Source organism: Biomphalaria glabrata, chromosome 9 (genome assembly GCF_947242115.1).
Source record: "Biomphalaria glabrata chromosome 9, xgBioGlab47.1, whole genome shotgun sequence".
Taxonomy (NCBI): Eukaryota; Metazoa; Mollusca; class Gastropoda; family Planorbidae; genus Biomphalaria; species Biomphalaria glabrata.
In genome coordinates this window covers 18691769-18763857 of record NC_074719.1, presented here as the reverse complement: position 1 = coordinate 18763857, position 72089 = coordinate 18691769, and the positions used below count along the sequence as shown (strand labels likewise).

The 72089-nt window shown below is 33.3% G+C and overlaps 4 protein-coding genes across 8 annotated transcripts; 1 reads left to right on the top strand and 3 right to left on the bottom strand.

The window, feature by feature from the left end:
• Positions 1 to 13747: 13747 nt before the first annotated feature.
• Positions 13748 to 24316, bottom strand: LOC106065164 (haloacid dehalogenase-like hydrolase domain-containing protein 3). 3 transcript variants are annotated; one of them, XM_056042302.1, is made up of 5 exons: positions 24298 to 24316; positions 18828 to 18997; positions 17449 to 17678; positions 16679 to 16846; positions 13748 to 15991 (listed from the first exon to the last, which is right to left on the bottom strand). In XM_056042302.1, exons 2-5 carry the CDS (start codon positions 18988 to 18990, stop codon positions 15755 to 15757), a joined length of 798 nt encoding a protein of 265 aa, XP_055898277.1. In that variant the 5' UTR covers positions 18991 to 18997; positions 24298 to 24316; the 3' UTR covers positions 13748 to 15754. The 3 variants fall into 3 exon arrangements, with proteins under 3 accessions (XP_055898277.1, XP_013079377.1, XP_013079379.1); XM_013223923.2 differs by lacking the exon at positions 24298 to 24316 and adding an exon at positions 24117 to 24194; XM_013223925.2 differs by lacking the exon at positions 24298 to 24316 and adding an exon at positions 24113 to 24177.
• Positions 24317 to 25363: 1047 nt separating this feature from the next.
• LOC106065173 (uncharacterized) lies at positions 25364 to 45262 on the top strand. 3 transcript variants are annotated; one of them, XM_056041094.1, is made up of 19 exons: positions 25364 to 25482; positions 25689 to 25785; positions 28062 to 28168; positions 28723 to 28773; positions 31372 to 31486; positions 32611 to 32684; positions 33495 to 33619; positions 33927 to 33980; positions 34215 to 34293; positions 34612 to 34693; positions 35938 to 36058; positions 37042 to 37124; positions 37341 to 37404; positions 37626 to 37754; positions 38178 to 38238; positions 38563 to 38680; positions 40675 to 40819; positions 41172 to 41255; positions 41664 to 45262. In XM_056041094.1, the coding sequence occupies exons 2-19, from the start codon at positions 25739 to 25741 to the stop codon at positions 41820 to 41822; spliced, it is 1698 nt and encodes a 565-aa protein (XP_055897069.1). In that variant the 5' UTR covers positions 25364 to 25482; positions 25689 to 25738; the 3' UTR covers positions 41823 to 45262. The 3 variants fall into 3 exon arrangements, with proteins under 3 accessions (XP_055897069.1, XP_055897068.1, XP_055897070.1); XM_056041093.1 differs by having other exon boundaries at positions 25364 to 25493; XM_056041095.1 differs by lacking the exon at positions 28723 to 28773 and having other exon boundaries at positions 25366 to 25493.
• Positions 45263 to 46891: 1629 nt separating this feature from the next.
• Positions 46892 to 57506, bottom strand: LOC106065163 (acyl-CoA-binding domain-containing protein 6-like). The gene is made up of 7 exons (XM_013223922.2): positions 57348 to 57506; positions 54995 to 55059; positions 49804 to 49903; positions 49154 to 49369; positions 48489 to 48578; positions 48278 to 48308; positions 46892 to 47265 (listed from the first exon to the last, which is right to left on the bottom strand). The coding sequence occupies exons 1-7, from the start codon at positions 57477 to 57479 to the stop codon at positions 47114 to 47116; spliced, it is 786 nt and encodes a 261-aa protein (XP_013079376.1). The 5' UTR covers positions 57480 to 57506; the 3' UTR covers positions 46892 to 47113.
• A 3917-nt stretch (positions 57507 to 61423) lies between these two features.
• LOC106065181 (DNA-directed RNA polymerase I subunit RPA12-like) lies at positions 61424 to 67250 on the bottom strand. Its single transcript, XM_013223943.2, has 4 exons — positions 66971 to 67250; positions 64125 to 64240; positions 62256 to 62365; positions 61424 to 61571 (listed from the first exon to the last, which is right to left on the bottom strand). Exons 1-4 carry the CDS (start codon positions 67098 to 67100, stop codon positions 61547 to 61549), a joined length of 381 nt encoding a protein of 126 aa, XP_013079397.2. The 5' UTR covers positions 67101 to 67250; the 3' UTR covers positions 61424 to 61546.
• Positions 67251 to 72089: the final 4839 nt, after the last annotated feature.

Here is a 72089-nt window from a genome sequence, read left to right as displayed (position 1 = left end):
TAATCAGTATAATCTATCTGGAGTAGAATAGTAGCTAACAGAAACAAGAATAGATTTGATATAGATTCTAGCTCTAGAATCTTAGGCTAGAGAGACAGTAGAGTAGTAGATCTAGATTACATTAACTAGTTTCTAGAGGTAGGGACTTGAATTAAGAAAGAGTGGAATAGAAATCTTTATCATTGTCTGTCCATTGACTTTAGTAACAGTTTGTGTAACCTAATTCCTACACTTTTACTGGTAAGCAGCTGTTCTTAGCAGAATATGAAGAGAGCCCATTCTTTTACACTGTCCAGCCAGTTTTTCTTTGAATGACCCATTCTTCATGCTTTTTCCACTGTACCTTGAAGCATGACTTTTGACAGTGAGTCATACCTTATAATATGACCAAACCAGCTCAGCTTTCACCTCTTTACAGCATTGTGGAGTTCCTCCTTTTTACCAGCCAGAGTATTGACTTGTAAAAGTGCAAACACATTTGTCTTCTTTCCCTGCTATCTGATGACTCAGTGTTTTTCTGTAGCATTTACTTCTTTCAACCTCAGTGTTCAGTGTCCAACTTTCACAACCATATACCGGTAATATGAATACAAAGATCACTATCAATGAATAAAGTTTTAATTTTACTTGGAAGCCAATGTTACTCTTTCAGATTGTGCAGTTTCCTCATAGCAGCAGATGTCAATCTTAAACAGGCTTTTATCACTTTTATTGATCAACCATCTCTTTTTATGTTTGACCCTTGGTATTTAAATTAGTACATTTTTCTAATTTTTGGCCATTCATCTGTATGCAACATCTCCACCATAAACTAGTATTTTACTTTTTTCCAGCAATAATTTCCATTCCAAATGCTCTAGCTGCAGTATACTGTTTTGAAGTAAGATCTTTTACCTGAACTGCATTTTTTCCAGTGAGGTCTTTATCATCTTCAAACCGGAGATTGGAAATCCAGGGAGCACATTTATAGTCAAGTTAGGAATAAATCCTTCTAACGTTTTCATCATAATATGTTCCAGAAATATACATGTTTAAAACAGCTAGAGAGAAAATGCATCCTCGCCGATGGCTTATTAATGTCCTAAAACTTTCTCTGATTCGGTTGTTCAGACATACTAAGCTATTCACATTTTGGTATCTATAGGACTTTGATAATAAAACATTGACAATGTTTTTATCTATGGTGAGCTCACACATCACTCGCCATCATAGCAAAAGCTTTTTTTTTTAAGTCTATGAAGTGTGTACAAGTTTCTTTTGGTGTTGAAGGCATTTTTCATTGAACAATGTGATGTAAAATATTTGTTCAACAGTCCCTTTTTTTTAAATTTGCCAATAATGTTGAAATGTATAAGAGTACATATAGAGTAAAATGCATGAAATACATCCACAATCAGTTGCCAGTTTCACTAATGTCACTGTCCTCACAATAGTTAGTGAAACCATTGAAATTTGTATTACATCATATTTAGTCTTCTTCCAATAATAAGCCAAGCATGTTAGCAGCAGCAGTTGGGTCATTAAATCAACTATTCATATGCAGAGTATATCTTATATATATAATTCTCTTCATGGCTCAAGAGTTTGGACACCACGTAAAGGAAAGATCACTCTTTTATTTTTGCAAGTCGGGCGGACTAGAGTTACCCTACGTAAGAGGCAAAAAAAAAAGAGGGAGTGGGGAGAACAAGTAGTATTAACCTGTCACTAAATAGCAGTCGCGGACTAACCGTTGTGACCAAGAAGTCATGGAAAGAGAACAAGTAATCTATTCTGTATTCACCCGTCACTAAATAGCAGGTCCAGACTTAACCATTGTGGAGCTCTATGCGAAATGGATTTCGCGGGGCCAACTTTGGGTAGGGATACGGATAATAAGTGAAAAATATTATTAGAAAATAAATTTTTCTTTGCATCATATTCATTCTTTACTACTTACAGAATTACTTTACGAGCCTTGCATGTAGCAAAGTCATAAAAATTCTATTTCCTACATAGATCACGCTCAATAGCAAGAATTACCAAATGTTTCAATCTATCAATGAGAATTGTTGTCCTCAAGTAATTCTTCATTAGTTTGAGGAGCGAGAAGCTACTTTCATTAGATTACACAATTACGGGTAATACATAATGCTGTTTTTACTCATCGCGCGTTGGATTGGCGTTCTCCATATTGAATGACAATTTTTGTCTATATATTTTATGAGATTTGTATGAGTTCTCAAAAGATTTTTACTAATTTCCGGAGATTTCCAGGACTTTTTTTGTATATTTTGCAATTTCAGGAGATTTCCAGGAGCTCCTGGTAAATCAACAGGAGGCTGCGGAAAATCTGTTATAAGTTATAAAATGGTTTAATTTAATAATTTATACACCTAGAATTAGTGCGGGTCCCATGAAAAAGCAGGTCCCAATGCGGTTGCATAGGTTGTAGTGACCTAAGGCCAGCCCTGCAAAATAGCGGTGTATGCTACGCCGCCGGTCGACTAGTATTTAATATTACTATATACATGCCGCGATCGACTAGTATTTAATATTACTATATACATATCTAAAAAGGTGGGGGGGGGGGGGGGGTGTTAAGATTTTGTTAATTTTTATTTTATTTTTAATTTGTGCAGGGTATATAATGTGCATGAAAATCTCGAATCTAGATCAATGTGACTTGAGTAGTAAGTCGTGCATGTCAAGATCATATCAACATTTCATGAATGATGTCAATGATGAGTTATGTTGTGATGATGATAATGAATTTAATCATGATATGATCATTATGATGAGTAGATCTACATCTAAAGATCTATTCACTATTGATTTTTCTATTGAATTGAAAGTCTTAATTTTAATACAATAATCACAAATTTAATACATATATATATACTATACAATATACTATACTCTGTTACTAAAATTATTAATACTCAGTACTGTCTATCACTCTATCATCTATGTATACAGTAATCTGAGTAACACACATCTTACAAGTTACATATGACATATTGACATTGTCACATATGGTCATTGCGTGACTAATATTAAATATAGTTTACTGACTGAGAGTGACTGTAGTGTATAGATCTGATACAGTTGGACCAAAGTCACTAATTAATTTACAGTAGATCTACTATTACTAAGTTAAGTAGTACTGTGAGTAGGGGTGCACCGGATAGTCGCTCCGGCTCTGGCTACTGCCGAATATTCTGCACTTTTTCACTTATCCTGCAACATCCGGCTCCAGTCGGATATCACTACCAGATAGTAAAAGCTACACCTGTATTTCTATTAATATTGTTAGGCACCTCCGCGCTAATGAGTCTTTTCCAGATACGCCAAACGAAGGTAACACTTAAATATCGAAACAACACAGGCGAAAGGCAAACAATATAAAGGTAGTGGACGCTGATAAACGATGTCCAACAAGAAGTTTAAACTAAATCTCCATGTTAATAAAAATATACCAATACTCATAAAGTGGACATGATTCAATAATGTCAGTTCTGAAATACATTAATGTTTATGTTTCAAATAAAAGAATATGCCTTTAAAACTATAAACTATGACTAAGCACCAAATATTTTTTATTACAAAGACAAGGCATGTTAATCTAAATAGAAATAAGACCTTACATTATAAATTCGCATTACATACGTAGCAGAGATGTCTGGCACATATTAAAAGCTTGTCTTGACCTTTGAGTGGTCTAGTAAACATGTAATATTTCTTTACTGCGTCATGCTGATAATCTGTCTAGAAGTGTGGGTATATCTTCAGATGTAGAGATGAGCAACTCCCACCTCCCTTTGTTTGTTTAGTCCATAACATTGAGTTCACAGATAGGCAGCTGACCACATTAAGCCAGATCTATGTCAACGTGTTGACACTGTCTAGAGGTCATATCTTATGAGGGAACTGAGTTTGTTTACTTGGAGAAGAATTTTTATTAGAGGCGGGACTACAAGCCAAATCTCTGTAAGGTTAATCTGGTATGAGTTTGTTTATTATGAGATAGGTTGTCAATCAAGGGTCTGGACCACAAGCCACACCTTTTATACTATTGGCCGGGTAATAAGTTTGTTTACTTTAAGTCTCAATTAGGAGGCTGGACTACAAGCCAAACAGACACTGACCAGGGGTATCTTTAAAGGGAGGGCTCAAGAGACTCAACACCCCCAACTTCTTAGTTGTTTAATCCATGACAATGTATTGATAGACATTGACCCTTCTTAAGCCAGAATGGATTAACACAGGTTGTTGAGAAGGTAATTTCCGCTTTTAGCTGGCGTATTTACGTCTCTAGGCAGCACCTGGCAACCACTGGCCAGATTTTTGCGATGCCTCAGCGTTGAATCGATGCTAAAAAAATTATTTTCAGGGGGAGATAACCTAGTTGATTTTTAATATCGCCAGCTGAAACCATACTCGAAGAGAGAGGAAATAAAAACATATAGAAATACTCACAGACTCACAGACCTATATAAATATCGCCAGCTTATAGCGGATTGCAAGAGAGAGAAAATAAAACAAATAGAAATAATAGGAATATTTACTATTGTAGTAGAAGTAGTACTTTAAAAAAAGGAATTGGGGGGGGGGGGGGGGAGTAAATTATTATTATTTAAAATTGGAATGACATTAATAAAGCATAAATTTAGGTACCTATTTTTTTTTTCATAGAAATTTAAGAAATTGAATTTAAATAGATTTAGGCCTATATTGCCCTATATATGATGGGATTATTTATATAGATCTATGAAGTTATATTTTAAATGATTTGATGAAGATTTAAGGTGCTGACAGCTTGTAACATTTTTCAATAAAGCTGAAATGAATGTTGAATTTAAATAGATCTAAATCTAAGCCTAAATCTAGTGGACTAGTCTAGTGTAATGTTGTGTGTTATGAGACTTGTTGCATTGTATCTAGAATGTGCTTGAGGATACAGGCAATAAACAACTGATGTCCTTATAGAAAAGAATTTCATATATAAATATTTATTCATTTAATAGAAATATTCCAGGTAAAATGACTGTCTTCTCTAATCTAGCCTCAACAAGAGTCAAGGAATGTGGCTAGGTAACCAAGGTCACTGAAACTGACTGACTGGCTCAAGAAATTGTTGAAACTTTGGGAGCGGGCTGGGAGGGTCAGGGGTGGGGGTTAAACAGCGGGAGCAGACTGGGAGGGTGGTCAGGGGGTGGGGTGAAAATGCGGGAGCGGGCAGGGAGGGGTGAAACTGCGGCATGGGGCTGGTAGGGGAGGGGTGGGTGTGTATAGCTGGATCCTTTGATCGGGAAACAACAGATTGACCAGAGAATGATGAAGTCCAGGTCTTACTGTAATAGGGCGTGTCGAAGGTGCCGAATAGGGCCAGATGCATTGCGCAATCCTGTCACTGTAGGCCAATGAAAGTAACTATCAGTGCTTGCTTACAGGGAACTTCTACTGTCAAAAATAGTCTTTAGATCTCTATCGGCATTTTCTCTTGTGACCAGTCCATCTCCACTTCCTCTCTAAGATCTATATTTTTCTGCCCACTCATCTCCCACAGTTTGGTGTTTTCTACTTTGTCATACCAGTGTATTTTTAGGATATTTCTCAGGCATCTGTTGATGAAGGTCTGTACTATTTTTGTTGTCACTTCAGTTGTTCTCCATGTTTCCGAATCATTCAATAGGACAGCCTTGACAATAGAGTTAAAGATTCTTAGTTTAGTCTTGTTTGAGAAGAGATTTACAGTCAGGTTGGTATTAGCTGTGTAAATCAGTAAATGTCTGACGCGCTAGATTTATACGACGTTTAATGTCTTCAGGGTTAGGGTTAGGGTTAGTAATTTTTTTTGTTAGATTTATCTGAATTTGACAAATTTATCATTCTGTTCTGCCTTCCCTTCCACAAGCACATCTTAAAGGTTAAGGTAGTTGGGGATAAGGCGATTATATTTATCGTCATCACACCCGATCCGACTCTGTATCTATCATCAGAATCTTTTGCTTTATCGTTTAAAGGGGGGGGGGGCTGAAATGGTAAAATTCAATACTCTACCCTCAAACTTGACTTTGCATTTACTACTGACTTATGAGTGGCTGAATTTTACATTAGAGAGAGGTAGCGACATAGTATATATTTTAAAAAAATAATATGAACAATTAATCTAAAGGGTTGGTGGTGGATGTGAAGCATTAAGCGGGAAATCATCTCTACCTCCCCTCCGCAGAATCCTTTGATATGCAGGCCTAAATTATATAATGTGATTTTCCCCCGCATTCTTGTGATTGTAAGCCTACTTTTTTTCCGTTTGTCAGCTTTTCTTTTGATTCATGAACATTCTGTTGAAAATTAGTTATTGTTGGTATTTTCGGAATAAAACATGCGCTAAAAAAATCAATTATCTTCTAAATTAAGTCTCTATTGAAGAGTGCCTAATTTTCTGCCTTGTCAAAAAGTGCCCGATTTCCCGGTCCCGGGTGCTTAAATTACTGGGAGCTTAAATATTTCCAGACACCAGTCGATCGTGAGTTAGAAAGAATAAAATCATATGTTAATAGCAGAGCTGAGTTTGTCACCTAGTCCATCTACTGTACATACACCGTTTTCCATTCATTGGACCAAGGCAGACTCAGCTTCGGGTCACAGAGGTCGTTTAGTTTCCCTCCCCTTATCACTGTTAAAGCAAAGAGGGACACCGATGAGCCGCTAGCCAAAAACGCCATCGTCTGGATGTTATGTCATCCTGGATGTCTTGCTAACTTCAGTCCCCCCCCCAGTAAGACTTAGTTTTCTTTCGCCACTTTCTCTTCCCTCTCCTCTTCTTGACATTCTTTCATTTTCCATATATGACTCCCCTCCCCTCGTGTGAATGGTAATTGGTGTGCGTGTGAGGCGTATTGTATGAGTGTGACTTATATAACGCACCTGTGGTGTATTGCTCCAGTGGTCAAATATGGGACGTCTAGTAAGTGAGGTATGTCTTTGATGGTTGTGAGATATGAACAATATGGGTATTTGGCGCAGTGAAAGTGGGCGCTGTTTTCTTTTGAACTTCCAGACCGCCGAGCAGCAACTTTAGAACAGAATTAGAATACGACTAATTTCGTATTTATCACCAACTACCAGGATCCACTTGTCCGGGTATTACGTTATGTTGTAATTATCTTTGACTCAACTCTTTTGACACACAAAATAATAAGCTCTGCAAAGGTTTAAAGTGCTTTGTTAACAGCGCTTAATAAATTAAAGTATTATTTTGTAGTTATTTGCAGGAGCTTGCATACCTAGATAAACCTAACTCTATCCTAACCCTAACATTAACGGTACCTAAACAGTAGGCCTATATCTAGAGGAAAAATGTCGATTTTTGCACATTAACGTAACCTGTAGCTAATCAGTTGATGAGCAGATTAGCTAGCTTAAATATATGGCTCCTCCTTCGTAGCTGAAGATGAGATTATTTCCCATTTTCTATGAATTTGAAGATGGCCTTGGAGTCCATTTTTTCTTTTAAAAAGCCGACCACATAGATGGCATGGATTGCTGCAGATATGCCTGCTTCATTTCTCACCTTCCTTTTTTTTTTTTTAATCTTAGATCTACGTTCTTTGTTGATTACCAAGCTCCTTGCGTTATATCATGAAACACGACACTCACGGCCGCAGTCAATAAGAAAGGACCCAGAGCTATAGCGTTTCCCTCACACTCCTTGAGAGAACTCTTAAGAGTGTCTTTGTAACGTTTGTGTTGACCCTCCCACGCAATTGTTGCTGTGGCATGGATACTGTTTATCCGTAACAACGTCTGTTATGTGGTCAAGCCAATAAACCAAATGGATTATTCTTTAATGCAACTCTAATGTCCAACTCAAACCAAAGACTAGCCAAGTAATGTGCACATTGACGGATTTTAAGCTTTAGCGGTACTGTGTCAGCGTGCACTTGTCTCCTCTACCGCCTTAAAATCGTTTTCTAAACTAAAATGTACTAAAATGATGGTACTGATAAATCTACCTTAGTCTAGTCCCCTGCCTAGAATGAGAAAGGAGGGGATGGTGGAATTAATATGTCTCATTAATTGTTTTACCATTAATAAGATACTTGATAAGCTAAGTATTTTTTAACTCTCAATAATTTCATATAAAATACAGGCGCAAGTACGTACGCACACACATACACATATATACACACATATGTACATACACACACATAATGAAATAAAGCATCATCAAATTAAAAAAAAAAAAGAACATCTATGTGAAAAACAAAAAAAATACCGATTTTTTATATTTTATTTATTTTTTTTCAGATTCAATAGAACACAAAAACATGTATCCTTAACAAACTCAATCTACACCAACACATACAAAATAAAATATTGAGAAATAATATAGATTCACACTAGTAAAATGTACATCTATTTCCTGTTTAAATAAATAGGTCTACATTCCCTCTTATCTAAATGTATTCAGATTTTATTTATGTAATAGTTGGCAGCACACTATAATGTCTATAACTCATTTTATTTATTTTAACCAACAAAATCCATCTGGCAACAATTGGTTGCCTGGGAGCTGTTGCTATCATCATTTTAATATGGCGGCCGCCAGCTAAAACATGATCATACCGTTGAGAAATATTGACACTGTCTAGAATCTAGATCTACTCACTCATCTAGAATCTAGAATCTAGATGTCTGTAACTGTAGTAGATCTAGGACTAAATAGATTCTTTTACTTTTAGATCTAGTGACTAGTCTAGAATACGAATATTAAAGATCTACTCTAGTCTAGATATCTAATCTACTAAAGTAGAAATCTTGCTGGTAATGCTAGCCTTGTTGTAGAATCTATTCGTAGTTGTAGGTTGTCAAATGTTTACTTTTATTGGGAAATTCCGAATTCCAACTTTTTAACTAGCCAAATTTTTTGACATAGTCATATAGATCTAGGTCTGTGATTTTTTAATATTTTTTTTTCAACGAGACCTAATGTCTTATCTTATCTTATATAATATAATAATGTAACGCTTTATACTAGTTTATACCATTTTGTCACTCTTATTGTGCACTAAAAGATTCCAGTACTGGAGATGGGAAACGAACCCGAACTGAACGAACCGAACTAGAGCCTCACGACCGAACTGAATCTAAAATAAGCTTTAATTAAAACTACTCGATAAGATAAGAATTGAACGAACTGTATTTACCCTAACCAAACTGCTGGTCGTGCGGTTTACGCGCTGGACTGTCGTTCGGATTTATTGATGGTCTCAGGTTCAAACCCTGTCCGCTCCCATCCGGCACTTCATGGAGGTCACGTCCCATCCCCGTGTGAGGTTTTCACTAGGATCGGCACCTTCGACATAGGGGTCACGGAGGAACTATCTTCAACTCTGAAGGAACATCCAAACATTTTATAAACATTTTATAAACATTTTTCAACTAAATCGAGATTCAGATTTCTGCACGTCCCTAAAATGTAGCATCACACTAATAACAATTAATTAATACCTTAGACTCTATACAGGGCCGGTTGTAAGGTTGCGGGGCCCTATGCGAAACGGATGAAATTGCGCGGGGCCTAATTTTGGTTGTGATAAGGATAATAAGTGAAAATTAAGATTTTGTATTAGAAAATAAATTCGTCTTTGCATTTTATTCATACTTTAGTGAGTACAAAATCACTGTCAAATTAACATTACGAGCCATCTACAGTAGATGGTAGTTTTCCAACAAAAAGCCGATGAACATTTAGATCTGCCTTTTAGATTTACTATCGACTCGCAAAATATCGTGTTTTTTTTTTGTTTTTTTTTTACATGGTTTTTTATATAAGAGGTCAAGATAGATTTAGATCAATATTTGTATGCTAGTGACTATTGAAGTAAATTAAGTATTTGAAGTTCTTGTTTTGGTTAAAATTCGGCTTATTATTACATATTTATTAAATGAAAGCATGACAATGCCTTTTTTTTAATCGCGAGTAGGATTGGCGTTTTCCATATATTGAAATGACAATTTTGTCTGTTTTAAGATTTGCTTCAGTTTTCAGAAGATTTTAATAATCTCAGGACATTTTCATTACTTTTTCTTATATTTTATAATTTCAGGAGAATTCCAGGAACCCTTTAATAATAAGTTAAAATGGTTTAATTTAACAATTTACACCTAGAATTCGCATCGCGCGGGGCCTATGAAAGTGCGGGGTCCACTGCTGCCGCATAGGTTGCAGTGGCCTAAGACCGGCCCTGACTCTATAATACAAGCACGTATATTGGATTATTTGAATTTACTAGTCTAAGACTGATTCGACGTAGCTGTAATCTGGGTAATTTAATTCCGGTTCCCAGTGGTCCCAACGTGGCATTCACGGTGCTCCCGCTGCGGGGAAGAAGATCGAGGAAACCGTGCCTCATATTCTGTTTGACTGCCCCAGACTTGCTGATCTCCGTCTTGACAGATCTGGGAAACCAAAAATTCTCGACCTGTATGGTGACATATATGTAATTAAAAAAAAAAGACATGTATGCACTACGCAAGACAGCAGGGTTTCTGTCCAGGGCTTTTGCAAGAGAGGATTTAAAGCCTCTCAAGCTCTCACTCAAATGGAGATTGATGATAATGATGAATGAAAAATTTCAGACGTGCCGTCGTTGAATTGTTTCCCCTTTCAAAAGGCGACTGTGCAACTGTCCCATGCCAACATCCCCAGATGTATGGCTTATGCTATTTTGTCTTCGAACGATATGTAAGATAAATGGTTCAGACATTGACAGTGAGCATGATTTTAAGGCAGCTTTTATGTCCATTTGGTTTAACAAATATGCTATTTATTCTTTGTACTAACTTTCAAAACTTATTGTGTCTTTTTACAAATAATAATTTTAAGTGTCTTTTTATGAATGCAGAAGATCGCGAATTGTTAAATCAGAGATGCGTATTATGGAAAGATAATGATTTTGAACATTAACTTCTGACAATGCATAGAATAGATTACTAAAAAGATGTTGGCCATTCTCTCTCGCCACAAGTATACCCAGTTAAAGTGTTGGGTGACAATGAGAGATCGCATGACTATGCTAAACTCAGAACTATTTCAGCCCTGATTGTTAAACTGACAGTCGACTACTTAAGCTACCATTATCTGTGTTCAAAGTCATGCTACTAGTCATCACATTTACTGCTTCGATGTTTAATGTACTTTGCAGCTATTCGTATTTGAATGTTTCAAGTAGCAATAGCTAGTACGTTATATTATCTTTATTTATTACAAAGCTCATATCAACTCACTCTGTCTGTCAGTCTGTCTGGTAAAAAATTATTTGTACACGTTATTTCTCCAACACCCAATCTCTGATCAAGCTGAATTTTCGCTTTTTCATCTCTCAATAAAATTTAAGACAATGGCCAATAACGTTTACGGCCCATTTGGTCTTCCCACCAGCCTATTAGGGTACCGGCCTATCGGGCATTTGCCCGAAAGCTCATATAGGCTTTTAGCAAGTGGAGGCGCCTACCCCTACAAGCTTAAATATGAATGCACTTGATCTCCACATATAATTTAATCTGATTCGCTGTTGGTGCATCACACATGATCTATCGACCATCTCTCTCTATCCCTCTCTATCTGTTGCCTTGACCAGGATCTCTCAGTGACGGGCCGCGCCAATTTCTTTGATGTTGCCTTTCTTTTCTTTAATTAGCATATTTTCTTTAAAAAAAATATATTTTTGAAATTTGGAGGCCATTTTAAAGATGAGACCCTGGGCGGTTGGACAATCTTACACTGTCGTAAATCGGACCCTGGTTAGTGGCTATACATTGTAGGGACATGAAGGACATCTTGGGAGTCAATCTCGCCGGGCAGGACAATGCCAAAAGGAGCCGTGACCTGAAACGGTGGATGTGATTAAATGATAATCGAGTTCAGGATGAACTTTCGGACAAAGTGTTTGGCTAAGAAACAATCATTCCTTATTGTCAAGGTCTAAATGGCCTTGGGAACTTTTCTGGATTAGTGAGAAAGATAATGTTTTACTTGTAATTAATACGAAACTTTGTCTTTTTAATTGTATAAATAAGTGCATACTTTGTTTCTGTTTTTCAAAGAAACTCTTTTCGGCCATACTGTTGGTATTCAGTACACAAGAACACTCATAAATGTGTGGCCCCACTGAGTGTGTTCTATTTTTGAAATAAAAATTAAATTTTGTTTCATGTAAACTCAAATAAAGACAACATCCGATGTAAGTACTTTTCCCTGGTCTCTTCGTGGCAATGTTTATAAGAGGAAATAGGTGAACTCGAGAAAGGAACCAGTGGGCTTCCAAAGTAAAATAGACCCAATATTAAATGTAACCTTTTCGTTCCGTTTTAATGATATGGATAAAAGAAAAAAAGGCAAAGACTTCATAATGCTGTAACTTTGCTGTTCCATAATAATACGAATCGTAGCTTTGCTTTGTTTGCATATTGCACTTTGTGTGTGTGTGTGTGTGTAAAGTTAGTTGATTGTTGTACTGGACACATGATACATTGTAAAGAATTTACCATAGAAATGGAAAACTATATCACCAGCCCATATATTTTAAAGAGGAAATTTCAAACTTTAAATACAAAAGCCAATACAATAAAAATTATTACTGCACAGATATCCATCTAAAGTTTCAGTCAGGTATATTCAGAGAAAAAGAATACAGACAACAAAATATGTACTTCATTTTTTTTCTGTGTTTGATAAATTAAGGGAAATAACACAAAGTCTTCTTGTGATAAAATTCCGTGCTCTGGCCTGCTTCAACACATCCCTCCATTCAGATCTCTACTGTGCCTGTCGTCTCCACCCACTAACCCCAAGCTGTTGTAGATCTGCCTCCAAATCATCAATCCATCGCATTCGGGGTCCGCTTTTGGGTCGCCTGTTTTTTGTTTTTTGCCTGTATACAATTTTCGCTCCTCTGTTATCCGACATTTTTTCAATGTGATCTTCCCAAAGTAGTCTGTTCTTTTTTATACCACATTGTTGGACAAATATATATTCAAATAGAAAAGAAAGAGGTAGATAAAATTATACACATGCATCACTAATTATAACTAATAGACAACTTGCGGGTCAAAGAGCATTCAAATTTTAGGTTTGAGAGCCATTATTCCAAGCATTAAATATGAAATCGAATACAACAGAATTCATGAAAGTCCAAAAGTAAAAAAAGAAAGTTTATACAAATATACATTTACATTGACTAATGTAAACAAAAAGAAGCAGAGCTTTGGAAGACTTAAAGAAGTCATAGCATTATTTCAAGTATTAAAACTCTGGTAATAAAATAGAATTTTTATTAATTTTTTCTTTCATGAGTTGTCAACACCCATGTGTAAGACAAACTTTTTTATTTAAATAATCTAGATGTAATTTGTCAGTGAATCCACAATTTTATCGTCAAGAAAATAGCCAAGCTTTCTGAATGTCACAAGCGAGCTGTGCACTTAGTTTGAACACTATGAAGGCAAGAAAATAGTGGTGAAATAAGATTTTAATAAAGCTTATTTTGTGTTGGAGATATGAATGAAAACTAAAGATAATTCAAACACACATTTTACACTGTAACTAAAGGTAATACAAACATACATTTACACTGTAACTAAAGATAATACAAACACACATTTACACTATAAAATAAGATAATACAAACACATATGTAATGATTTTTTTTTAAAGGACGGACAACTAAAACAAAATTTAAATAAAAAAAAAGCAAAATTATTTTATGTTCTTTATTGCTGACACTTTCTTTTTTTTGACATAGTAGCATTATTTATGTAAAACTAGTTCCATAACATAATACATGGCAGCACGGTTATTTAGTTTTATAAGTTTAAAGTAAAAAGAATCATTGGATTATAGAATCTGTAAAAGTAAATGTATTGAGATCTTCTTTTCAAGTTATTTCTACAAGCAAGTAGCTAAGTAATATAATTATAATATAAGTAATAAGGAATGTCAACATATAGTATCACTTTACTACCCTTAAAAAAAAGATTTTTCATTAAAGATCTAGCATATGAATGATGGCCTTCAAAAGGATTCGTGAGGAATAAATTATATGAATTTGACTAAAATGTTTGCAATTATCTTGTATTCTATAGTTATTAATTATGTAAATGTATGCACTTTGTTAAGGTTGCTGAATGAGTTCAAGAAAACAAGAGAAAAAAAAATTTGTTTCAAATTTTCCTATTAAATATAAATGATGATAAATATGCAGTGCTTTTTTTGTGATGGTACGGTGCGTACCAGCACCTTTTTCAATGTGGGGAAAAGAATTATTACTTTTCTTGAATTTTAACGTTTATTATTAATTTATTATTTATTAGTAGTTTATTTGGCAATCCATCACTAGGTACTGTTACCTTTTTTGGTTTATACAAAAAAAAGCACTGTAAATATGTATTGATGTATATATTAATTATTATCATCTTCAAATGCATATTAAGTTTATATTTAATCAAAAAGCTAAAAATACATACTTCTGTTATTATGTTTCTGTAGGCCATCATTACAATTATTCTATAAAAGTGGCTATGAAAAAAAAAAGCACCAAAAGCTCAAGAGGGAGACAGTAAAGCAATAAAACTACTTTTACAAATGGAATTACATTTACAGGTAGGGTAAAAAAGGAAAAATGTTTCATGCAAGTTTTTTGTTTTTTAAAGTGGTTAAGTGCTTGGCAAACCAGACACATTTGGTTTTCATGTCTCTAAAAATCAAAGTCTCAAAGTTAAATTTTAAACATGTACTTCTTTCAATTATGTTTAATACACATTTAGAGCTGAAGTCTAATTTTTTTTAATATAAAATAATACTAAGATACTTCAGTTCAAAATAAAATAAAATAAATAATAAAAAAAAAAAAAAAAATGTTAGTATGAAAACTGATAGGTAATACAACATTTTCCATATGTCAATAATGACCAAAAATAAATGTAAAAAAAAAAATAATAAAAAAATGTTTGCCTGAATCATTAAATAAATCCCTGAATTAGTGTCAATGTCAACATTTACAGCAGGTCATAAATTTATTAGATATCACGAAAAATGTATATAACTATTGCTATCTTCAAATACTCTATGTATATCCAATGTAATGATGACCATAGCATTAAAAGAAATTACCAATGTATACCAAGTAATGTATCCTTAAAAAATAACTAGACAAACATCAGCTAATGCCAAGAAAGTACTGAACAAAAATATGTACCTTGAGAATAAGAATTGTACAAGATTTAAACTTTTTGTTTTTTAAAGTTAAATCCTCAGATATCACATTTTCAACAATATGTAAGGCTTACATATTAGAGTTTTTAAGAGCATCACATTATAATATGTTAAATAAAATTAGTATAATGAGCTAAGAAAAAAAAATGGGACGAAAAATGCTCTGCAAGGCTAAAGCAACACAAGAGGGGGACTAGAACTTAACAAAAAGTTCAGCACCACCAGAGCTACACATGTGAGGCTAAATACTAACTAAAAAGTTCTTTACTACCAAGACTACACAAGTGGGTCTACATTCTTGCCATCGCAGGGACAATAAGAATTTATCATAATACTGTATAGCATCCACATAATGTAAAATAAGATGCAAAATTCAATGGACCATCAATTATTGCAAGAATTAAATATAAATGAACACAATTTCAACATTTATATATATGTGTATATATATTATACAAACAAAATACAAACAGAACTAAAATTCAGCTATCATCAAAGATGTTTAACACTGCTCGCTCTATTGTGAATGTTGGCTTCCTCTAGTCTAGGGCGAATGGCTTCTACAAATTCAGGCACAGATTTCACTACAAACTTTTTGTCTATAAACTCCTCAAAAATATTTGTGTGGGCAAGTAGATAAGCTCCCATTCCAACTCTTCTGGCACCAAGAAAATCTTTCTCAATACTATCACCAAAATGTATTGCTTCCTCAGGCAGGCAGTTAGCATCCTAAAGGAATAATGAATATGGATATAAACTGATTTTCAGGATTACACGTGTATCAGACATGCCTACCAACAAGACACATATTGAGGAACACTTATATAAAAATCAGAATTTTGGATTCAAATTAAGAATATGAACAAGCAAAAATCGTGTTCTTATTTCAAACGCCAAAAAAAAAAAAAAAAAAAGAATAACTTTATGTAATACTACAATTTTTCCTTTTTAATAAAGAATGTAAAAAAAAAATCTAAATAGGTCAGCATTGTTGGCATGGCTGCTAAAAAAACTTTCCCTCTTCAAATGTTTTTTTTCCTGAGTTTTTATTAGCGTAAATTATTAGAATCATGAGCGTTTGCACATTTTCATTTTTTTAAATTACTTTTATTTGAAAGACTTTCAACTAAGAAATGGAAATATGCACATATGATTTCCAGACTTGTTCTTTATGTTCTTCAAAGTAATGTGTCTGGCAGAAAATTTTTGTTAGTTGTGAAAAGCCTGTGTCATATATTTCAGCAAATTTTAACTATTGAAGGTTAAGTTCCAGAGGCTCAACCAATTTTGAAGTCTTAGATGACATAATGGACAACTAAAAAAACATGCTTTTTAAATGCTGTCGTTTAATGCAATGTATAAAAAGTATTCCCTTTAAAGACAATTTTTTCAATACAAAAAACAAAACAATCATACTTTTAAAGCTTGCTGGAATATAGCACTGTCTGGTTTTTCAGCTCCAATTATGTAAGAAGGTAAAACAAAATCAAAGTAAGATCGCAGCTTCATAGTAAGCAAAACTTTGTACAAGCGATGGTCCCAGTTTGAAACAACACCAATCCTTACTGGATATTGACGCAAGTCCTGAAAGAATTAAACAAAAATATTTTATACAAATGTGAATATTTAGAAAATGTAACCAAAAAGATAAAGAAAAAGAAACATTTTTTAAGAATAGCGTAAGTTAAGTCCTGTTTAAGCTTAAGTGGTCCTAGTTTCTATGACCAATATTGAATGAAGATGTTATATGGGCTTTTCCTCCCAGCAAATGTTAGGTACCCATTAGAGATGGGAGATAGCAAAGGACAACTGAAAACTCTGACTTATAAACAAGCCTCTACCAGAATCCAAGCTTGAAACTCTCAAGCAACCCAATGCTATTATGATTCTGCCACAAAAACCATATGAGTTAATTATAAAAATTTCATAATGAAAAATTAGATTGAGAAAAAAAAAGAACAACTAATTATTTAGAAACTAAGAAAAATATTTAACACAAATAAGAAGACATTTCTCATATTGGATATTTTGTATTGTCTTTTAAATTTCCCTGGAATAATCTCCATTTCTTAGTAAAGAAAAACTAATGATAAAAATAATATGATTAATTATTGAATAAATAATTATGCTTTAATATGTTTTCATAACATTTCTACAAGAATCTAAAGTGACCCCCGAGTTCTTACTTGAATAGCACTGACAGCTCCAGGTAAAATTTCCCAAGCATTAGGTGTAGTATAGTGAAAGTATAAGTCATTTGCTATTTTGCTTAATGTCTCCTCTCCTATAGTTGGATCAGCACTTCGGAAGCAGTCCTTAACTAGCAGTGACCACCAAATATAAGCGGGCATCATATTCTGAGCTCCAAAATTAGGAAATCTTTTACTGTGATCTTTGTAGTATTTATAGAATAGTTCTTCATAAAAAAAAAAGAAAAAAAAAAGCATTGTCAGAGGAGAAATAAAAAAAAAACAACTTTATTAATTTTAGTTCTCACAAGGTTCCACAGTTTTTTTCTTATAACGTTGCAGGTCTTCTAAAGCAGTAGTATGACTGGTAGCAAAAGTCTTCTTAGGTATATTTAGGGCCTGAAGATGTCTCTGTGGTCTGTTATCACCACCACTTCAGCTAACATAAAAGAGGGTACATTGTTGCTTGCTGTTTTTTTGGTTTCAAATTCCACATTTTCTAAATCTCTAAATATAGTTTTTCATTATTTGGTTAGCATCTAATAAATACAGGCCTGTCCCAAAATAAGAGGTAGCTATACAACTATGAGTGATTAAGCTCTTGGCTTCCGAAACTGGGGGTCCTGGGTTTGAATCTCTATGTGGAATTTTGAATTTCTGGATTTTTAGGGCATCCCTGAGTCCACCCAACTCTAATGGGTACCTGACTTTAGTTGGAGAAAGTAAAGGTGGTTAGTAGTTGCGCAGGCCACATCACACATTTCTTAACCAATGGCCAAAGAAACAGATGACCTTAACATCATCTGTCCTAAAGATGACAAGGTCTGAAAGGGGAACTTTACTTTACTTTGCAATAGAACAATGATTATTTTCAGGTTTTCCTGATGTCTTTTAACAACTTGAAAAATTACTACAAAGTAATGCATATACAGTATGCATATACTGTCCCATCACACCCATGAGGAGACCATCACCACTCATATGGGCTCCGTTGGGGAAGGGAGTGATGGGGGTTTTGGACTGGTTAGCAAGCTTTTTTCACATCCCAACCATGTGCAGGTACACTAGCTAGAGCATACAGTGGTAGCTCACTGGGAGCTATGTTAGCTCTCGTTCTTGGCCTTTCCACTTCCCCAGGTGGACATTTCCACGGAGGTGACACGATGAGGCGATGGGAGCTGTTTGAGACAGGATCAAAAGGTCATCTGGGTTGTAAGACGGCCTATCTGCCTAAAATGAAAACTAAGATGATATGATCATAACACAAAACATCATCTGGATTTGAAAAACTTCATACAAGGTCATACAGCACAAAAAGAGAGAAGAGGCAGGCAAATTAAATGATGGGTAGGCAAAATCATTAACACAGTACTAACCATTCAACAAATTCATATCTGCCATGACTCCATGTTTGTGTCCTATCAAAGCATACTGTCTACCAGGTGATCCACGGACCTTAATCAGGGTGTTTGTCACATCTAGGGTCACAAGCTTAAGGAGGCTCCGCTTAGCCATAGTTTGAAATCTTCTAAAACCCATGCAACATCTAGAAAAAAAGTAATCACTAATAACCTTTCATTTAATCAACACTGGCAAAGACTTTGACATGATAGTAATAATATTAGAGTACTTTTACAACACGGATCAAAGAAGGACCATCTGTGATAGCCTTGCTGGTCATACCCATGTCTTGCTACTTTATTGTTCTTTTGTTTAAATAATGTGGTGCAATGCTAATCTTTCTGGCTTCAGTAGATATTTCTGGTTTCTACCATCTGTGTTCAACTATCTTCCCCACCCCTCTCAATTCTATAACAAGCATTACCTTTACACCCTATTTCTGCTAAAAGATCATAAGGCCAACAGAGACTCTAATTTATTTCACTAACAAAAATCAAAACTAAACAAAAAATGTTTAAGAGTCAAATTTAGTTTTAAGTGATCTTAAATGAAAATATATATATGATATCATTATATGTGGGGCCCCGGGGCAACGGTGAGTAAGAGACCCACGGGTTCTCCGAAAAGCGGATAGCGCTGGACACCAACTCGAGGGTTGGTCGGGTTCTCCTGGGACTCGGCTGATTCGCGGGTCTCCCCTTGGGCAAAGACTGGACTGACTGACGCGGCCTTAGCGGGCTGCGTCGGGCGGACTGGTTGGCATCCACGAGCTAGGCTCTATCTAGCCCGTCCCCTGTAAGGTAGTAGAGGAATGCGCTTCCCAATAAGCAGTTTTGATACTGGGGATATCGAGCAATCCTTACACAACCCACTCCTCCTGTAAGCGAGCTCAGATACCTCTCAAAATCATGGTATTTAATTGGCTTACAAACAGCAGTTTTGAAATCATAGAAGTTAGTAGTTTTATAAGAAGCATGCATAGGACCACTACTGACAAAGTCCTGTCAAAGAAGTTTCAACCATCACAGATGGCATAGCGCCATTAAAAAGAGAAGATAACTTAAAACATAATGATAATGAAACTAAAGCTAACATCCTAAATAAATACTTTGCATCAGCATTCTCAGCCCCAGGAGACAAAGACATATTACTTAATTTGAACCAAGTAGACAACATAGAGGAGATATAGAAGTACAAGAAAAGGGAATCCAAAAACTATTAGCCAACATCCAACCGAATAAAGCATCTGGACCTGATGGTATTCCAGCTAGATTACTCAAAGAACTAAGCAATGAGCTAGCACCAGTCTTCAAAATACTTTTTCAGGCATCTCTTAACTAGGGCAGAGTACCAAGGGACTGGAAAGAAGCTATGTCACCACCTATTTAAAAAAGGAGAAAAATCTGACTCAGGACTGACCCAACTACAGACCAGTATCACTTACCAGCATCATATGTAAAATCCTAGAACACATAATATGTAGCAACATCATAAACCACTTAGAAAAACGTAATGTCCTTACTCCATACCAACATGGCTTTAGGAAATGTAGATCATGTGAAACAAAACTAATAGGACAAATTGATGATTTTTCAAAAGATTTAGATAACAGTGAGCAATTGATGCTATCTTACTAGATTTTTCAAAGGCTTTTGACAAAGTTCACCACCATAGTTTGCTTAAAAAACTAAAAATTTTGGCATTGATGGTCCATTGCATCAGTGGATTAAAGACTTTCTAATAGGGAGAGAACAAACTGTAATAATAAATGGCTCTAAATCAACACCAACAACAGTAAACTCAGGTGTACCTCAAGGAACAGTCTTAGGTCCACTACTATTTTTAATTTACATAAATGATTTACCAAATTGCATTAGTTCAGGAACAAAAGTCAGATTATTTGCAGATGATTGCATAATATATAGAACAATAAAAACAACACAATATCTTACAGAAATTTTACAAAGAGAATTAGATGAATTACAGTAATGGGAGTCAAATTGGAGCATGCCTTTCCACCCAGAAAAATGTCAGTTATTAAGAGTAACCAAAAAAATAAAACACATTAATTCCACTTATTTTATTCATGGTAAACCAGTAACACATACTAAAAACGCAAAATACCTAGGTGTTTTAATAAATGAAAAACTGTCATGGAATCCCCATATTGATGAAACTATCAAACAAAGCATTGGGGTTTAATAAAAGAAATTTCTATAAATCAAATAAGAACATAAAACTAAAATGTTATTTAACCTTGGTTAGGCCAATAATAGAATATGCATCCTCTGTTTGGGAACCCTCAACTCAAGAAAACATTAAGAAACTGGAACAGACACAAAATAGAAGCAGTGAGATTCATAACAAGCGAACATTCACATTTGACAAGAGTAACACCTTTAAAATAGTAAAATCACTAAATTTAGAAAGCCTTCAGGATAGAAGACTTAAAAGTAAAGTAGCAATTATACATAAAACACTGAACCATAATCTTCAAATACAAAAACAAAATTTAATTAAATACTCAGAAAGACACAAAGATAAAGGCACATTCCTCGTTCCATATGCTAGGACAAATCTGTACAAAAGCTCTTTCTTCCCTAGCGCTATTAGAGCATGGAATGGGTTGCCTGAGCTAGCCAGGAAAACCAGTGACTTGGCAGAATTTAGGTCATTGGTTAATATGCATGACTAAATGCATGCCACGTAGGAAGTAATCATCTTCTTTTTTGAAGTAACGTCTGTATCATAAAAGATTAGAAGATAAGATCTTCCTACGGAGAAATTAATGGGAGTGACACTGATGGTGCCAGACGTTTTGTTGACAGCAAGAGTTATTAGCAAAATTGTCAAGTCAAATTGAACTAAGTCTCCGTGGCTTCATTGAATTACTCATCAATAAAATCTATGTGGCAAGGTGTTCAGTCTGGACCATGTGATAATTATCATGTTCAGATTGAACAATGTTAGTTGTTTCAAATAGTCAATGTTTCAAGTGCCCAGACTAATTGACTTACAAAGCCAGACATCACTGCTTGAAAAATTTCAAAGTAATTCAGAAACCGATTTGAACTCCAAGTTACTTGCAGAAACGTTTTCTAAATCTCCGAAAACAAGTGTTAATGACGAGCACAACAATTACAAGCACTAATTTATGAGAACAAACTTTTTCAGTGAAATTTTCTCATGAACAAACATCTAGAATTATAAATTCAGTGCTCTGACTTGGAGACTCATCTATGCAGTCGTATAGATCTATGTAAAAGTTGGTTTAAGATAGATGTCTCATGAATTAATGTTAAGTACTATATTCATGGGTTTCTAATAAAAATGTGCTTTTGTCTATTTTCTTTTTTAACCTTTTCAGATGTGGCCTGCGACACGAGTGTCAGAAATTAAAATGGCTCGCTGACCAAATAAGGTTAAGCATCAATGATCTAGCCAAAACCTCCCACAGGAGAATTAAATTAAACTGAAAGAAGACATTCAGTCACATTCCCAACACCATACTCATACTGCATCAGTCAAAATTTGGTTGAATTATTATCAATACAAAGCCAAAGAAGGAAAAGGGGTAATCTAGGCTATATTATGCCGCCCACGCCTGATCCGGTTCTTTCTGTGGTCTTACCAAATTAATATTAAGCCAAAAAAAAAAAATTTAGTTTTTACGGTTTCTTATCATTGGTGTAATTTTTTTTTCGACTTAGTAATAATTTGCGATGGTACAGCTTTTGAGGGTAGGTTTATGAGCCTATTGTCTATGGTAAGACCACAGAATAGACAGAAAGTTGAGAAAGAACCGGATCAGGCGTGGGCTGCATAATATCGCTAATTAGAGTTTAGAGTCAGTATTACCCTTATAAATCATAACTTCGTCTTCGCATTTTACTTATCATAGAACTAAGACTAAGTCACCAAGGCAATATAATTTGATATTTTTGTAAATGGGAGACCAAGCTCTATTTAATTTTAATGATTAATTTAATCAAAGTATTCAAAGGCAAGCACAAACAATCAATTCAATATCAATTTAATATAATATTAATATATAGTAGCTTCTTATATTAGGCACACCGTATTCGGTAACTAGGTCAAATTTTTATTTTATTTTTTTATTTGGTGACGGTTTAACTTACAAAAAAACTGAAAGCAGATTCTTATTCTGCAACTAAAGGACTATAAAAATAGCTGTGTTTCTTTGAATTACCAGTCATAGTCAAGATTTTATTTTAAAATAAATTAGGTCACTTCATGCTCCTATAATAAACGCAGTTTTTGTGCTTTCTCCTTTAGCGCACATTGAGCACAGTTAAGAAACACCACTATGTTATTGCTAATAAATTATATCTGTGTTAATTAAAAATTATTTAGATTGTATTAAAAGAATTTAAGTAGATTCACTTCTGCAATATGTATTTATAGTATATTGCCTCTCTCTCTCTCTCTATCGTTTATAGTTTATTTATTTATATATATATGCCTACCTATATAATCTATGTGTAGAAACGGACAGAAATAAATCTATATAAATTATAGATCTATAAATTAATTATTATAATTTAATAAACATGATATTTTCAACTAGGCTACATGTATTCTCTGTCTCTTTCTTTTAATTCCCATCCAAGGAACCTATTCTTTTCATAATTTGAATGTTTGTTTTGTTACACCTTAACATCCCCTCCCTCCCATAGATGCTTTTCTTTGTCTTTTCATTACTCTCTCCCCCTTCCCTCCACTGCCTGTATAATAGGTTGTGACACTACACGTTTAGTGTATACCTCTCCTCACCACCAGCGCTCGCCGCAGTGGGCATGGTCTCTGGCTTCAAATTAGCATTCCGCACTTTTTCTTTCATTCATAAATTATATATTCTAGATATCTCGATCTAGGTCACTTTTATTCATTGAAAAAATCATAGATTTATTAATCCCAATAATATTTATTATTACGATTTTAAACATTAGCTTACTTTACATACATGGTTACAGAGAATCTAAAAAACTGCCCTCTGCTTTGGAAAAGCGGAACAAAAATACAGGAACTTATCTAACATTGGACATGCACTGTCCCGAAACGTTGTTTTTTAGCTCCAAACATAAAAACAAATTAATTATAAACAAAAAAAGTGACGTGTTTCTTAAAGGAGAATTCGATGAGCTGTGCCTTATATAAGAAGCTTAAATAAAATATATATCATATGATATATCATAATTTGAATATGATCAAAACTATTTTTTTGTTGAAGTTGAAGTACCTACTTTGCCAGTTTGGCTACTAATTTAGGCTACTACCTAGATTCTCTATAATAAAATATCATTAGATCTAGACTAGAAAGATGATAATCTTTACTAGACTAGACTTGACTCTAGATCAGATCTAGATCAATTTTTTTTAAATGTAGATCTACTACATCTAGATCTAGACCTAGTGATCATCTACCCTACTAAAAATCGACTTTGCTTTTGCCTTTAGTTCTGTTTTTTTTTTTAAGTTAAATTGTGTTAGACTGTAAAATTACAGTCCATGCAGTTTAATTTTCGAGTGCTGTGTTTGCTTTCAGGGGAGATAATCGGGATTGTTGTTATCTTCTATTATGATATAAATCTAGAATATAGGCTAGATAGATCTAGATTCTAGATCTAGTTCTAGATCTACAGTCCCAGAAAGTGATAAAGATAGACTCAGCTAGATCTAGATCTAAAGTCTAGACTAGTCTAGAGTAGAGTTGATCTAACTTTCTTCTAACTCTACGACTAGATCTAGATATATTATATAGATCTAGTAATCTAGTAATATACGACTATGAATAATGATAATGATAACGATGAATGATCATGATGATGATGGCTTGATCATTTTGTTGATGGAAGCTTTAAATTAGATCTAGAGTAGATCTAGATCTACATTGACTACATCTAGATCTAGCTTTACACTTTACTCTAGTAATCTAGTAGTCAACGATACTCATATTAGTCATATTCATCATATTGATAAGCCAATCTATACTGACTAAAGTCTAAAGTGACTAAAGTAATAGATCTAGAATAAAGATGTTACTTTAAAAAAAATAAAATATAAATAAATTTAAATAGATATCTTTAAAAATAACTTTATAATCTATATATATACTATAATACTACTTTCTAGACTAGATTTAGAGCCTTTACTTATAGTCTACTAGTTAGTATAATATATATCTAGATCTTGTCTACTAAACTGTGAGTCTAAACTGACTAAACTAAGTTCAGGTCTAGAGTACACCTAAGTGACCTAACTAGATTCTAGTTTCTAGATCTAGTCTGGATTTATGATTTAGACTCTAATGAATATAGAGTCTATTAGTAATTGTCAATATAGACTATAGACTGTCTTAGATTATATCATTGATTGTTGAGTTGATTCTTCTAAAAAATGAAAAAATCCAGATACATGAGATTGATCTCTAGAGTCTAGAGATTCTAATCTAGATCTAGATATAGATCTAATTGTTATGTTACTTTTTTATAAAAGTTTTGAAGTTTTAGAAGGGCCAGAAAGTTCTGAGAAAGTGCGCTATAGAGACATAGGCATAGACCATTATAGACTCATACTACTTACAGTGATAGTCTTGGATAGAGGCCAACAGTAACAAATATGTATATAATATAAATCTAATATATAAAGCTAATAATGTTTTAAATTTTCTTTTTAATTAGAGAGTATAGATCTGTCTGTCTGTCTCTCTCTCTGTGTGTGTATATATATATATATATATATATATATATATATATATATATATATATATATATATATATATATATATATAAACTTATTTTCTTTAAAAAAAAAAGGTTACTAAAAGTAGGTCTGTCTAGGTCTAGATCATTGTAGCCAAACTCAAATGGAAAAGGAAAAACCAGATTATAGAATATTTGGATCATACACCAGGTAAGCTAACAAAAAAAAAAGATCTAGATCAGGGATGGCCAACCTTTGGTGCTTGTGCCTAAAGTGGCACATTGCACAATTACAAGTGGCTCACTATGCCTCAGAGAAAAATCAAGAATAAGCATGCCAGCTCGTAAAAAATTTAACAATAGAAAAAAAAAACAGCTATCTGCTAACATTTTTAGTGTTCCCCATTTTAGTAGAATTGATGATACCTCGAACATCTTTGAAGAAATTGGCCTTGAACCACTCCATGAAAAAAAAAAAGAGGTTCAGACATATTTGAGAACGTAAAGTCTTGTCTAGAAAATAAAAAATTAAATTTGAGTAAACTCTAAAGTACTTGAAATGATGATTATCTCAATGCAGTTTATGTTGTGAACACTACAAACTTTCAATCAGGATCAATAGAACAGTTTTAGTCTTCATTGCATTAAATACCAAGAGTGTGGAAAATTTGGAATTTGAAGCAAGTTTTGAAATGTGTTTTTAAATAGAGCAAGAAGATTAAACAGAAGAGAATTCAGAGAATATTGTGAACTGTTTGATATCATCATCATCTTTCCTTTGAGTTCCTCATGGAACATAGGGCCACAGTAAAAAAAAAACATGCCACTCTCCACAGTCTCTTGCTAGTTTTTTTGATAGCTTCCCAGCTCTTTCCTGCCCTCTCTGCTTCATCTAGTACACTGTGTCACATGTTCTTTTTGGTCTTCCTCTGCGTCGTGTACCCAGAGGGTTCCACTCTAAGGCCTGTCTAGCACTGTTGTTGGTATCTAAGGGTGTGACCAATTTATCTCCACTTTCTCTCTAAGATCTGCACCTCTATATTTTTCTGCCCACTCATCTCCCACAGTTCGGTGTTTTCTACTTTGTCGTACCAGTGTATTTTTAAGATATTTCTCAGACATCTGTTGATGAAAGTCTGTACTTTTTTTATTGTTGCTTCAGTTGTTCTCCATGTTTCAGAACCATACAGTAGGACCGCTTTGACATTAGAATTAGAACTGTTTGATATGGAATATAATAATCTCCTCCTTCAGTGTGAGATGTGTTGACTTTCTAGCTAACAAGTTCGCATAAGTTTTTTGGAACTGAAAATATTTTTGGAAGAGATAGATCAGCTGCATGAGGAAAGAGCAGCTTGTGTCATAAAAATTTGATTTTTAAATTTAGTGTTTGTAGTTGATTTTACAAGCCATCTCAGAGACCTAAATATAAAACTGCGAGGCAATAACACATTGTTTCCTTGCTTAGTAAATGATATCAATGGATTAAAATGAAGTATAAACTGTTTATAAAGCAAAGATTTGAGTCAATTTCCACTATAAAAGATTAAAGTGAATGTGTTTTAATTGTAGATCATCTTTTTAAAAAATCATATTAAAAGAAACCTTTAATAATCATTTTAATGATTTTGCTGAAGAAGAAAACCGGATACTTGAATTTAAATCTATTTTCTTTTAGGCCCACTGTGTGAAATATTCTGAAGATGCATAGTATTATACAGATGGAACTGAAATTTAAATTTGATGAACTTTCCTCACTCCCAAAGCATCTAAGATGCTTAAATTTTGGCATTTATTACCATGTAAACATTTTACAGAACTAAGAAAATTTCCTTCCAAAATTGTCACTTTGAATCAACATACAGATGCAAGCAAGCATTTTCATCCATGAAAATAATCAAAAACAAACTGAGGTCACAACTGTCCTATAAATATGTGGCATTCACTTATGAATTGAATTCCTAATAGTACAGATTTGGTGAAAGAAATGCAAAGTGGAAGTCTTATTAAAGCTTGTGATGTTATCTTGCCTGTATGTGAATTATTTTTATTTTGAACTGCTAACAAAGTTCATAAATTACTGCTTGTAGATCTACATTTAGAAATATGAATTAAAACTATCAAATAATTTGAAGGACTGAAAGGGGGTAAATATTTGTGTAGCACATGTAAACTAAAAGTGAAAAAAGAACTGGTGCACAGAAACAAAAGTTTGGTCACCCCTAATCTAGATCTATGAGTAATTCATGCATGTGCATAGCCAAAAATTTATTTCAATTAGATTTGGGATCTAAGTTTGTTGTGTAATTAATGTTATATCATTCATATTATAATGTTGTGTGGGTTTTAATGTTGTGCAAAAACACAAACGAAACAATGATTGAATGAATTTGTGTATTCATTATCTCCTAGGTATCTCCATGTTTATATAAAAAAAAATTATTGCAAAGAAAACAATTTTAAAAACTTACAAAAATTTTTTTACAGATCTCTTTACAATGTTTTTAAAAAGTATGACAACAATGATAGAATTCAGACCTGCAATCTGCGTAAAGCATTCAATGAACTCAACTTATATCCTTCCTATTCTCAAAGTAAGTTTTGGAGTTCAATAAACAAATCTTGTAGGGTTAATGTGTTTTTTAATCTTTCCATTTAGAAACTTCAAGGGGGATTTATGCATTTTCTTTTTGAAAATACAATGGACCTTCTTTTGCAAAAGCATGGCTAAGCTTTATCTCCTGCAAACATAATCCACTGTTAAAAACCTTTTCAATGCACTCACCCTAATTACAAATCCTGTTGATGTATTTGTTTAAAGGTTCCACTTATGCTTCTAAGAAACACTTTTCTCATCTGGAAAATGAATGATTTCATCTTAAATATGATTTTAATAAAATATAATAGATAAATACTTATAATACGATGCTCATTACAAGTAAATATTTTCTATGGATTGAATATTAAATATATTTTTAATTTTTCTAGTTCCTAAAAATAATATTTGTTAAAATTGTAATTTAGCATGTTTACAATCATTTCAAAAAATTTGTTTGATGGCCTTCATGGCTGACCCTAGTATCCTAAACTGTTGCATGTCTTTTGAGCCCATTCTTTTTTTTTTTTATCTGGTCTTATCCCTGGACAGTTCAAGAAATGGTGCGTTGTGCTGAGGATTGGGGATACACTGATGATTCAGGTTGTTTAGGGTTAAACTACCAGTACCATTTATTAATGCTTTGATTAACTTTTTTCTTATTGAGGTTACATTTATTTCTGAATATTCATAGAGTATCAACATATTAACTTTTTTTTGTATTACATCTAAGATGTCCTCATACTTTATTCTGATCTCATTTAATCATTTAACTTTTTTTTTTTATTACTAATTTTGAAATGTTCATTTTTTTTTTTTAAATTGAAAAAAAGTATATATTCTATTATTTTTTTAGTGAATTACACTTTATAATATGGTTGCTGATATGTATTTTGGAATGTCCATTATTTTCTTCAAGGTTCATTTGTTAAAAGTTTCATATATTTTACATGTTATTGTGTTACCAGTTTTCTTAATAACTAAAATATAATATCATAATATAATAGTTATAATATAAAACTAAGAACATCACTGCTTCTTAAACTAATGTCATCCCTTGTTATGTGGTATATTTTTGATAAATGCACTTTGGACTGTTGCATTTATGTAAGTGTAGGACAGATGATGTTAAGGACATCTGTTTCTTTGGCCAATGTTTAACTATCAGGGTCCCATGCGGTCAGCACAACGACCAACCACCTTTACTTTCCCCAACTTAATTCAGATACCCATTAGAGTTGGGTGGACTCATGGGGTGGGGGGGGGGCATAAAAATCCTAAAGTTCAAAATCTCAGTCTTTGCCAAGATTCAAACCCAGGACCCCAGGTTCTGAAGTCAAGCACTTAACCACTCACCCACCAAGCCTCCTGTTGCAGTTATGTTCCTGGGTTCAAATTCTGTTTGTGTTCATCCCCTTCTGTCCTGCAGGAGGTTTAGATTAGTGTGTAATGATCTTCACTTCTGAAGGAACATCCAAAACTTATAAATCAAAACAAAACCAATTTTGTCATTAGTTACAAATCTTGTGACTCGCCTATAAGATATGTCTGCTGTAATGTTTTTTGTAATGACTCAGATATCTTTGTAAACAAATACATTTTTAAAAAGTCATCTTTATGGTGTCCTATATATTATAATGTTGATAAGTTACTTATTTACAGTAACTGTGTAAGAAATGTGTAGCATTAAACACAAATAATTCCAATATGAGTTATGGAAATGCATTTCTCAGGCATGGTATGTGACTTGTTTGATTTAAAACAAAAACTTTAAATACCAGAACTTGCAACAGTTTTCATGCAACCACCTAATAAAATATGTAATTAATCGACAATATCATTATGTCAGAATCGGTTGAAAGCATCTTGTCTAAGAAATAAAAGACATTTTTTAAAACTAGTTGAGCTTGTTAACAGTAAAGTTTTTAAGTATTCCATTTTGATCTGTGGGTTCTTTGCTAAATGACTTTTATTGTTGTGATGTGTCTAGGGCAACCCTTTTCATTTCAAGTTTTCTTTACTTTCCAATATCAAGTATTGTCTCAATTTTAAAGACTATTCAGGTGTAGAGTTTGTTTATAAATGTATTAATATTTAAAATAATAATAGCTGGCCCTGCATTTTATGTTAGCTAACACAAGACTAAAAGCTTAAACTAAGAGACATTAGCATAACATTATTAAGTAACTCTTTTCTTGAAACTTGTTATTGCTCTAACTATTCAAATATATTTTGATTTTTTTTTTACATTTTTAAAAAAATTGTTTTTTGTGCTTTCCTTTTACAAAGCTTATATCAACTCACTCTAGCTGGTGAAAAGTTTGTACACATTATTTCTCCCACACCCATTTTTGGATCAAGTTGAAACTTTGCACAATTATTCAATGGCATAGACAAAACATGAATCAATGAAAAATAAAATCAATTATTGAATTAATTATTAGTAACTAACTTTTTTGTTTAATACCAAAATAAAGGAAATAACTTCTACACTATTGAGAGGTATAGTTGTAAGTGCAGAGTTATTTCCCTTAGATAAACTTTGTTTTAAAAAAAAAGGATTTGTTTATATGTTGCTTGTTTGATTTTGGATTTTCTTTAATGAAATAATTACTTTCAACCCTTAACTCTTTCTCTCCTAATTCCACCAGAATGTGGTAAATAATTACAGAGAGAAAGAGTTAATAGAAGTAGCTTTCATATAAATTTAAGGGCTTACTTCAACTTACTTATTAGTACAAGAATTCTGCACTCATATCTATCTTAATTATTAATGTAATGATGATATTTCACTGACTAGATGCTCTAGGGCATACTTCTGTGACAACTTGTTCAGTTTAGTCACTGTCACAGTGATGGATGCTAATTGACTCAGCACCTCCCTCTTGCCAATCCCACCCTAATTAAATACTGATCACCTGCTGGGTTGATTATGAAAGAAAAAAAATATTCCAGCTTCTCTCCCCTCCTCCTACAGAAATAATTCTGGACACACCATTACTTTTATATACACTTAGGAATGCAGTGAAAATTTCCTGGTTTTGTGTTTATGTAAAGGTTTATACAGACAGGAACTATGTTTGGTTTTAATCTTCACATATATTCTGATTTGTTATGAGAGTGTGCATTGTTTCTGCCATGACCTTATAATATAAACCTCATAGAATATGAGTTAAGACAATGTTCTTTTTTTTTTTTTAGTCCAAGAAATGGTTCATTGTGCTGTTGAGTATGGTAGTCCTTGTGATGCTGACTTTGTGACCTTCGGTGAATTTTGTGTCTCTGTGGATGAACTGCAGCATCATTATGAAATAGGGTATGTGTGTGACCTCTACAACTATAAAAGTAATCAGAAAATGTTATGAAACAATTAAAAAATGGAAACAGTGCCTGTGTTTAGTCTTGAAAGCTTGATTTTATATCTCATTAATGAATACATTTTATTGGTTATATTTGAACACTATTTATAAAACTATGGGCATGCGACTGCCTTTTTGAAAAAAGTTTGGTGTGTGCTTCTAACTCATTGAGAATGTTTAGAGCTAAGTCAGGTCATTGAGGATATCCTTCAGTCTGACTAGATGTAATAGTGGCTTCCAGTCAGTCAATACTTAATTAAACTTAAGACAATTAGTCCTTAGGCTTACTTTATAACAAGTGAGTTCTCAAGATCACATGCTCCATGGACTTTTAAATCTTGAAGCCTTTCAATTTTACTTGTAGTCCTACATGACATATAACATTGCCTTTTTATAAAACATTTCAAGTCACTTAATCCTTTAATCAAATCAAATATTTTTAAATAGGCCTACCATACCTGCATTCCCCCCCCCCCTTTTTTTTTTCCAGTCAAAGCAAGCACATTGACCTTAACAACTTCAAATAGCATGTTAGTCATATAATAATAATTTTATTTATAAAGCGCTGTTAACAAACAAAATGTAGACTCAAGGCGCTGTTATAACATTAAAAACACAAACACAAGGGCTAACATGACAAACTGATCTAAAAAAGGTTTAACAGATAGATCTTAATGTTCTTCTTGAAAGTTAAATAGCATGTGGTCTGAGATCAATGGAGAGTGAGTTCCAAACCTTTGGTCTGTGCACTGAAAAAAGCCTGTGTTGTTCTGTTTATGTTGCAGCTTGGCTATTTTGTCATCGGGTATACCTGCTAGCAGGGTGTTGCAGTAATCAAGGCGGGAGATTATGAATGCCACAGCTAGCTTTTTTATTGACTCCTTTGTCATATATGGTCGGATCTGGCATAATCTGCGCAGCTGCAGATAGAGACCATTGCAGAGTTGACTTATGTGTGGGTTGAAAGATAGTGTTGATTTGAAGAAAACTCCTAGATTCTGCACTACATGGACATAATTAGAAGTAAGAAAGTGTATAAAGTATTGTGCATTTCACTGATCACACATGTTTTTCATTGCAGAGCTCCTGTGACTTTACCTAAGTCTGTAATTAGAAATAAGAGTGGTGGTGTCTCTGTAAGGAGAGCTAGGAAAGGTATGCATTGAAATTCAGTAATATAATTTAATAAATTCAAAAAGTATGTGAGTCTAAAGAATCTATCTTGTGTTCTGTACTAATGAGGACATTTGAAATGTCTAGACTCATGCTTTAAGTAAAACATCTTGTACTACAATCATGAATTCTACAAGTTTATGTGAAACATAATCCCATAAGAGGTTTGATAGCTAGTGTTAATATCATTTATTTTTGTGTGATTTTTATATGTGTATGTTTATATAAACTGAACTTGTACAATTCAGAGTAACTTTCTGATTTTAAATGACTTTAAAAAATTTTTTAATTAAAAGAAATCTTTTTTTTCTTTTTCCTTATTCATATTCATATATTTTTTTTTTTGCTGATGCCAATGTGGACAATAGGGATATATATTTAATCACTTCATACCAAAGGCATTTTTAAAAAAAAAGGATTATTCTTAGCTGCCTAGTTACAATTCTAATTGGTACAGAGAACATTAGGTGCAACTAGCTTCCTAACAAGACAGCTGTAAAACTCCTTCAAAATCTGCACACATGCTTTTGAACTCCAAACAAAACTAAAATTAGAACAATAAGTTGCATGCACTAAAAAGAAAATGTCCTTTCATCACCTGCTTACAATGACTTCATTTGAATCAAAGTTAGCAAGCTAAGTAGGTCTTCCTAGTCATGCCAAATACTTCAGTCTCCTTAATTAAAGCAAAACAATATTCTGCCTTTTTTCTGCAATTGATACAAATATTTTTATAATAGAAGACAATGCCTTATTATTATTATCTATATTTGTTGTTTTTTTTTACCTTAGAGAGCCTTGCTAATTTTCAAGTATTTTTGGGTGGATCCTGTGGATGTCCTCGCAATCCAACCACATGGAGACACGATATAGCCATTCCTTTCTTGAAGAAAGAAAACATTACGTTTTACAATCCAGTAAGTAAGGTTTTCAGACTTTTGACTCATGGGAGACACTGACAGTAGAACATTTTTTTATGGTATTTTAAAGTAATAGTAAAGTTTATTTGAGGTTAAATATAAATAAGGCTTCTTTAGCAGTGTATTCACATGAAAGAAAAGTGTGAAACTTTTCTTTTTCTTTTATTATAAAAATGAAAAGCACAAAAAAAAAATCTGACCTTAACTATTCCTATTAAGAGATTGTGAGAGTCAACCACATATAGAAATGTCAATGTATGTTTATTAGGTGAAAAACAAATATGTTGTTTTTTTTTTGTTTTAGCAAGTGAATACATGGAGACCAGAACTTGTGGAGCTGGAAGACAGGGCCAAAAATGTAAGAGAACTTCTTTTCAATTTCGGACATTCTGTCATGTAACAGTTTATGAAAATGTATCAATATTTTTAAAATGCTGTTCTTTTCTGATTGATACTCTTTGAAAAACAAACTTAACATTTCTCTAGACACTTTCAGCATGATTCCTTTCATTCAGTTAAAAAAAAATTAAATAATACAACTGCAGCATGTGTTTTATTGGTTTTAACATTTTTTAACTTTCTTATTGATCAGGTAGCAGAGTTGTTGTTTTTTGTCATTGACAACAAGACTCGTTCTGTTGCATCCCTTTGTGAAATTGCTTTCTTGGTTGGTGAGTAGAGTTATTCATCCTGTGTTGAAATATTTGTAATTTTTGCCTTTAATAATTTTAGATTGAAGATGTCAAAAAAAGTCATATAATATTATCATTTATTAAAAACAAATCTGGGAAAAAAAATTAACAGCTGAAAATAAGTAGAAATGAATATAAGAAAGTTAAAAAAAAATAAATTAATATATAAATGATTTTTCTTTAAATTAAATATTTTTACAGTTATTGAAACATCTTCTTCTGAGTGTAGCTATAGTGTATATGATAGTGAAATATATATTTGTTTAAATTTGTAATACATAATTTTCTATCTCTCAGGATGTGGTAGACAGATTATTGTTGTATTTAATTCCTTCAATTCTGAAGTGCATGAAGTGAGTGAGGAACTAACCACAGAAAAGTAAGCACATTACCAAACATTTCTACTGGGTTTTTTTTTCAAGCACAATTTGAATAAATGTATTTTGATTTACTGCAATTTAGTGGTCAGTGATTCTAGATTGTATCATTTTTTTAAAACATAAGTATATTATACTATAACTAACTCAAGAAACATTCTTTACAAAATGTGATATACATAAGTAATGGCTCACAATAGTTGTAGTCCATGTTAATTTAAATTATTTTTTTTTTAGCTCTAAACCTTTTAAGACAATGATTGCTTTATTGATCCTTATTGGTAATTTGTATGTGATTTTTTAGATTAATTAAACTATTTCATATTTGAGTAGATCTTAATGAAAATTTGACTTTTATGCTTACATATTATATAAAGGAACTTTTTGAACAAAATTGTCTAAGAAAAATCAGGAAAATCTTGGAAGACAACGGCCACCCGCTCCATCATAACTACTTCAAGTCATCGAGAAGTGGGCGACAGCTGTCAATAAAGTCAAGAACAGAGCGGTACTAAAACTCATTTGTACCTTACTCGGTCAGACTATATCAATGCCACCCGTCGTGAAAAGGACCAAGATGCCTGTGTTTCTGTTGTGTTGTCTTTATATGAGTCCTTGTAATCACAACTAAATTCCATAAGGGTCAGTAAAGCAGTCTTAGTCTTAATGGCACATTAAGGACCAAATCAAATATAATGAAATAATGGATAGTTCTAACCAGGGTACAAAACATCGACCTTTTAATTTGACAACTCCACCTAGAAAAAAAACATAACCAGGCTAACAAACCATCTGGATCATCCAGATTCCCAAGAAAGAATCTTTTGGATCAGTAGTTTATTGCCAGCTGCACACTTTTCCACCAGAGGTCAACATGCCCCCACCCCTCAATACCCAACTTCATCAACAATCTTAACATAGCCGACACAAATAGTAGGCTTATATTAGAACAACAATAATTCTATTTGAATTGCATATCTCTCAACTGAACAATCTGACAACCTTTAGATATAGGACGTACAGGCACTTCAGTGTGTAAGTAGCAATTAAACTGTTAATGGAAATACTAATGTGAAGTTATGCCCTCTCTTGCAAGGGAGGTAATAGTGTTTTAAAACATTTTTATTTATTTTTTTGGTTAGGTTTTTTTTTTTACGTGTGTGTGATTCAGCACCATAACCTCTAACTATCTCTTAGTAACTTTGTAACTGTAATTCTAAAAAAAAAAGTCTTTGTTTATTTTTAGAGAGCGTCAGGATATATCACGTGCCAGAAATGTTCTCATGGACATCATTGAGAGAAATAGTATTCCAGTTTTCGCAGATGTTGAAGTGGCCTTAAAATGTGCAGCATTAAATCTCAAGCAGGTAATGAGTAGACGCAAATATATATGTTTTTTTTATCTGACTTTTTTTTCTTCATGCAGGTCTAAATTGAATCTTGTCTATAGATATAGATTTCTTCAATATACATTTATAAATGTAAAACTCCTTCAACATTGATTTATATACATATTAATATATACTTCTGGATTAGATGTCAGTTGCTTGATATTGCCCCTTCACTTATGTCAGTTTCATGACCCACTTGAAGGCCACAAGTCAGACTGGTAGTAAGAGGCTGAGATGCTCGAAGCACAAAGTGTGGGGTAAGGGGGGAGGGGGTCATTAGCCCAGATTGGCCACTTGCTTAAGAAGAGAAAATTTGAATTAAACCCAAATATGGTAAAAGTTTCTGGAGTTAACCCAGAAGTTGGTACCAGCACTAGGAGATTTTGTGATGTTGGTACCAATTTGGTGGGATGCGTGGTCAAGAGGCTAAAAATGCTTGAACTTGGCTTGTCTACCTATGTCGCGCAGAGTTGTGTTTACTGAGCAGCATGGAAAAACCTTCTCCCAGATACCCCCTCCCCCCACTGGTCCACAAATGAGATTGTATCATAGCGCTCTGAGCATGCTGTAAGCATGAAAGTATCGCTATTTAAAAGCTATAATTTATTTATTTATTTATTTACTAGTCTCTGTACCAATCCTTTCAGCCCAACAGTTGCATTCAGAGTTGGGAACGTGGGGACAATGTTCTGATCAATAATACTTCCCAGTCTCTCTCTCTAACATTAGATTAGTAAATATACATTTATATTTAATAGCATTCATTGATGTACTTGTATACATCAATTTACATCAGTTTCATTGTTAGATAATGTACTTTATGGCATCCCTATAACATTAGTAAGTTTAATAAAAAAAAATTCTTTGCAGCCCTAATGGATTAAAAAGTGAAGGGGGGTCTTTTATGTACAATTTTGAATATTTACACAATTTGTTAGTTTTTAATTTATATATTTGAGGGCATAAAAATTCAAGAGTTAACAATCAGCCAAGGTGCTATGCCAGTGAAGTATGGTCATGTGTTAGTTGGCGAGGCTTTGCTGTAAGTGCTCATATTTCAATCAGTATTCGTTACTTATTTCATGTCAAAATTTATAGTACAAATATTTAAATTATGTTTCTTTTTCAAATTAAGAGATTTAGATAATACATTATGTGGCTCTAATAACAAAAAAATTATGTGTTTGACTTGATCATTTTAATTTCATAGTAACTATATGATGCATGATATCTCTGATACATTTATTTTCTTTAACAGAAAATTGAGAGAATCATTTAATTCAATAACAGGCAATAAGGATGGACACATGAGTAAAGAAGATGTGAGTCATTTTTAATCTTCAATAAGATCTAAATAAAGACCAATGTTTTTCAAGATTATATTCTAAAATTTATTGATACAAATTACTTACATTTTTTTTCTTTTGAAAACTAATTGGGAAAATAACAACTTTTTTTTTTAAAGATAAATTTGGAAAGACAAATATTTTTTTTTTAAGAAAATTACATTTATTGATAAATAATAATATTTGTCCTATTTCAGATTTGTCTGGGCTACCGTTGTTATACTGGGGAAGACATGAGTCTCTCCTGGATACACAACCACAGGCCTTCCCAGAATAGTTTTACATTTGAAGAGTTTTGTGCAATAGTGACTGAGTACAAGAGAAAAGTTTGTAGCAAATTTCTTTTTTTTCTTCTTTGTCTTAATCCTATCAATGACTTTGGCTAATGCAACACCACATCTGACTCTTTACCCTATTTACAATCCTCTTCTTTGAGTTATGAATCAAACCAAAGCTTTTCATTTTAGTTATAACCCATACTCATTTGTCACTCCATTCTAGAGCAGATTTTTTTATTTTATCATTAAAGTTTGTATTAAGTTTTAAATTTTAAAACTGATAAGTTTCCTTCTAAAAATATTTTCTTTAAACCAACATAACATATTTTTTACCATTTTTTTTTTAAAATCATTTTCCTACATAAATCCTATATAAGTGCTCCCTATTTAGTAAACCCTTAGATAAAAAAGACCAATTAATACATAACTCCTACATAACCCATATATAACTTTATTGCTTGTTTAAAACAGCGACCTTCAGTTGCATCCACTATTGCAAACAAGTTGGCTGGATCTTTTTCCTGGCTATTTAGTAAGTTCAATCAACTTTTTTTTATCATTACATTTTTACGTTTTCTTTTTACCAAGTCAAAGATTTGAACTTTGAATACAATTGGAATGATGTGAGAGTCAACAAAATATATTGTTTAGTTTGGATCTTTAATGGAGTTCCTTTTAGTATCTTTGTTTACTCTGCATTAATAGACTCCACAAGGATACTTATAACAAATGTCCAAGTCTTCTTTAAAGAAATTATATTAATCATTTTTCACATTGTTTAAAGAAATGAATTAATCGTTTCTAATATGTTCTAGTTGGTCTATCTCATTAATTCTGAAGTGTTCTGTTTTTCTAGACAAACTGAAGGGAAATAATCAACCTACTGAGACAGTGGAGGAAGTTTATGATATCTATCTAGGGGGCAGCTGTGGAGAAACCAAATGGAGGGAAGATCTGGCTATACCTTTATTAAAGTAAATTGTCTTGAAGTGTACTCTATTGTGGTCAAACTTGATATAAACTTTATGCACCTTACAATAATTGTGATCCTATACATTTTTTTTCTTTTTGATAAATGAAGTTGGTCCCCATAAAAGATTGCTAAAGTTAAAAAAAAATAGAGTTGTTTGTCCCATGTCTATTGATGAATCAAAATCTAAGACATCCCATAAAATATCAAACAACTATTTCTAATAGAAAAGTCCAAAGGATACATACTTTAATAAACCCAAATTTATGGTTGAAATAGATGCAGTCATTAAAGCATTAGTGATTAGTTCATTGTCTATCTGGAAATCAGGACACCCTTATTAACAGTGGGCCAAAGAAACAGATGACCTTTACATCATCTGCCTTTTAGATTGCTAGGTCTGAAAGGGGAACTTTAATTTTACTATCTGGAAATCAACATCAGAGGAGACCACTTATGTGCTAAATGTCTCTGTTGATTCATATTGTTTTCTTATGAAAATTATTTCAAATAAAAGACCCTTTTGTTTTTCAAAAACGGCTGCCTGGTCGTGTGGTTTGCGCACAGGACTTGTTCCCATCCCCTGTCAGTTGGACTAGGAAGGAAATTATCTTCAACTCTGAAGGAACATCTGAAACATGTAAAACATTTTTAAACAAAGCATTGACTACAATGTATGACTTTACCTGACTTGACTTATCCTTTTGACTTCCAGTGGAGCATAGGGCTGCAACAGCACTTTACCATCAAATATTATTCTGAGCCATTCCTCTTCATCTGGGTCTATGTCCATCCTGACGTCTTTGCCTCTTGGTAAACAGATCTTCTCCATGTTTGATCTGGTCTTCCTGCCCTGTGGGTTCCAGTCCAGGACCTGTTTTGCAATGCCATTCTTTCTGTTGTTTTTGCAATGTATGTCCAATCCTAACCCATCTGCATTTTCTGATTTCTTGCTCTATCAGTGCTTGCTGTTTTTTTTTTCCCACAGACTATTGTTTGAAATTTTGTTCGGCCGTCTAACATCAATTATGTGAGGCAAACATGTTAGTGAATGCTTGGAGCTTGTCTGAATTGCTATTTGTAACTCTACAAGTCTCTGCACCATATAAAATAACTACTTTCTCATTCATATGCCTTTATAGCAAAGTTTGAACTTTCTCATTTAGAAAAAATACCATTTTAACACAATTGTTAAATGTTTATTCTTTTACAATTTCTTAATAGTTAAACTCTATAATATTTGCATAATTTTCTGCACTTCATTATCTTGTTTAGTTTTACATATTGAGAATATGCTTTTCTACAAAAATCATTTTTTATAAAGCATTGGTTCTTAACGCACTTTTGTATGGCACTGAGACCTGGGTGCTCTATAGAAAGCATCTAAGGCTCCTCATTGGCCTTATCAAAAGTGCTTTTGCTGCATTATGGGCATACACTAGCAAGACTACATCATAAATAACCATGCTCTCTTAGAGGCTGGCAAGTACAGTATAGAAGCACTAGGTCAGACACCCACCCCATATGGGTGGATGATGGCATGCCAACAGATGAACTTTTTCTGCTAAACTTAAAGACGGGCAGAGTAAAAGAATTGCTGTGCTGGTAGCACTATAAAGTTCAAATGATGTGCCATCTTGCTCTCACTGGATAAGAAGAAAGCTGCTTGCCTCTGAAAGAAACAGCTGGATAGCTCAAATCTAGGTTTTGCAACACACGTTCGTGACCCAAAGAAGAAAACTTGCAGAAGACAGGCTCAGATTATGAAAAGAAAACTTAATTAGAACCCCCACAGACAATGGCTTTGACTGCATTAGTTGGGGCAAAATATACAGTTTGCAACTGGATTGGCATGGTCATGTGAAATACTGCATTCATCCTTAATCTTTGGAAATAAAGACAATGCCTAATTATGCATTATTACTTAATAAAGTTGTTTAACAAATAAATAATACTTTTTTATTACTCAACCCATTTTCGCCATTTTTGTTTACCCAGGAGAGAAGGTGTTTCTTTTTTAAATCCAATGGTCACAAAGTGGAGTGAGTACTTAATTCCTATGCAAGCAGCTGAAAGAGAAAAGTGTCGCCTTCTGCTCTTTGTCATCGCAGACTGCACCAGAGCTATCGGTGCCATGGTGGAGGTGGGTCAGATAGATAGAATGAATAGATTATTGAATGTAGTCTGTACTTTATAGGAAATAGATATGTCTGTTGATTCAAATAAAATGTAAAAAATTGTATTGATTTTAATTAATTCTGAATTTATAAAAACCCAAATAGAGCTGTTTACTTACTGAGTAGGTTTTATTTGATTTAATTTTAGCCAAAGTTACATAGAAATGATTGTTTTTATTTTAAAAAAAGTTGAATGGTTGCCAAATAGTCCAACATTTTGCTTTATAAAAGCAGATTTGAATGCTCTGAAACGTCTTGTTGGTATAGTACACTAATTTGAATTATATTCCTGAAATTTTCTTTTCCACCTTTCCATAGGCTGGCTATTACATAGGTCGCAGCTGCCGTGTCATACTATGCCTTGAAAAACTTCACTCCTGCTCCACTGTCTCAGGTGAACAGGTAAGTTTAGAACTACAGATTTGTTTCTTGTTGATTTGTGAATGTTAAATTCAATAGTCTGTGTACTGTTTATTTTACTTGCATCTTCACATAGCAAATCTATAACTATGAGATGTCTGGGAGGAGGTGAAGGGATCTAGGACTAGGCTTATAAGGCTAACAAAATATAACTTTTATGGACACTTGTGACATCATTATGACACCTGAACAACAAAGTGTTTTAATTTTAATTAAGTAAAGTTCACTTAAATCCTAGTAAGATAATGTAATGTTTACCTGTTTCTAACACCAATAGTTAACTAATTCACATGCCATAACCTCAATTAAAAACTATTGGTTTTATCCTGAAAAGTTTTTTTTTTACTGTTAATATAAACTAATCCAATTTGGTGATCTCTATTTTAAAAGATGACGGAAAAAGCCCTTCAGGATTACACCCGTGGACGAATGTACTTGAGTGACATGGCCAGCAGAGCTGGAGTTCCAGTGTTTGAGAAAGTAACAGAAAGTCTAGAGTCTGCTGTCAAGACAATTAGAAAACTAAACCAGTCCAAAGACAATAGTTAACATCCCCTATCTTTCCTAATAGTGTTTTTTTTAAACTTTGCATTCTTTTATCACTGCAGCATTTTGTTGGTCCATTAATTAGTACTTTTTCTTTAAAACTTATTTTTTAGATTATACATTTTGTTAATAAAATTTTCTATTTTTGTATCATTATTTTTTTAAAGACAAGCTTTTTTTTCTTTACTAATTTCTGTAGATGTGTTTAATCAGATGTTGTTGTTGTTTTTTTCAAATAATAAATATTTGTATTATATTTTTTGTTATTGTTTAAAAAATATCTTGTGAGTTGACATGAGTTGACAGGTCATAGCCAATTTTTTTTTAGGAAATTTGCAATGAAATGAGAAACCAAAAATGTTTAAAGTTTGTCTGTGATAGCTTGGGTATTATGAACTTTTTTGTTTTTCAAGTTGTTGTTTTTTTTAATGTACATATGAAAGAATTATGCTTCTATATCTGAATTTCCACTCCATTTTGTTCTGTGATTTATAGTATGTATTTTTTATATTTTCGTTAAGCTTATAACTCTTTTTTTTTTCTTTTTGCAACAAATATTTTCTTGACTTTATTATTCATAGGAAATGAAGTCAAGTTTTTCTGCTTTTGTGGACAGTAGTTAAGAAAGGGTGGGTCCAGTACAATGGTGACATACTAAAGCTATTTGGAATTAAATTTGTTTAAATTTCCTCAATAAGAAAGTCTTCAAGTCTGGACTTCTCCCAATGACTTAAGATTGTGTTGTGAAATATGTTTCTTTGAAGTAAATAATATCAAACATATTCAATTGTGATTTTATTGGTTCAGTTTGTATTTTAGAATTCTTGTAATACCATAACCATAAGGCCAACCTCCAGAGAATTTTCTTATCAGTACTGTTTGTTTCAGTATGGCTAAACACCAATGGTCACTAATGAAATGGTGAAATCTTTTTTTTTTTGCTAGACTTCTGTAGTACCTGATCCCTGTTTGCTGCCAAAGTAAAACTTAATTCCAAATTAGATCTAATGTAAATAGATTGTGAGCATATTTATTTTATGTCAAAAAAGATGTTTATGATCATTGATAACAATGTATGATTAGACAGAAATGGTGAATGTGAATCATTTGAGCCAACTACCAGCAGGATGAAAGTAGAAGTTGTTGCAGAGCTAATAATTGTAGTTTTCCTTCATTCTTACTCTTTAACAAATATCACAACAGGGAGCTTTGTTTCTGTGTACAATGTGATGCATTCATTCGTAGATGTACAGATATAAGTAGTAAAAGGTTTTCATCTCAAAAGTTTTATTCAGCTCTCTTTACTTATGTGGAAGAGTAGTACTAAAAAGAAATATTATAAAACTGTTGAATATAGAAAGTAAAAAAAAACAAAAACACTTTCTCTTTATTACCTGCAAGAAGAAATTGATGTTCTCTAATTGTCTAATGTCTGTTCTCATTTTAATCACTTGTGTGATGGCTTTCTATCTGAATTTGATTGCTTTAAGCATGAATCATTCCATGTGTTAGTAACTGAATATGTGCAATATATTTGACTGTCACATCTTTGTATGTTTTATTAACATTTAAAATTGCAAAAGAAGAAAAACTTTTTAAATACTTTTTTTTTAAAACAAAGCTTATAGGAAGTGTAGTTGTATCAATTAGTTTGGATCAGTCATGTAATTAAGTTTGTAATAGATCTAGACTAACAATAATAAATCAGAGTGATTGGAAATATTTTTTACTAATTGTATTTGTTTAGCACAATTATATATGCTTTTAGATTTTTCAGCGCACTTTGATTCAATCACTTATTTGGACCAGCTGTGAAAGGGGGTGGTGTAGAAAGAAAGGAGTATCTGGTTGAATGTTACCATGATCACATTTAAATGCATTTTATTAAAACAAAAAAAAAAGGTTGTACGATTTGAACTCTAGGGCTCAAGCCAATACACAGACTTCTGTGCCATCAAAGTGTTTAAAAAATAAGGACTTATAGTTATCGTAAGTTTCTAACTTTTAATGAAATGACCTAATTCTCTACAAAAGTACAATGGGTACTAATTCAACTTATACTACCACATCTGTGAAGTACAATTTCTTTCCATTGTTTGATACCAATCAGAATAATTAATTACCATTTGTTAATGAACTAACTGGTTAATGTCGAACTAACTGGTTAATGTTTGTTATTGATTCTTGTTCTGTCTGGTACAAGAAATAATTGTGCAAAATTTCAACTTATTCCGAGTTAGGGGTGTGAGAGAAATGGCGTGTACAAACTTTTTACCAGACATAGTGAGTTGATATTTAAAAAAATAAAAGGATTCTGACCTTAAAAAAATGTAAGTTGTGTTACAAATTCAACTTAAGGTGTTTAAATCTCATCTTGCACATTTTAAAATATATTTTTCATTGTGTCATTTAAAAAAAAAATCAGAATTGAATTGATTGAATAAGGAACAGTGTTTGCTGGGTTACTTCTTCATTTCAATGTCAATATTTTTTTTAGATGTTCATTATATTTGTACATATTTAATTGCAGTATTTTTGTATACAACTTTTAAATGTTAACGTTGAAGATATATTTGCTAGCTTAACAATTCCATTGAAATAAACATCTCAATATATACTTTCATATCAGTTTTATATACCTCCCACCATCATATCTTTTACTTTGGTGTACATTCAATTCAAACTGATTCATAGAATTTCTTGTACATATGTATTTGCACTTATGTTCAGAATAATTGCATACAAAAAATACAAATGATTAAGTATCTATTTTTGAATGATTACATAATTTTAGTACATTAAAATTTAAAATTTGTTATTCTTTTGATCTTTTATTTCATATAAACATTTTATAATTTAATATTCTTTACACATAGTTCATATGTATTTCAATAGTATGCTTTTAAATTCAGACCTAATGTTAAGTCATTTACAAGATATACAAAATTGTTCTGTTTAATTGCAATGATTGCAAAAATGAAAATTAACAATTCCATAAGTTTCACTTGACTATTGATCTTAAATGAAAATTAACAATTCCATAAGTTTCACTTGACTATCTTCATTGCATTACTATCAGGTTTTGATATTGAAGAGCTAATAATTCATTCCTTACTTGCCTTTTCATAAGTTTAACTTTAAGTTTAATGTTTCATACTAACATGTCATGAAACTTGATTTGAAATACCATCTAAGGTTGTATATAATAAAATGTGTGACAATTTATTTTGCTTAGAAAAAAAAAATGAAGAGATTAATGAATGCTATGATTGGTTTTGTTTTTATTTCACATAGTGATAATTGTGACAACCCATAATTCATACAGATAGTCATAGATATGATGAACATATTCCAGTCATATGATTTGACAATGACAGCCACATTTCATAACAAATCTATATTTCAACAAAACAATTAGTGTGATGCAAATTAGTGTGATGCAACATGATATTGTGATCAGAATTCAATATTTCTAGTTTCGTTCTTCCAGGTGATCTCAATCTCGCCTTCATACAATGAATCTATAACATGATTCTCAATGTGTGATCCACAGACCACCACGAATCATCCACAAACACTTTCCCTTAAGCTCTACAAGGGCTCTGATGTTCATTATAGTAAGATAAGTGCCTACTGACTTGGATAATGCAATTAAGTAGTCCAATTTTGTCAGCAAAAGACCTAAATCATTACATTGCAAAATGCTTTGGTTCTGAAACATAGTTCTTTTTTTACAAGCTGCTGACCTTTTAAAGTAAATGTTTTAAAACCCCCTACCTCCCAAATCTGCAGTTCAATTGACAAAATATAAGTGTCAAACTCTTGTGGCAAATAAAAGATAATCATGTTCACATGTACAACAAGAATTTCATGTGTACATAAAAGTCAACCTTTTTTTGGCCCCAAAGACCAAGTCTTAGAAACTAAAAATAGTTTGCTTTGACATATTTCATTCATAATAAGTGAAAATTATAAAAACAAAGAAAAGAAAATTTGATTGACATATAAAAAAAAAACAAACAAAAGAACCAACATAATGAACTTAATATTCTTCAAACAGACCAACACATATTAAATTTAGCAATGTGAACACTAAACTTCTGTAGATGTATACTGGCTATTCTCAATAAGCTTTATGTACAAGTTATATTCTTTTTTACCATTTATGTCTCAGACTTTAAATATATTAAGTTTTTGGTTTAAGCGGAATGTTACAAATATTAAAGTAGAAGCTCATTTTTAGATAGCATTGTATTATCAAATCAGCCACGCAACTATTTCAAAACATTTTGTTAGGACTGAAATTCAATGTTTAGTTCTGTTCTGCAAAAGCCTTTTTGTTACAATCTGTGTAGCATAGAAGCAGCTACTTTAAAAAAAAATACAAGGAACAGAAGTAATGCACTCACAAAAAATCATTCTGAATGAGTCCAAAAGAAGAAACAAAATGTACATCACTATCCTGAACAATTTAGCCCATACTAGGAATTTTTTTCTTAAATTAATCACTTACAAGCTTAATAGCAACAAAACTAAATTCTCTGAAGAATAAAAGAAGTGTAATAATAAGTAACAGATAATATCAAGGACTGTCAGCATGAACACATCTGTGTCAACAAAACAAAAATTTAAAGACATAAAAGGAAAGCAGGACTAAAAGAAAGTCACAAGCTTCTTCTCCCCCCCCCCCCCTCCTCTTATATTCAGCTGTGTCTCTCTGTGTTGCCTATTTCATAGAAACAGAAGAAAACCAGTAGAAAAGGAAATATAAAGAATTACAATAATGCACTATTTGGAGAGGGATTGTAATCAATAATAGTTTTAATGAAGATGTTAAAGTTTTTTTTCTACTTTTATTTAATCATTACAATTAACCTAATATGAAAGTTGTGAAATAAAATAAAATTAGAATTGACAAAATGTGCCTCTTAGTCAAATAGTATTGAAATGTAGCTACATTCTAAGAACTTAATTACTATTCTAGTTGTTAAAAACAGGTCTCTTTGAGTTGAAAGTATTTTTTGTGTTTACAGAGGGAATGATGTAGTTACAATGAACCAATTGTATTACATTTTGTTTAGATGCAAAAAAACAAACAAACAAAAAAACAAGAAATTAACTGTTTTAACATTCATATATTAAATAAAACACAAATACTAAAAAAAAGGTTTCACCCGAGGAAAAAAATATTATTCATTCAAGATCACATACATTTGAGGTCAAATAATATTGAACAAGATTTGTAAACAAATAATACAGTTGATCAGTAATGGCTAGGTGACAGGATTTCATTGCTAAGAGGCTTGTCTTTGTAGGGACTGAAGAAGAAGTTTCATATCATCACTGGCTACATCCATAGCTGTGTTCCCTTCAGCATCCCTTATGGAAATGTCAATACCCTTAAGAACAAGGAGCTTGGTAAGGTCAAGGTGATCACAGGACACAGCTGTTAGAAATAGGTTTTAAGTTTGACATAAGTGATTCCGACTTTTCAATAATTTATGATTTCAAATAAGATTGTTGTGGTCACTGACTCAAAACCTGTACTACATGCTTTGCAAAGCCCTAGATATTGGCCCCCCCAATTTGGACACTGTCATCATGGCTTCACACAACATAAAGCAACGCTATGGAATCCCTGTAATAATGCAGTGGGTACCAAGTCAGTGGAGTCTGGGAACGCATGAGGTGCCTGGACTTCACTTTCCCGTGGTGGAAGCTATCCAGGCCTGAGCAAGCTCTTATAACACAGTGCAGGACAGGCCACTAACCTATTGGCTCAAATTTATTACTTCTATGGCCAAATTTTGACTCACTGCCCCCCCCCCCCCCCCCCACTGTGGAGAAGAAGAGGGGAAAAAATAAAAAAGTAAAGTTCCCCTTTCAGACCTTGTGGTCTATAGGGCAGATGATGTAAAGGTCATCTGTTTCTTGGCCTACAGTTAACAAGGGTGTCATGTGGCCAGCACAATGACCAACCGCCTTAACTTTCCCCAACTAATTAGAGCTGGGTGGACTCAGAGGCACTCAAAGATCCAAAAATTAAAAAATCCCAGTCTTCACCAGGATTTGAACCCAGGACACCTGGTTTGGAAGCCAAGCACTTTACAGCTCAGCCACCGCGCTTCCTAACAAGAGGAAACCGTGTCTCATATTTTTTTTGGACTGCCCCAGACTTGCTGATCTCTGACAGGTCTGGGAAACCAAAAATTTTCCACCTGTATGGTAACATGTATGTACTATGCAAAACAACAGGATTTCTGTCCTCCAGAGCTTTTACAAGAGAGGACTGGAGCCTCTCAAGCCCTGACTCAAATGGAGTTTGATGATGATGATGATTAAAAAAAATGCAAAGTTTGTTTTGTACATGCTACTTCCTGAATTTAGCCAAATTTTCTTTAAAATGGGTTTAAAGTTAAAGGGATGTGGGTTGATACCTTGTTCAGAAAGATACATACCATAATGTAAAGCTGTTTGTTGGTCGCTAGCCTAAATGACAAAAAGAGAGAAATTATAATATCTGGATATAACTAAATATAATAACATCTTTCAACAGTATTTCCATTGAACATGAATAATAACATGAAAAAAGATCTAAAATATTTCCAATTAAGGAGAATGGTGATGGATATAAGCTAGACTACTAAAAAATGAAATCATTTAACAAACCTGAATGTTTATATCTGCATGTAAACTAAGTAATAGTTCCACCATGTTTGTTAATCCTCTGTCACTTGCCCAGTGCAGTAACCCAAGACCCTAGAAAAAAAATTCATACATGGGAATGATTTTCCCATCTCAGACTAGTACCAAAAAAAGGGTGTTGAAATAAATAGAATGCACCTCAAAGAAACGACACATGTGACAACCTGTACAAATTTGGCGATTTTCAAAGGCCAACTGTCATATAATCAGATAATCTGTGCACAACTTTTAGTATTTGATTTCTATATATTCTGAATATAGCCAATTAAGGAATATTAACCCGGGAACTTCAAAGTAGCAGACTTTTACTTTATCAAATAACCAGTTTTTCTTAAAGAATGTCATTAGATTCCTTCACAATTAATTGCATCTGCATGTGATATACTCAAATTTCTTTAATAGTAATTTAATTCTCTTTGACATTCCTTATGTTACACTAAAATGTATCCAAACTGTAGAAGATTATCAAACATTATAATAATAATAATATAATATAGAAATCATGTCAAAAATTGTGTGTTGTATAGAACCAGTTATCTTAGCAAGTACTAAAGCCAGTTAACAAGATCTAAGCCTATTTATCAATAAAGAGCTACACCACAACATATTAGAGTCCACCAAGAACTAACCTCTTCATCCAAGCCATTCACATTCACAGAGCCAGCCAGTAGAATTTCTTTCACCTTGTCTACATTTCCCTCCTTGCACCAGTCGAAAATTGTTTTCTCTCCCTCACTCAGCTCACTCTCTGTCCTTGACATGACACTCACAGACACACCCATTCCCTGAGGTCTAGCCTGGGACCCTGAAGACTCTCCACCATCTCCACTTGAAGCAACCAAAGACTAGAAAAAGCAAACAGGCATATAAGCTCAAGACTTTTGAATGAGGCATGCATGTCACAAATAAAATAGCAGAACTAGGTACAATAATTTTAATAACATAAAATGGTAAATCAAAAATGGCAAAGCAATGCCCTGATCAGGACACAAGCTTTCCCACGCAACAATTCAAACTAGCAGAAAAACAGGACAAGGTGAGCACAACACATAGTCAGCCAGATTCTTAAAAAAAGAATCTTCTGGATGGTAGTATTAACCAGTCTTACACTTACAAACAAATATGAAATGTAATCTAATTACTAAGACAATAAAAAACGTCTCAGCCTGTAAATCTGGTGTTAAATCTATCCTTTCAAATATTAAAGTTTAAAATATGAAACAAAAAAAAATTTTTTTAATTAAAGGCTTAATGAAAAAGTGAAATAAAAAGACCAAACCATTTTATTTCTCCAGTCCTGGTCTAGATTGGTCAGAAGTGATATGTATTCCATTTTGGCCTGAGATTTGTTCATATCTCCAAGCTTGTGCCATGCTTCCCTGTATGAAAAAATAATTTTAAAACTATATATAGATCTTTATATATTGACATGGTTGAATGAAGTACTATTAAATATGTAGAATATTTTTAAATATGAAGCCTTTTATGTCAAAGCTTAAAGGACATGTTCACCCTAGAAAAGTTTAGCTGGATATTTGATTGTAGTGAGATGAAAACAAGCTGTCCTATGTTTTATTGAATTACTTTTTTTTTTTTTACTCATCTTGACCTCTGTCTTGCACATTCTGACATACACCCACCCCAACTTAGACTTAGGTCGTCCCGCGCCGTTCGGCGCATTGGGCGGCAAGCTGTCTCCATAATGATCTGTCACTGGCAATGTCTGAAGCCTCCTCCCACCTGGTGTCCACTGTTCTGAGGTCCTCCATGAAGGTGTGTCGCCAGATAATACGAGGACGTCCCTGTTTGCGCTTTCCTCGTTTTGGCTTCCATGTTATCGCAACTCTTGGTGTGCGTAATTCATTTTGACGTAGAACATGTCCCGCAAACCTCATGCTACGCTCAGTCACAACCTCACTAAGTGTTCGACTCTCAGTTCGGCATAGGATTTCCTTGTTTGAGATCCGGTCTGTGTAACTGACTCCCAAAATCCGTCTCAGCCATCTCTGTTGAGCCACATTTAGTCTTTTCTCAATTTTGACAGATGACTTCCACGTCTCACATGCATATGTAGCAGTTGGAATGACGATTGTGTTGAGAAGGTGTATTTTTGTCTCGAGTCCAATGGCTTGGGTAGTCCAAATAGGCTGCAGCCTTTGGAAAATGCTCCCTGCCTTTCCTATTCGACATGCTACATCATGGTAAGCATCTCCATCATTTGTTATGATGCTGCCAAGGTACGTGAACTTGTCCAGCTCTTCAAGCTTTGACTCGCCAAGTCTGACGGGGACACCCTTTGCCTTATATCCAACTCGCATAATTTTAGTCTTATCCAAGTTTATGCGGAGGCCAATTTTGGGTGCCTCTCTGTCTAGGCTCTCCGTCATTTCTTGAATGCATTTATTTGTAGCCCTGAGTAGTGCAACATCATCAGCAAAGTCCAAGTCCGTCAATCGGAGTTGTTCATGCCATGGAATACCAAAGGCAGTCTGGTTCATTGCTCTCCTCATTATGAAGTCGATGGCTAGGAGGAAAAAGAAGGGAGATAAGATGCACCCCTGTCTCACACCTGTCTCGATTGTAAAAAACTCTGTTCCCTCTTCTGTTTTAATGCAGCAACTAGACTGACTGTAAAGGTGTCGTAGGATCTGGACGAATTTTTCTGGGATACCGTATTCTCTAACTATTTTCCATAGTGATTCTCGGTGGACACTATCAAACGCTTTTTTGAAGTCCACAAAACTGATCGTTAGCCGTTGTTGGTACTCAAGATTTTGTTCTATGATATTTCGTAAAACGAAAATCTGCTCTGTACATGATCTGCCTCTTCGGAAACCTGCTTGTTCTTCTCTGAGCCTTTCATCTACAGACTGTTGAAGCCGTCTCAACAAAACAGTACTGAAAACTTTGCCTGGAACAGAGAGGAGAGTAATGCCCCTCCAGTTGTTGCAGTCTGCCAAGTTGCCCTTTTTTGGAAGCTTTACAATCACTCCCTTTTGCCAGTCCTCTGGGACTTTTGAAGTTCGCCAACAGAGATTTAAGAGATCAGTCATTCTGTTAACAATGTACTGTCCCCCATATTTTAGCATTTCTGCTGATATCATGTCTAGTCCTGGTGCTTTGTTAGCACTGCTATGGCCATGGTAACCTACTCAGCAGTTATTGGGTCTGTCTTAACCTTGAGATCATTGTCTGGAGAGGGGTCCTTGAATATGTAAGTTAGGTCTGGCGACAGTTGGTTAAGGGCAGACCTGCCTACCGTTATGCAAAATGCGTATTCGTTACGCAAAATCTCCCGAAAATGACAGCCAGTACGCAAATACGCATTTAACCCGTCGCGTTACGCATTTCGTATGCTTTTTTTTTTCTTCTCTCTAGACTAGCTTACAAGCGGTCACGGAGGTCACGCTAAGCCCACCTGTGGTACCGTCAGTTAGCTGATACACCAACGTGACTTTTTTTTTTGTAAGTTCATGAGTAGAAATTAATTATGTTGGTGCATTCCTGATTCTCGTATTCATTTGTATAGAAAAAAAATCGAAGAGCTATCGATTCAAAACACATTGAGTGACATTGTAGATATCTAGTCTAGATCTGGATTCTAGATCTAGAATCTAGATAACTTGTTATACAGGAATAGATCTAGCTCGAGTCTAGCTAGTCATTACGTTATGATTCTCTACATTACCCTACAAACTAGTTATAGATCTAGATCTAGTATGATTTAGAATTTAGATTGACTAGATCTAGATCGATAACATCTACTACCATCTAGTCTAGATCTAGACTAGATTCTTAGTCTTAGTATAGAATAGATCAAGTATGAAGGTAGGCCTACGAAAGTTTGGATCTAGCGGATCCACGGCATCGGTAACACTTTTTGAGCCCAGATCTAGAGTAGATTATATTCATTATATAGACATAGATCCAGATCTAGTCTAGATATCATCTCTATTGATCTAGATTTAGATTGTAGATCTAATCATGACATCTAATATTATATATATATATATATATATATATATATATATATATATGACAAAATAGAGGATCACGTAAGTGTTACGCATTCTGGTGCCAAAATACGCATTTTGACCGTAAGTGTTACGCATTTGGACTTTTTTTGGTAGGCAGGTCTGGCTTAAGGGTCTCTTTAAAGTGCTCTACCCATCTTGCATCCTGTTCTTCTTTCGTTAACAAAGTTTTGCCTTGCTTGTCTTTTATTGGTGCCCCATGTCCACTCTTTGCTCCAGTGAGATCTCGGACAATACGATGGAGGGTTTTTGTGTCATTTCTGCTTGCAGCTGCTTGTGCCTCTTGTCCCTTCTGCTCAATCCAGTCCCGTTTATCTTGCCGACAGCTTCTCTTTACTTTCAGATCTGCTTCCCTATAGGCTTCTTCCGCTAGGCTGCGATCCTGTGTTTCATTTTTCTGATCTCGTCTACATTTGGCCTCTTTCCTCTCATCTATCAATTTCCATGTTCTGTCTTGTATCCACCGTTCCTTGTATGAACCTCGCCTCCTTCCGATAACTTCTTCCGTGCACCCAATAGTGGTATCTTTGAAGTTGGCCCACTCTTCTTCAAGGGTCAATATATCTGCAAGAGCCTCAAAGCGGTTCGTTAGTTTCAATTGGAACTGTGCTGCAGTATTGCCGTCTTTAAGCTTCTCTACATTAAATGGGCGGGGTCGTGTGGCTCGTTTTGGTTGGCGTTTCAATCGGAGCTTACATTTGCCACTGACAAGGTAGTGGTCTGAGCCGATATCAGCTCCTCTGCGGGTCCGCACGTCTGACCTCCATCGTTTGGAGATGCAAATGTAATCTATCTCGTTGAAGGTTTCTCCATTTGGTGATCGCCATGTTTTTTTGTGTATTTGTTTGTGCTTAAAATACGTGTTTCCAATTGAAAGGCTGTTGGATGCGCAGAGAGAAATCAAGCGCTCGCCATTATCACTGATGTTTTCTGCAGAGCCATATGGTCCCATTACATATTCAAAGCCAGTTCGGTTGGGATTGATTTTGGCGTTAAAGTCTCCCATCAGTAGAATTAGGTCGTGAGTAGGTGTTTCATCAAGAGTGGTTTGTAGTTGATTATAGAAATGATCTTTGATGGTATCTTCTGCATCCTCTGTAGGGGCATAAGCTTGGATGGTAGTGACTTTAATTTGCTTTGTTTGGAGTCGAGCTGTAATGATGCGGTCACTGACTGGCTTCCAAGCAATTAGCGCTGAAGCTGCTATTTTAGACATGATGATTCCTACACCACCAATGTGCTCCTTGTCATGTCCTGAATATATTATTGTCTTGCCATCATTGATTATTTGTCCACTTGATGTCCACCGCATCTCGCAGATCCCAAGGATTTCCAGCCGGTAAGAGTCAAACTCTCTTAAAAGTTGGGCCAGTTTACCGCATTGATTCAGGGTTCTTACATTCCACATTCCCACCCCAAAAATAATATAATTAATAATCATGTTGAAATCAAGTACTTAGCCAATCAACCAATAACAGATAAAACAATTGCCATACTGGATAATCTAAAAATAATTATATTTATAATTAATAATAATTAATATAATTATCAAATTCAATGCTACAAGCTCATTACATTTAAAGAAATTGAAATTCACACAAATGGACATTAAATTTTTATATTTTATTAAAAGTTTCATCATCATTTATCTAATGGAAAACATATTAAATAATATTATCTGACTACCATTTGGCAATTACTCCCACCATTGGACAGTGAATGCATCAGAATATAAAAGTAGATGTAAATTTCACTACAGGACATTTTCTATATGTCAATCCAAATGTATATTTGGCCTGATATCCGATTTGCACACAACCTGACTTTACAGTTGGCTTTTAAAAAAAACATTTTTTTTTTAAATTTGTGATGTTTTTTTTAAATTTCAATTTATGAGCTGGAAACTTTGCTTTATGTGTGAGTAAAATAAATTTGCAGTGTTTTATTTTTCTTGTCTCACCTAAATTTTCAAATTAATGGGATTACCAATACACACTTATGTGAGAAACCACAGACACTTAAAAAAAAAGGAAAGAAATGGTCTTTTTTTTTTCTCAGCACATTTTATGAACTGGACCAAATTGAAATCCTCAGTATGTACTTTTTTTTGTGAGCATGAGAACAATTTGAACAGATTATAGGATAATGTTTTGGCATTTTCAACTTAAAATTATGAGTTTTGAAAGCCTATTGCATTCTCACATAGAAGATGTAACATTTTGCAGGCACTTTTTTTTATTTTGCATTAAAAAATATAATAAAAAATTTTGTTTTAATTGTAATGGGGTTTGTAGCACAACTTCAAATCTATGGAATAGTTTTACTGAGCAAGTCCAGAAAATAAATCTTTATCTGATCTTTAGAATTTTAACAAGAAAAATGTTGGAATATATATTAAAAACTTCCAATTCAGAATGTAAAAACTATAGTAACTACCATTTTACTTTTCCCTGGAAATCAAAGAAACTTGGTTTAGGAGTGTTACATTTTCCTTCTTTAGCCTGTAAAAGGGAATATATAAAAATATCATAGTATGAAATAACATCATAATACAATATGAAAAACCAACAAAAAAAAAAAATTCTGTTGTAGTTTCCTTTCATTTTGTTTAATGAACACAATAATTTCTATGAAAAAGAAGAAACCATCGAAAACCATGCCGCAACAGCCGAGGCCTAGATTAACAATGACTCTACTTCCTGCTGTGTCCCAGGGTTTTGGAAGTGAAAAGTATGTTACTGAGACACACCTTAAAACATGAGCACAGTTATTGGAACATGGAATGTAGAAACTCTCTATTCATGTGGCCAACTAAAGGAACTCACACAGAAACTTCATGATCTAAGTCAGATGGACAGGTTGAGGAGAAACTACAAGAGAAGAAGGTAACAAGATCTGGTACAGTGGCGATGAAAGGAACCATCAACACTGAGTTTGTTTTGTAGTCCAGAAAGAGAAAGCTAGATGAGTTAGAGTTTGCAAGCAGCTATAAACTCACTGTAGCTTACACCTTATTCCCACACAAACCATCCAGAAAAACTACATGAAATGTACCAGGTAACACTGCCTAATCGAATAAATATTGTTTTGTTTGAGGTTTAAATTAAACATCAACAAAGTAAAAACCAGAACTTTTCCTAGAGCAGACATAAGCAGTGACTATGACATGGTCTTGATGACTGTATTATTGAAATTAAAAAAAGCATCACAAACCTACAAACCCACACATTAAGAAAGACATTGAAAAATTCAAAGACCCAAACATAGCTGAATTATTTGAGGCCAGAATGGGAGAGAAATTTGCAACTCTCAACCTTATACATGGGGACATTGACTTAGAATAGTATTACACCAGTCAGCCTCTGAGGTCCAAAGAAGTGAAGGAAAATTAAGCCTTGGGTCACAAATGACATCCTTGATTTATGTGATGCAAGAATAGAACTAAAAAAAAAAAAAAAAAAAGAAAATGTTAATCCCTTGATAGAAGAAGAATACAGTTCAACCAACAAGGAAATATGCATGAAAATGCAAAAGAAAAAATGAATTAGTGACCAGTGCACTATAATCGATGGCACCTTGAAAGTTTGAAATAGCAAAAAGATATTATATATGAAACATTAAAAGCTTTAACCAACACAAGACAAGTGATTGAAAAAAATGAAAGAACTCTTTGGACACAAGAAGCAGATGTGCTAAGATGGTGGACAGAATATTGCAACAATATGTATAAATAAGTCATAGGTTTAAGATAACTTCAGTCTAATAAAAAAACAAAGCATCTTAGGACAGCAAAAACCTTGTCGAGGCAAAGGAAGCAATTAGATCACTTGAAGGATGCAATTAGATCATTTGAAGGATGCAAGTTGCCTGGAATTGATAAAATACCATTAGAACTTTTAAAACATGGCAGCTCACATATAACTAAATGTTTTCTAGGACAATCTGCCAGAAAATATGGCTAAAAGAATGGACCCTCTTGAATTATTTCAATGCCCAAGAAAGGAAACTTGAGACAATGATAAGTCTAATCAGTCATCTTAGCAAGACAATGCTAAGAATAATTCTCAACAAACTCAAATGAAAAGCTGAGGAGGTCCTTTCCAAAGAAAAGCCAGGCTTCAGAGCAGGCAGAAGAACTGTTGAACAAATATTGAACATAAGACTGCTAAATGAAATATAAGCCTTCAACTGAAACCATTCGTTATAGTAGGCTTCAACACTGACCTCCAACGTCACAAACTGTGAGTAGTGGAGACCCAATGAATAGAATCTGATCTAGATCTAGTATTGGTAGATTAGTAGATACTAAGAGCCTAAATTTTATCTAGAATCTAAATCAGCTTTTAAGTTCTAGATCTAAATTTTAAATCTAGTGACTATTATTTTTATAAGTCTATTTTAGTATTTAAGAGTGACCATGGCAAATAGATTTATATAAATAGAGGATCTAGATCTAATCTATAGTATAGAGACAATAGAGTAGTATAGACTATAATAATCTATTATCTATGATATGATGTAGACTTAGACGTTACTCGTTAGTAGAGTCAGCCTGAGTCCCTGAGTCGAACAACAGTGTGAGTGTGAGTAAGACTAGTATGTAGTAACTTAGTACTTACTAAGTAAGACTAGTAAGAGTAAATAAGTCTAAGTCTAGTAAAGTAAAAGTTGACTAAAGACTAAACTTTCACTAAAGTAAAAGTTTCAAAAGCAAAGTTAAGAGCAGCAAGCCTCAGCTCAGTAGCTGTCTTGATGATTAATTTGATATAAAGTGAAGTGCAATGCTTACTTGTTTGTATCTGGAATAGAAATACAACAACTTTTCATTATCATAAGTTGATCCATTCAGACGAAGATACTCGGCAGCTGCATTGAATACTTCATCTAAGTTATCAAATTCGAAGGAACTATCGTCCGCCATGATGTAAACACCTTTACTTTCACTTCCGGTGTGCGAGACGTCTTTCTCGCATTTTTTTGAAAATTAGATCTATTATTTTATTATTTTTTAAACATTCTATTGATGGACTATTATTTCTAGATCTAGATCTAGATGTAAAGTTAAGAAAGATAATTTTATCGGTCAGTTTGTCTACCATTGTTCACCTTACTACTATAACAATAACAGTAATAAAGTCTTCATTTTCTAACACCAAATTATTTTGATACACCATTTACTCTTTATATGGTTATTGATTGCTCTCTACAACTACATATACTTAATTATATATATATACTTAATTGGTTCCATACTCTATAAATGAAAATGAATTAAAAGAAAAAGAAAAAAAAGAAATTCAAGCAATTTATTCTTAAATCTTTGTTTGTAGGCCCCTACTCTGTAGGTAAATGCTTATATATTTATCTTTATCTGAGGTGCTTAACAATAGAGCATTTTATTGATAGCATTAAATATTTATTTTAAGTGGCATATCATAGATTGGTCAAATGAGAGCCTTTGCCTTGGGATTTTCCTTAGTCACAATCTTGATGCCCATCCTGCTGATGAACCATGCATTATTCATGCAGTCAATTTATTAGCTTTTCAAAAACAAAAAAACTGAACTAATCAAGAAAAATAAATGAAAAAAACGAAACATCAATAATCATATTCTTGGCACGCCGTGTTCCTATTCTATAGGGCCTATTCTTTAAATAGTATTCTTATAGACGGGGCCGTCGCGATGTTTGTTGCCGCCTCCGTAACCCCTATGTCGAAGGTGCCGGCTGGACACTGCATGGACGAAAAAAAGCTTCGTTGATTTAAATCCATTTTTATAGATCATTCCTTTTTTTTTTTTTTTTTGCTTTCATGTTCGATTCGCACCGTTGTATCCCTCTTAGATGTTTTATTTCCAATTTTAACTTATCATTTTTTTCTCTATTGCGAAGTCACAAAGTCCTTCTCCAGTTGTATCAGTAATTGGGCGAAAGCTCAGAAAACGTTCATGTATTGCAACCTAGGGTATAGGCTATATAAGAACTAGAAGCAATCATAATGATCATTAGTTCGGTATTAGACATATCTGGTGTACTATTTAATGTTTTGTGAAAGTATTTATGTGCTTATACAATTTCAAGGGCTTTTATTATTTTCTATTTCACTCAACTTTTGACATTGCCTTTATTAATTGATACAAATATCTTTTTTTTTGTGTTTGTGTCAAATAAACTATTTGCGGATCCTTTAAATGCGAGACATTGCCGATAAAAATTCGCCTATAAAGGATTGCTAAGGCTGCTTTTCAAAATCCTATATTCTTTTATGCGTTGAAACTATTATTTTCTTTTCAAGAGCAATTTTCTAATATTTTCTTTCTGCATTATATTAGGGTCTTTTCAGAATTAATATAATATGACCCTAATCACATAGGCTACTCCTTTTGTACCTGTAATGTCGTAGTTTATGTATTTAATCCTAAATGGACCAATATGCAGAATAGAGGGACTTAACGCCAAAGCCATTGATGGTGTAACCTTTTTCAACGTTTCGTAAACTTTGATTGTGATCATCACGATTATATTTTGGAGAAATGTGCATTATGTCTCCAAAATCATCTTTTCCCCCTATGGGGATTCTGTGGTGCCTACAAATGTATCCAACTCACCACTACTAGCACAAAATGAGGCAACTCAGTTGGCCTACTGAATATTTTTCTTGAATTAATATAAAACAAATAATCCTAAGTACAAGTCACTTATACAATGACTTGAAATAAAACGCATTACATAAGTGTTTCTCAAACATTTCTGGGTGGCTACTCCCTACTTGACAAAATTTTCGTTTGAGTCTCCCATAGAAGCTGGAGAGATTTAGGCTGCCACAATTTATTTCTCATTTATAGTAATTTATCATTATTTTTACTATCCAAATTTACATAATAAAATTTCAATAAAACTAGTTCTTGGGGGGGGGGGGGGTTTTGGAAATAGTGTTGCCTTCATCCTTTTTAAGCGTTGTAAAAAGTTCTTCCTGGAGATAGAATTGATTATTCTGATGCTTTCCTCTCAAGTCGACAAGGGGTCTGATTTCATGGCCAGGCCCTGAACGTATTCTGGCGTTTCCAGCTTCAGAAATTCTTTCTTCTAACGTTCACAACGCTTTTTTTTTCTCATAATAAGAAGAAAGAATATTTTTAAAAGGCCAATATTAATGAGTTTTCTTTTAGAACGCATTATTCATTCTAGTAAAAAAAAAGTCAAATAATAAAGAGGCAGCCCTGGTCAATAGTATTGTGTGAGGGTCATTCTAAGTTATATATAGCACACAGACATCTTTAATGGGAGTGATCGTTTTATAGATCATCATGCTAAGTAAGAAGTCTTTGTCGCAGACCTCTTTTTTTTCACACAAAAAACGGGCGAAGAAATTCAACCAATCCCAGATAAGAAAATCCACATTTTAAATGTTTTCTTTAAGTTTTAACCCATATTGTTACTGCTCTGCTTCCGTAAGCGTCATTCAAAACAAATATTAGTACCCCTACAGGCAACCCGCAAAAATTCAAGGACAGAAATTGAGTAGGCACCTCTGAAAAAAAAAAATTCCCGGGAATCCCTTCAAGCGCCGCTCCATTTTTTCTTATTAAAATATTATATACAATTATCGTTATTATTTTAAAAAAATAGTTTTCAAAGACTAATGGAATAATTAGAATTTATATTAACATTTTTTAGTATTTGTTTTATTAAACAAAAAAAAAAAAAAAAAAAATAAAGGTAACCTTGTAGGCCTTAATAATGATTTGGCCTCCCCCATTGTTAGGCCGCCTGCATCCAATCCAATGCACACATTGCACAATAGGTAGCGGCGACCCTTATAGATATAATCATGTGCATATTGAGTTGTTTTTTTTTCTTCTTTTTATATATCACATTATTTTATGCACTGTTTCTGAAGACGCACTCTGAAACTGTCATTGCTTCTTGTGTTGGGACTTGATTGGCTTGTTCTCTTTTGTAGCTTTTTTTGTTGGTCCCAAGTACTGGGTAAATTAAGTTTTTTGCTATTTTCACCTTAATTTTATTGCTCCAAATCGGTTTGTGATTATAGTTATGTTGAGTGGCGATCATGAGGAATTCATATGTCTTGTTTAGGGATTCAGTGGATGTAGATGTATATGGGAAGTATTTGGTTGTATCCCTGGAATTTTGAGTATTGTGTGCCTTTATGTTAAGCCAGAAATCTATTTGTAAATAATGCATGTTCACTGAAATAGTACTTAATAAGTAACATTGACTGTTTTCCTCTAATTGCTATGTATGAACTATCATTCAACATTTGTTTTGTCAGTGTTTTGTTGTTTAATATTGTATGTTACAATGTTAGCCCATTGGCATTACTTGATTGATTTAATTAAAATACTACATTGATAAACTGTCAGGGGTGCCTGGGCAGAAGAGCCAAGGCAAAAAGTCAGCAAGGAAACCTCCCAGATATCCATTCCCTCTATCACGAGTGCACAAGAGAGATTACACCACAGTGCATTGATCATGCTATAGCAATGGAAAACAAAAAGTGTTTATTGAGGAATTGTCTGATGCAGTGGCAGGTATGCAATTACATTGCCCTATGATAAGCAATAAGCTTTTTTTTTAAATTAGGAAAAAAAAAAAAAAAAAAGCTATGCTCTTTATAGCACTTACAGGGGACACCTCTGTTACACTGTCCTTATTTGAGCTGGCCGAAATAGATCACCATAGAAATATGGTAATGCCCCACACACAGGATAAGTGTTAGACCCAGAGCAGCTGTCAAGTAGGGCGTCTATACTGTCCACATCAGCTTCCAGCAGAACATGGTTATTTGTAACATTTGTAATTTAATCATTTTTAGATAAAAATAAATGAAATAAAAAAAAAAAAAAACATCAATTTTCTTTAATAGAAAATCTAATGTTACATAAAAAGGGCATATACATTCAATAAGAATAAGACAAAATAAGAAATATATTTCACATGGTTTAAGAGAAAAAAATCCAATGTTTGTCATGAATACTCAATATCTTGGAACCTGAAAGTAAACAATAGAAGTAGTAAAAGAATGCATATTTTATTTTAGATTTATTTTCATGATTAATCATTCAGAAAACAGATCAATGGTGGCAAATAAAGCACTTGGCTACTAAATCCAGACTCATTAATATGAATCCTATTTAAAGTTGGTATTTTTATTTGAGAATTAATTTCTGAACAGTCAGTTTACTGTAAAGAAATGGGCAGCTAAATTGAGGACAGATAATAACTACTACAGTGATGGAATGGAGTTTTACAGCTGACTACTATAGGAAGTTACCAGTAGTTTTTGCACCTTTTTATTAGAAAGAGTTTTTAATGGATTGTTCAAAAAGAGAAGATAAACAGGCACTGCTTTTTTTTTTTAGTGAAAACATATATGGGTATAAATCCTTTTTTTTTTTTCATTTCTACAAAAACTGTTTTAAAAGTTCCAATACAGCACTGTTAAAGCCTACCATGGAATGGAAGGTTTATGAAGCTATTTTTGATCTAACAGTATTACTGGTAAATATTTGTTGATTATCTTTGTTGGACATCTTTTTAGTAAGACACCATTTTTTAAAATTGGAAATAGACATCATTGGTCAACTAGATAAAGGCAATCAACAAAACAATGTGGTCAATTTTTTTTTAAATATTGGCACTTTGTCTAATAAAAAAATTGTTTTCAAAAACCTACTTGCAGTTAACACAGGTGTAAAAAACTGTCTGGCCTTCATCAGCTGACCTGGTCTGTCTTGTTGTGTAGATCATGGTGTCGTGGTTACATTTAGGACAGATACGTTCAACCTAGACACACACAAGAGTATACAATTAGTCAATAAATATCAAGTTGACTATCACTAAAAATAATTTTTTACATAATGAAAGAAAGGTGAAATTCAGTAATACCCTTCAATCAAGCAATAGTTATTTTATTACGCTCACATCTGCAATATTTTAAGTTTCAATATCACTGCCTGGTATGGCAATCTGAGCATTAAAAATAAAAATAAACTTAATAGAATCCTAAATGCTGCTGGCAAAATCATTGGCAAAAAACAAACCCCATTTGGGCAGTTGTTTGAGACAAACATCTATAAAAAAGCTAACAAGATCCTCGAAATAAAGAATCACCCTTTGTGTCAGGACTTTGTGATTTTACCATCACAAAAGAGATACAAGACACCGATAGCAAAGACAAACAGACACAAACACTCTTTTGTTCCCCTGGCAATCAAATCATTAAATAAGAACAATCTGGTATAAACTTTGTCACATGTAAATTATGAGTGAGTCTGGTGTGAATGTACACTTTGGTTTCTTATAGTTATAATGTTTTTTGTTTGGTGTAATGCACAAATTGTAAGACAAATTTCCTTACGGATAATAAAGATTATTATTATTATTATTATTATTACAAGTAAAAAAAGAAGGAAAGTATTTAGATTCAGCAACAAATTGTATAATGTATAACAAAATACTCACTGATGTCAGCATTTTGTATGGTGTATAATAAAATACTTACGATTTCTTTCTATTTGTTATGGAGTGTATGGGTGTGTGTGTTACATAATAAATCTTGTATGAGAATCTAGCAGAATTGTGTTTACTGAATGCCTAAAGGCAGCACGGAAAACCTCTCAGATACCCACCCTCACTGCTTCACAAATGAGATTGGACCATAGCGCTCTAAGCATGCTATACGCATGAAAGTAGCATTATATAAAAGCCATAATTAATTAAATTATATGAGGATAAAAAGCAGATAAATAGAAGAGAGTGGTAGACAGAAGATGGAACCATGTGTGATTATGGTATGTTAAAAGTAATAGTTTTAAAGTGAGTTGAAGTATATTGTTAAAATCATTTGACATCCTATATTTGATTGGCATTTTCATACTTTTCAAATTTGAAAGTACTATAATATGTTAAATAAAGACAATTGATGTATACATGTATATATCTGTCAAATTAAGACATGTTTATTTTGAGGAAAAAAGATGTTAACCTAATACAACTTTTTGTATTGTTAAGTAATATGCCTACATAGGTAAGCTGGGCTTGCTGCCTGAAGCTATTCTCAATAAAATAATCACATTTAATGTTAAATTTTGGTGTAAGTAAATAAAACGCGAGACAATGATTCACACAACAATAGACTAATTGAAAAATTTTTTAGCTTCATTTTTGGAGGTGCAGAAAAATATATTTTAAGTGAAGTTAAAGTTATAATCTAGTATAACTTGAGAAGGTTTTATTTTGAAGTTTTATTATTAAACCTTTTTTTTTTTTTTTGTATCTACTAATAAGACAACGACACCTGTTTTTGTTCCCAAAAAGTTTTAGTATAGTCGAATGTAAAAATATATATATATTCCAACTTGATAGTTGCAAGTCAACAAACAGTTCACAAAAATGTTAATGCTATGGACAAAGATTTTGCATATAAGCAGAATGCACTCATAGAAAAAAGGAGACACTGGGCTCATGACTGTTGTTTTTATCAGTCTCAACTTTTACCATTACTTGTCTTTTAACCCTCAGAATCCTTAAAAAAATGACTTACAGTTGGGCCATTAAATTCATTCACTCCAGTGGCATCCATTTCTTGGCTGGTGTCTGATTTCTTTTTCTTTGGAGCATTAAAATGTAGAACAAATTTTTCAACGACTTCATCATGTTCTGTAATTCACAAAATATAAACCCATCTTAGCAGATTGTTACAGTTTGGCAACAGAAATATATCTTTATACTTAACCATAATTACTGCTTTATTTCCTGAATCTAATTCATACAATATTTTTGGAAGGTTGAAGATTTAGTCATTTGTTTTATTCTAGTGTGACCTAAAGAGGATTCAATTAGAATTATAGCTAGATTTAGGTATTTAGATCAAAAGGTCAGTGTTAAGTGTGCTGGCACGTTCGTCCAGAGGTGTGCTGGTCCCTTCTTGTACTGCCTAGGTTATTAGGTATAACCTCCAGGTATACAATTCAACTAATGTATGCAACAAAAGACTTTACAAAGTCGCAGGTAAACATATTTACAAAGTTTATTTACATGAGAAAAATAAATGGCCATCAACTCACAGGCCGACACAACAAAAAGTAAACAAAAGATACTCAAAAATAATATGGCACACAGCCCTAGTCATATGTTACATTATCGTCACATTCTGGTTATCAAAAACACAGGCCTCAGGTCAACACATGACCACTTTTGACCATTGGGTTACAAATTTCGGCTTACACAGCCAACTAAAGGTCACATGCCTCAGGTCGAAATACGACCACTTTTGGCTACACTATGGTTACAGGCTTCAGGCTTACACTAGCCACTTTTAGCCAAAAAAAACAAACAAAATGGTCATGATGAACTATAGGCTTCAGGGAAACCTATGAGCCTACAAGCTTCACAGAATCCCACCTATAGCCATCCGTTTGGTAAAGCCCATCTGATGATTCAATACAGATTGAATCCCTCAGAGACAAGGCTATAAAAAATATGTAAAGTCCATCTGATGATTCAATACAGGTTGAATCCCTCAGAAAAAGGTTACAAAAAATATGTCACGTTTGGGAGTACCCCAGGATGCAGAACATCAGGGTAAAAAAAAATATACTGCCTGGAAATCATTTGGGGCTATATCTATTAATAAATACATTATATAAAATACAATAATACTAAAGACATACTTAGCCCAAAGATCTCCAGAGCAGGGCACACTTCTCAGAGTACCCCATGACACACGACCACTAACAGAAAAAATACTATACACAACACAGGTCAAGTGGTCAAGCTGGTAACTCAGGAGCAAGTGGCAACTAAACACAGTTTGCAAGGCCTTTTATAAACTACATAAAAGGGGAATCACTCCTAACTATACAAGTAATCAAAAATAGTTATTTCCCCATTATGTCACATCTATTCCAACATATAATGTGCAGCCAAGGAGCAAGGGTACAGGAATGGGACTTGTTAGCATAAGCCATTTCATGTTACCCACCCAGTACCCTTGCTAGCCCTGTGGGAATGGAGCAGACATTTTAGAGCACCTGTTCCTGAGATGATCCATAGCCGCTTTACAGCAGTTGGAGGCAACAGGCTATAAATATATATATAATATATTTCAGAAGTCAGAAGTGAATCTACTTATTTTAATTTCTTAGCAACTACATAAGTGGGTTTCGGAGACAGTGACCAGCATTCAGTGTAGAGGAATGAATTGAACTAATTTATTTAAAAATAAAATATTAGCTGTGAGTAGTAATACATAGGAACACAGCTATTTTTATTGTCCATTAGTTGAAGAAGAATCTGATTTCAGTTTTTTTGTATGTTAAACCTTCACCAAAGAAAAATATTTTCTCCTAATTTCCGTTGGTGTTCGGATATAATCTAGAGAATAATCTCTAGAGATCAGATCTAAGTAAGATAGATGATATATTTATAATAGATTTTCGGATAGAAGAGATCTAATCATCTAATCTTTGAATCGAAGAAATATAACTATAACTCATATATTTAATAATCTAGACCTACTGGCTGAGTACTGCCTACTGGCTACTCATAATCATAAAATATCATAATATCTCATTGATCTCAGACAGACAACATGCTACACCACTTTTAAGAAGAACATTAAGACCTATCTGTTTAAAACTTTTTTAGATTAACTGTCATTTTAGCTCTCGTGTTTTTGTTTGTAATGTTGTTACAGCGCCTTGAGCCTACATTTTGTTTGTTAACAGCGCTTTATAAATAAAATTATTATTATAATATATAAGTATGATATGAGTCATGATATTGCCAGTTGGCCGTCCAATAAGATTGGTACATAGATATAGATCTAGAATCTAGTCTGCTAGGCTAGATACTAGATCAGATAAGATTCTAGATCTAGAATCTAGATATGAATTATGATTAAGAAATGTAGATCTAGATTCTAGATATATAATTTTATTAAATTGAAAAACCATCTCGCACATGTATTGTAGACCTAGATCTAGATTCTAGTCTATTTAGATCTAGCCTAGCTAGAATCTAGAATACTCGAATAGGGTGAGAATATATATATATAGATTTAATAGAATTTAAATAGATCTAGTAGATCTAACTGTTCTAACAAGTATTGAAGATCTTGTCTAAAATCTATGACTATGACTATCATCATTCATGCCCTCATGGTTACCGGTATCAATCAATCATGACATGTCATCAATCATGATTATCATTAGATATATTAATATTATATATTATTTAATTATTATTTAAATTGTTATTCTACGATCTTGAATTTTAGAATCTAGACTAGATCTATATAGATCTAGATTAGATTTTAGATCTATAAATCTGTTATTCATTGTTTTCCATTAAATTATGATTAAATCAAACTTGTAAAATTAAACAAACCTCGAATATTTCTTTTGAATGGACAACGTGAACATGGAATTATATCACTATCTAAGGTGGGCAATGGCAAAACAGACCCACATAATGGGCAAAAATGGAGATTTGAAGAAAAAGGTGCTGTCTCCGACATGACTGTTTATATATAGAGTACTGAGTAGTTTATTTAATTTGGACATAACATGAATTCGGACATTCGCCTTTTTTTGTAGTCATCAAATAATTATTTTAATATTTATTATAAAACAATAAGCGCGCTGTATATCTATAATGTGCTTGTCCATTTTCCAATGATTCTGACCTAATTTCCTACCATTAAGCTGTCTTTTTATGTAAGAAAAAAAATTTTCAAATGTGTAAGTCAGGTTCTAATTGTTTTTTCCTATGTTACCCGGATGACTTTACATCTTCCTAGGGTTAAGACTATATTTTTTGATTGGCTAAGTTTATACTAATGAGCCCGGCAATATTTATTCTGTTTTTGGAGCTGATTTATTTAAATCAGTAGCCAAGTTGTTTGATTCGATACAAAAAAAATAATTAATAAGGTGTCCGAATAAAATTACGATTTTCTTACCAAAATTTATTTCAGACAGCCAGTTTTAGTTTTGGACATCAATGTTAATGATCTTATAGGCTATTATGTTTGTTCGTTTGTTTGTTTGTTTTTTTTAAAGAGAGAATGAATGGGCAAATGTTTGGAGTGAGCTTGGTACATTGAATGAAGTTAAATGCCTAGATCTAGATCTATTAGATACTTATAGATCTAGATTTATATAGAGAGAATATAGAGGATTCAGTTAGGCAAGAATGGCTATCCTAACCTGTACTATACTACAAAAGATCATCTGTATTAGACATTTATTAAATGAATAAACAAAAAACACAAACATTCAACACACATCTAATAATGCAAACATACGTCTAAAAGTCGGTATAGAAGTCAGTATCCCAGTGACCTAATTTTGTTAGAATAAGTGTGTTCATATTTTTATTTTTTGTGTTCGTATTTTGGCATAATTTGAAAACATCTTAATCTTATCTTATCTTATATAATACAGACGTTACTTCAAAAAAGAAGATGATTACGTCCTACGCGTCATGCATTTAGTCATGCATATTAACCAATGACTTAAATTCTGCCAAGTCACTGGTTTTCCTGGCTAGCTCAGGCAACCCATTCCATGCTCTAATAGCACTAGGGAATGTGAATGATTTAATGTGAAGGGCTATGCCAGGGGATCTTAAAATGTATTTAATGTTAATATAGAATTAAAATCTGAGTTTATTGATGCCTAAATATAGATACAGTCCGAAAAAAATTATGTGTCTGGAATCAAATAATGTGGGTCAAATTTGTCCGAATTTGACCTTAAATATAATAACAAATATAGGTTAGGGGTACACATATAAGTAGTCATCCTTATTCTCCTTAAAATAAAGAAGATTTTGATACTTCATTTACTTTCTATGCCGAACCATTGTCAAATAATGCGCTGTCAAAGTCAAACTTTGAAATTTTGGCCTATAGGTGTCCGAATAGTATAAACTACTCTATATAGACCTAGACTATATAATACCGTGATTATTTTTAACCCGTTTAAAATAAATATTAGTTAAGATTTTTACTTAGATCAGTAGAATGCCAACTTCAAATTTCAAAAAACATAAAAAAAAAAACACGATTACAAAGACAGTTTGTGTGGAAACACAAACTCAAAATCGGCCCCCGAAGTGGTCCACCCAGGCAGCTTCAATATTTTCAGAAAGAACATCCAAATGATGTTATATCAAAGACAAATGAGAGATAAGAATGGAGAAAGAAGGTTGACAGATCTTGTGTAGTGCCCCAACGGTACAGCAGATCAAAGGATAGGTGCAAGTGAATGCAAAGTTAGATTTGAACCTGGCCTAACTAGTCCCCCTTTCAGACCTTGTGGTCTATTGGGCAGATGATGTAAAGTTCATCTGTTTTATTGGCCTACGGTTAACTAGGGTGTCATGTAGCCAGCACAACGACCAAGTTCACGAGAATGAAGTTTACAAGATAACTATTCTTTTTTTTAGGTCTAACTTATAATGCATAGGCCTACTAATTAGCTTTTTCTCTTTAAAAAAAAACTGCTTGCTTAACTGATTTTAAAAATTAGATTTTTCGCTATCAGAAAAAAAAAAAAGTAGCCGTTGCATCAGAACTTTGAATTGTGATGTCGGATTTTCAATATCTTTTCTAGTTTACGAGATCTAAACGGGACAGACGGACAGACATTTCGCACAAAACTAATAGAGTCTTTTCCCCTTTCGGGGGCCGCTAAAAACACACTTACTTGGCTACAACAATGTACCTTGTATGAATGAAGGGCTAAAGCCACAGACACAGAAATATTGGCGTACTGAGGGCCTGATTTAACTGTAAGTGTAGTCAAGGTAGATGAAGAAATGTAGATATCAGTATGGCAGACTGTTAGCCAAGGCTTCGGTGCCTTGTACCAAAAATTTAATTATCTGTTTTAGTTGAAACTATTTTTAAAAAATGGATATCTAGATCCTCATATTATTAACAAATTACAGTTTTGCTCTAACGAATATATTAAAACCACTAAATATATCAGTGACTATAGGCCCCTATCAGTCATACGCTAGTTATTTATAGTGTGAAGTGTGTAGGCCTACTAGATGTAAGCATTCGATTAACCAGGATTCTTCCTCGTGAGATGGGAGAAGGCGGGAAAAAAGTTTATTTTTTTAAAAATCTAACATTCATTAATTTTCAAGAGAAAAAAAAAAGATAAAAGTTGCAAAAGTATTTTTAGTAGCCCCTGAAAGGGGATTAGCCGTTATTAGTTGTCTGTCCATCCGGCCGTCCTATTAAGATCTCGTAAACTATAAGAGATATTGAAAATCGGACATCATAACATTTTAGATCATTCAAAGTTCTGATGCAACGGCTACTTTTTCTTTTCTAAAAGCGAAAATTTTAATATGAACTATGCAAGAAGACAATTGAATTAATTAATTTCTGTAATAATAACTACTTACATTTACAAAAAAATATGTACTTTTTTTAAAGAGAAAAAATCTATTTAGTATACATATAAGTGGAATAGGCCTAGTCCATACTCCATAATTACAAGATTACCCGAATTTTTTTCATAGTGCGTTTAACCGTTATGTAATAGTGTTAGCTGTATGTGGTCAGACAAAAAAATATCACATTGGCATGGTTAGTCAAGTCTGTATTTACAGTAAAATAGTTACACAGATCAAATGTTTCATAAAGCGCCAACAATTCGTTTCTATATATTATCTGCTGGTTACTGCATCTTCATGTGAAATTCTAATGAGATTTTAAACTTTACCGGTATAAGTAATATTTCCCGTTATATAATAAGTAAGTATACTTTAAAAAAATAAAATAACCCTTCTTTTCTAAAGGTTTTCATTCAAGGCAAAAATACAAGCACACATATATTTGGACATCTTTTTTTAAAATGTTATTATGTAATAACGTTTATGTACGAAACATCTTTCTTATTACTGGTTTTATTAAAGAGAAATATTTCTACAATGTTAAAAGAGTTAGATCGAAAGTACGTCGGCATACTGTCGGATGAATAGCTAGGTCTAGATCACCCCCAAACACACACACACACACCTTTCCCAAATAAAAAAAGTTAGGAAAAGTTGGTAGAATTTAATTATATTATTATGTTTTTTTAGTTTAGTTTAACTACATTTTAAAATTCAATATAAACTTTTAGTTTAACTACTTTATTTTAGTTGAAAATTAGTTTTAATTTAACTTTTTAAACTCAATAAAGTTTCCATCATTAGTGACATTTTTTTTTGTATTTTATTTTTTTGTGCAGTGGGTTTATTCTGTCTATGCATCAGACATACTTATGTTTAAAAATTACTCAAAGTAAAATGTAAACAAAATAAACAAGATGATGACAGAAATAAAGTTAACTTTACACTTAAAAAAACATTATAATACAAAGAAAACATTTATTTTATTGATCGTTTTCTTACATATTTTCAGCTGATTTATTTTTTTTGATTATTCACTCCCCCCTCCCACCAACTGGCGGATCCAGAACTTAGGAGTGGGGGGAGGGAGCTATTTTTTTTTCAATCCCTAACCCTAACGCCCAGTAAACCCTAACCCTATTCATATATATATATATATATATTTCTATAAATAGAAAGGGTGCGGTCAGTTCTTTCTTTTTCCGGTGTTGACCGTTGGTCAGTGTGACCATATAGAAGTAATAGTTATTTAATTGTTGTGCTTATATTCAGTGTATATAAATTGTCTAATAAATCTAGTCTCATCATTTCCTTTTAATAGCTTAGTTTAGTTTAGCTCAAGTTGATAGTTAATTGTGCGGTCTGATCGCCCAGGCGAAGGCCGCCCTTTGGTCGCAGACCGGAGTGCACAGATCGGACCCACACGGTAGAGTTACCACCAACCTACCGGTTAAATAAAATCTGTTTAGCAGAAAAAGGTCTAGTGCCTCCTGACCTGCTAACATATATATATATATATATATATATATATATATATATATATATATATATATATATATATATATATATATATTCGATATATGAGAATAAAATAACACTGTTTCTCAATGTTCGGCGAAAAAAAAACAGAACAAAAACAGTAATGTTGAGGCCTTTCTCTTGCAAGCTTGGGGGTCTGGGAGAGCGCTGTAAGCTTCCTCAGTGGGGTTCGGGGCAAGGCCCCGACACCAAAAGCGTTTTCTAGCATTTTTCACGGCTGAAACGCATTCTTCTGACATCTACAGCTCATTACTTATTAGTTGGGTTCGGGGCGAAGCCCCAACTCCAAAAGCGTTTTCTTGCATTTTTCACGGCTGAAACTCATTCTCCTGACATCTACATGTCATTATTTATTAGTGGGGTTTGGGGCGAAGCCCCGACTCCAAAAGCGTTGTCTTGCATTCTTCAATGCAGAAACGCATTCTCCGACATCTACAGCTTATTATTCATCAGTGAGGTTCGGGGCGAAGCCTCGACGCTAAAAGTGTTTTCTTGCATTTTTCATGGCTGAAACGCATTTTCCGACATCTACAGCTCATTATTTATTAGTGGG

Excerpts from the sequence above, each read along its gene's own strand:
- LOC106065164 (XM_056042302.1), bottom strand. The coding sequence starts at position 18,990 with ATGGGTTTTAGAAGATTTCAAACTATGGCTAAGCGGAGCCTCCTTAAG. Across the intron at positions 17,679-18,827 it reads AGATATGAATTTGTTGAATG|AACTATTCTATAAATACTAC; the intron begins GTTAGTACTGTG and ends TTTTTTATGAAG. Across the intron at positions 15,992-16,678 it reads TATTCCAGCAAGCTTTAAAA|GATGCTAACTGCCTGCCTGA; the intron begins GTATGATTGTTT and ends TTATTCCTTTAG.
- LOC106065173 (XM_056041094.1), top strand. The coding sequence starts at position 25,739 with ATGGAAAAGGAAAAACCAGATTATAGAATATTTGGATCATACACCAG. Across the intron at positions 37,125-37,340 it reads TTAGTTGGCGAGGCTTTGCT|AAAATTGAGAGAATCATTTA; the intron begins GTAAGTGCTCAT and ends TTTCTTTAACAG. Across the intron at positions 38,239-38,562 it reads ATCTTTTTCCTGGCTATTTA|ACAAACTGAAGGGAAATAAT; the intron begins GTAAGTTCAATC and ends CTGTTTTTCTAG.
- LOC106065163 (XM_013223922.2), bottom strand. The coding sequence starts at position 57,479 with ATGGCGGACGATAGTTCCTTCGAATTTGATAACTTAGATGAAGTATTC. Across the intron at positions 49,370-49,803 it reads AGGACTGGAGAAATAAAATG|TCTTTGGTTGCTTCAAGTGG; the intron begins GTTTGGTCTTTT and ends TGCTTTTTCTAG. Across the intron at positions 48,579-49,153 it reads TGAATGGCTTGGATGAAGAG|GGTCTTGGGTTACTGCACTG; the intron begins GTTAGTTCTTGG and ends TTTTTTTTCTAG.
- LOC106065181 (XM_013223943.2), bottom strand. The coding sequence starts at position 67,100 with ATGTCGGAGACAGCACCTTTTTCTTCAAATCTCCATTTTTGCCCATTA. Across the intron at positions 64,241-66,970 it reads ATTCAAAAGAAATATTCGAG|AACATGATGAAGTCGTTGAA; the intron begins GTTTGTTTAATT and ends TGTGAATTACAG. Across the intron at positions 61,572-62,255 it reads TACACCTGTGTTAACTGCAA|GTTCCAAGATATTGAGTATT; the intron begins GTAGGTTTTTGA and ends GTTTACTTTCAG.